At 31.3% G+C, this 72,089-nt stretch overlaps 3 long non-coding RNA genes across 7 annotated transcripts in view; 2 read left to right on the forward strand and 1 right to left on the reverse strand.

The window, feature by feature from the left end:
* LOC108465734 (uncharacterized) overlaps positions 1–1,272 on the reverse strand; it is a 1,911-nt gene extending 639 nt beyond the window's left edge. The window contains exons 1-2 of the long non-coding RNA XR_001868535.2: positions 1,115–1,272; positions 899–1,026 (exon numbers count right to left, since the gene is read on the reverse strand). This is a non-coding gene — a long non-coding RNA (uncharacterized LOC108465734). The remainder of the gene's footprint in view (positions 1–898; positions 1,027–1,114) is intronic.
* Positions 1,273–15,621: 14,349 nt separating this feature from the next.
* LOC128291634 (uncharacterized) lies at positions 15,622–19,549 on the forward strand. Of its 5 annotated transcripts, none has more exons than XR_008281442.1 (4): positions 15,622–17,377; positions 17,446–17,593; positions 18,058–18,939; positions 19,042–19,549. It is a non-coding gene; the product is annotated as an uncharacterized LOC128291634 (long non-coding RNA). The 5 variants fall into 5 exon arrangements; XR_008281438.1 differs by having other exon boundaries at positions 15,622–16,978; positions 17,232–17,593; XR_008281440.1 differs by having other exon boundaries at positions 15,622–15,819; positions 17,188–17,593.
* A 22,496-nt stretch (positions 19,550–42,045) lies between these two features.
* Positions 42,046–42,843, forward strand: LOC128291841 (uncharacterized). Its single transcript, XR_008281776.1, has 2 exons — positions 42,046–42,243; positions 42,508–42,843. It is a non-coding gene; the product is annotated as an uncharacterized LOC128291841 (long non-coding RNA).
* The last annotated feature ends 29,246 nt before the right edge of the window (positions 42,844–72,089 follow it).

The raw sequence follows: 72,089 nt of genomic DNA on the forward strand, positions 1-72,089 counted from the left end.
TAAGCAAGTGCATGAAGCAAAGATTTTATTAACATGTAGTCGTAGCATTTGCTCTTACACTTAAGATAATAAAAACCACCATAAATTTCGAAATCCACATAGGCAAGGTAATAAAGGCTATATAACACGACAAGGGAACTTTACTGCAGAGGAAATTTTTTCAATTTGACTTCTTAACAGCGAAAGAGAGATTTGCATAAAGAAAAACAACATTGCAACCCATGTTAGCATTGATCTTCAGCCAATTTACGCACCGCAACCCATGTTAGCATTTCAACTAATTTACGTTAAGAAATCCAAGCTCAGCAATATTACCATTCATAAGCATGGGCAAACAAGTTGTAACATTTTTGTTCCATAACCTTTATGAACTCCCCACGTTTAGTAACTGTCCTTTTCATTATCAGGAAAACCAAGCTAAAAGACAAGGAGTAACCCTTTTGAACCCCTGTGATGCCTATGATTACCCAACAACAATGCCATGATCAAATTACAACATACACCAAAATATCAGACGTTTTTAGGGAAAAATAGATAAATACTATGATCTAAGCACAAAGACGAAAGGATCATCTTCCAGAAGGAAGAGAAACTGGGTTATGCCATTAAGTAGAACTTGTGAGATCTGGCTTTAATTCCCAAAAGGCGTTTTTAAGTGCAAACCGCAACAAATTAAACCCAATAAACCTAATTGAAATTTTTTGCGAATTCAAAATTTCCCGCTGAAGAGGAAAAAATCTTCCGCGTGAATTCAGAATCAAAACTGAAATTCGAAAGATCAAAAGGTATTTCTCTAAATCCAATGAAAAAAGAACAATCCAGATTCAAACATTGAGAAACCAGAAAGAAAATAGAGGAAGAAAAGTAATGGGAAATTGGAACGATTAGAAAGAGGTACCTTTGGACATTCTTGAGGGTTTGATTGAACCTGGAATCAAGGCTTTCTTTGTTACGCTGATCTTCTTCGCCATGGCTGCTGCTGTTGTTCTTTCAAACCCCTCTTCTTCTTGCTCACTCCAAACGGTTCTACACAGGTATATTGTTATAGGATTTAACTTAACGAGAATGGTTAAGAAGAGAAAGTTTAAATAAAATAGAGAAATTTCATACTCACCCAATTATCTTTGAGATTTGTTGAAAAGATCTCCGATGGGAAGCTGAAGAGGATGTGAGATGGTAGAAAAGGAAGAATAATAATTTTGTACATTACTGGAATATGTTTAAAAGCTAGTTTGAGTGGTTTTATTGTGTTGAATAAGGTAGGAATGGCTAAGCCATTCACGTGATAAATTAATTTTATAAATAAATTAATATAATCTTTTATCGAGCTGGAATATAAGCTAGTTTTTGCTTTTTCATTGCTTTTGCAAAAGTGCGCAAATTTCAAAGGAAAAAAGAAGCTCCAAATAGATTAAAAAATATTAGAGTCATACACGTGGCGTGCTGAATGAATCTAACCAATTGCATACTTTATTCTATCATCTAACCCAAACATTATTCTATCATCTAACACCTAAAGCAAAAAGAAGAAAAAAAAAATCCCAGCAGCAAAAGGACCCAACATTATTCTATCATTTAACACCAACTCCTTCGATCACAGCTACCGTACCAACCGCCCCATGGGGAATGTTCTGTAGATAAATACATTACTTAAAAAACTTATTTTTCTATAATAAAATAAATTTTAATTCATTAAATTATAATAAATATATTGCCTATGGCTATGATTTAGCCATTTTAAATTTCATTTTATTAAACAGTAACTATTCGTTAAAATTTTTATTGAGAGCCCATGAATTTTGAATGAATGAGTCTTGAGTAACTCTAGTCATCCATACAATAACTTAAGGAATAAGTGAAAATAAGATTTCCAATGAACTAATATTGTTTTCTTTATGGAAAACTCATGATTAAATATTGTCTCCTGTGGCGGAGCTAAGGGGACCAGTCCCGGTTCCTTAAATTAAAAATTCTTTTATTTAACTTTTTTATAATTTATAAAATTATATCTCACCAAACAATCAGGCTGTCGTCAAAGTAAAAAAACGAAAAGATAGAAATAAAAATTCCTTAACATTATATGCTTTATAAAAATGCTAGAAAGAGAAGAGAAATGAACGTTTTTAACATTATACATTTCGAATAATCTAGGAAAGTTGTAAATCAACGTCGGCCTCCGCAGAGATAGTAGCAAGAGGATTTGAAGTGACAGTGGGACGGTTTCGTCGTTTGATGCAATCAAACACGAGCTTGAACAGAAAAAGAACAGAGATGCCGGCAAGCTGGATCAATGCCATAATTTTAGTGTCACCTTCCATGTTCATATGCCCGGAAAAACCCAACGAAAATCTTGATGATGAAGAATTCTTAGAAAATTCCATTGCTTTTCAGAGCTTATTACGTTAAAAAAGAAATATGTGAATCTCAGGGAATAATAAGAAGTCTTTGTTTTACCTAAGCAACGAAGGCTTTGAAAGGTGGTCTTATTTATACAACTTGTGGAATGTGGAAGAATATCAAGTCCCATTTAAGTCCCATTTACTTTTTTTTTTTTTTTTTGTTGATCAGTGCGGACCCCAGTAATTCTGCTTTTAGTAGTCCAACGCCCAAAAGAAAAGAAAAGAAAAGAAAAGTAGTGTAAAACGTTAACTGCATTTAATTATTTATGTTTTAATAATTTATATTATTATTTTGTCACGAATTTTATTATCTCCTAATAATGATAGTTTATAACACTTTAAATAGATTTTAAATACTAATTTAAATATTTTACATGATACTTAAATTAAATTTATTAATTAAAAATTTATTTTTATCCTTAAATTTTTTTTTCCTAATTTAGCCCCTATAATGCATACATAAACGAACTGCTAGAATAGGAGTGTAGGCAGAGTCTTATAAAATTTGAGGGTTGTGCGACAGCTTTGACACGTAAACTATTTCAGTATTTTCTTCTTTTATCTTGTCCTCCATATTTTCCAAGTTTTCGATTTTGTAAGAATTAAAGGTTAAAATTTAAAAGTTAAAGCAGTTGATATATAGGGCAAGGGTAACTTCTTATTCTCATTTTTACTTGTTACAGATATTTTACAGCATACAAAGTAGTTGGTGGAAATGTTTGATTTCTAACTTGGGTCAATTTATTGCAGCATTAGCTCTGCAATTCCTTTCTCTTTTGCTGAAATAAATAGTCAAAGTCTGTGGACCCCACAAAAAATGTATCACAGAAGCTCACTATGATTATTCGGAGAAGCTCACCATGGTTACCTGGAGAAGCCCGGTATGACTATTTGCAGAAGACAAATATTACGTATGTGGGAAATTCAAATGCAAGCAACTTCTTGGCAGCAACATGAGTTGTTTAATCTAGTTTTGTTCTTTTAATCCCCCGCCCGGCTAAAAATAAAAAAAAGCTTAATTATAAGTTTAGCCACTAATATTCACATGTTCTGTTAAAATAGTTTTAATTGTATTTTTGAACTTTTTTCGATCATCAACCTTCTTTTTTTTTTTCAAATTATTTTTTTAAACAGATTTGATGAAAATACCATGTTAGAGTATAGTGAAGAATCTGTCAGATTGTTATGTGTAGGTTGTTATACAGTTAGTGAGCTGTTCATATAAGTTGTTAGCAGTAGTTACTTATGCACATTATATAAACACTCTTGATGTACTGAATAAAGTTAAGAAAATAATATTGGTCTATTTCTCAGTGTATTCATTCATTTGTTTCTGTTAATCATTCTTTGTATATACTTACATGGTATCAGTCACCTAAGTCCTAGAGAATTGCTCTTGCTGTGCATCCATGGGTAACTCTACTGATTCTATTTCTGCTGATCATAGTAGTCCCTCGTTCACAGGCGCTCGGCTAGTTCAGTCATTTCCTGGACATGACACTGTAAATTTGGATGAAGGTAATTTTGTTCCATGGCAGCAGCATATCCATTTGATCATTGAAGGATATGAGTTGACAGGATTTTTAGAAAGGAAATTACTTGTTTATCGCGGTTTGTGTCATCTTCGGAGGGGCCTCTGGTTTTGAATCCAGAAGCCTCATTGTTCATATAACAAGATAAGTTACTTGCCTTTTGGTTGCTATCTACGATTAGTAGTCCTCTTTTGTCTTGTTTTACAGCTGCCAAGATAGCGTGCGATGTTTGGAACACTACAAATAGTCTGATCGCTGCTGTCACTAGAGCCAAATTATCTCATATCAAACATGACTTGCACTCCATTAAGAAAGGCACGATGATGATAAAAGAATATGTTGCTAAGATCCAGAATACACGTGAGTTGATCGAAGCATTTGGATCTCGAATTTCAGAGGCTGAAAAAGTGGAAATCGTTCTTGCGGGCTTATCGTCAGACTATGATGCCATTCTCACTCTCGCGTCTTTCTCATCAGAAACCCTACCAATGCAAAAGCTTGTTGATGTACTTTTGGAGTACGAAAATCGCCAGACTCATGCGGTGCAGGAGGTGTCGTTCTATGCCCATCTGGTAGAGGTCGCTCCGTCGAAAATGGCGGTTGAACTCGTGCATGATGGTCATCCTCCCACTGGTGGCCGTGGGAGATGCTTTCGTTCTCAAATCTAGTGCCAGATCTATGGCCGATATCGGCACTACATCAATTTTTCTGTTTCGACGAAGGTGTGAGCTCCGCCAGCTTGGGCTTCAACTACTCGTGTTGACCAGGGTTCGAGTGATGATGGTTTTGGTGTGCCTGGACAGTTTCATGGTTATTCGTTGGCGGCGGCACCAATTTGCACTCCTGGTTGCTGGTCGGGAGGGTTCCTACAACTGCCAAATGCTATCCCACAAATGACGAATGCTAGGGTTTTTACTAACCCTTTTGCTTCTGTTTTGAGTGATGGGATAGGCCTGACATTTGGGCCCTATGTTTGATCAGGCTAGCACTTTGGGCAAGTTGATGGCCTTATTAGGCCATTTGGATTAGGCCAGCAATTAGGACCAGCTACTGGCGTCACTAGGTGAACTATATCAGGCCATCAATTTGGGCTATACGGCCCTGCTAGGCTGAATAGTGCAGGCCATAATTTTGGAAATGGTTCTTCCCTACTTAGGTCGAATGTTAACTGTGTTGGTTTTGAAGAACCACTTGGTTGAAGACAAGGGCTTAGGCCCATAAATGGCAATGTTTTTAGGTCGAATAATGGATCATATGTTCTATGGTTAACAAAACCAAGGGCGTGTATTGTTGATTTTGATTCCTCACCGTGTGCTGGGTTGCCCCGCATTCCTAATTTCCATGCACTTGATATCTTGAACACTTTTGGATCCAATGTTAATACGACTCAATATGGGTCTAATTTTAATAATGATAATTCTTACATTCCTATGCCTGTAGGGACTTCGTCTTGGTATCCTGATTTGGGGGCTATGCACTATATCTGTCGGGAGGCCTCTGCTTTGAACGAGTTTACGTTATACTTAGGTATATATCATTTCTTAATGGATGATAGGACTCCTACAAAAATCTCTGTGTTGGGAATTCTATTTTGCTTACGAAGAATAAGCTGCTTCGTCTGTTTAATGTTTTCTACATGCCAAATATACAGGAGAATCTGCTGTCTATTTCTTAGTTTGCTAATGAAAAAAAATGTATTCTTTGAATTCCACCCGTCTTGTTATGTTATTAAGGACATTCAGACTCAGGAAATTTTACTGCAGGGTTACACTTGTGATGGGCTCTATCATTTTTTGCCAGTTGCTCTTGTTCCAAATAATGCGGTTCCTTCTGTTCACAACATTAGGTTCTAGACTCACACTGACAGTGGTGATGTTTTTGCATTATGGCACCGCAAACTTGGTCATCCTTCTACCCCTGTTGTTAAAATAGTTCTAGATAAATGTCAAGTTGTTTCTAATAAAAAGTGTCTTGATAATATTTGCATTGCATGTCAAAAGGGCAAGCCCTAGAAATTGCCCTTTTCAAACTCTATTACTGAATATACTGATATTTTTACTTTGGTTGTCTCCGACTTATAGGGACCTGCGTCTGTTGCCTGTGGAAATAATTGGTATTATGTTTTGTTTGTCGACATGTGTAGTCATTTTACTTGGATCTTTCTCATTCGACGTAAGTCTCAGGCCGTTGATTATTTTGTTCAGTTTCAGAAATTGGTCAAAAATTAGTTTGGGAAAAATATTAAAAAATTTCAAAGTGATTAGGGTGGTGAGTTTTGTGTATTCACGATAGTTCTGGTAAAATATGGGATTGTTCATAGACTATCATGCCCACATACGTCCGATCAGAATGGTGTAGCTGAATAAAAACACAGACACATTTTTAAAATGTGTCTTACTCTTTTGGCCCAATCGAATTTACTTATGGATTTCTAGGGTTATGCGTTTTGTTGTGTTTGTCATCTTATAAAATGCCTACCTACCCCAGTTCTGAAATGTCAGTCTTCTTATCAGGTTCTTCATAGACAGGAACCTACGTATGATCATTTGCGAGTGTTTGGGTGTTATTGTTTTCCATATCTGCATCCATTTGGTACTCACAAATTGGAATTTCGTTATCAACCGTGCAGGTTTTTAGGGTATAGTTATCAGCATAAAGGTTATCACTATCTTACATCGGATGGTAAGGTTGTTTTTTTTCTCCACATTGTGTTTGACAAACGTCTATTTCTGTTCCCTAAGAATATTATGATTCTTTCCCAGACTAGTCGGTATGTTTCCATGTATGTTCCTATTATTTGGCCCTTGTTTGCTAGACCCACTAGTCGTCGCCTACTGAGCCTTTGTCTCCTACTTTTCCTAATTCTCGTGCCACGACATCAGAACCAGTGGATTCTTAGGCTAAATTGGGTCTTGGTTGTGAGCAGAACCATTTGTCTACCTCGTTTGCAGAGACAAGTCATCTCACCCCGATCACAGTCACTCCGACTGTTCCATCTATTCCTCTAAGTATGGGTAGTACTCATCACATGGTTACTCGATCTAAAGTAAGAATTTTTAAACATGAGGTTTTATCGGCTGAAGTTGTTGCTGTAATACCCTAAAAATTTTTACAGTAAGATATTATCCTTGATATAGTAAAATAAGGAAATAAAGTGACAAAAAGGGAAATTTTGAGTTATGTCAATATTGAGAAGTATATTATGATATATTAATTCAAGAAAGGACTAAATTGTAAAAGTGAGAAAAGTTTTATTGCACAAGAGTAAATATTCATAATTTGAGGGGTTAAAGTGTAAATATGAAAAAAGTTGAAGGACCAATAGTGTAAATAATTTAAGAGTGGAATGATCTAGAAACTAAGGAAAATGGATGAATTAGGACCAAATTGAATAGATGAAGAACTATGAGGGACTAAATTACAATTTTACCAAATTAAATGATGACTCAATGATGGAATTTTAAAAGATAATGAAGGGAAAATTATCAGATATTAGTTTGGAGTTTTATAGATCCATATATAAATAATTTAGTGACTATGATGCAGATAGACAGCTTGAATATTCAAAAAAGTAAATAATAAAAATTATGGATAATGTTACTTACAAGTGTGTTATCTACATTAAGGATGTGGAATGGAGAGGAGGAGGAGGAAAAATATGTATGAATATTCATCTAGCATGGCTAATTTGCATATTTTAGGCTCAGTGACTAAATTGAATAAAAGTAAAATTTTATGGGTAATTTTGTAAACATGTCAGAAATGACCAAATTGCATGAAATGGATTATTTTATTATTTAAATTACAAAATTGAATGAAATTATTAATTTAGTTCAAGATCTGGGAAAACATGTTTTAGGGATTAAATTGAAAAGTGTTGAAATTATGAAAAATTCGATATTTTATAGAATTCATGGATTGTTATCAATATATATGAGAATAATAGCTGGAAATAAAGATTAAATTGCAAGAATTTTATTTTCCTGACCCAAAGGATGAAATCGTCATTAATTAAAAGTTTAGGGGCAAAATGGTAATTTTTCCTAGAGCATTAATTAAATGCATTAGAATATGAAATGAATGAAAATGATGATCAAATTTATTTATAAAGATCCGGACGACTCAAATATGAGACTTGATCGTGGAAAAGAAAAGATATGAAATTAATGAAATTATAAACACAAACAAGCAATGAGGTAAGTTCGTGTAACTTGAATTATATTCTTAAATGCTTGAGATTGTATGTTATTTATGTGAATATGATTTGAATGTTCATTGTATGAAAATTTATTAAACATTGATAAATTTGATAAAAGGAGAAGAAATCCCAGTTGAATGAAAGGAAAATTCGATAGATATCTGAAAAGGAATTGACGGTAAAAAGGATCTAGCCCGGACGGGTGATCCTATCCTGATATAGCCCTCCCAAAGAATATGTGTAAAACGGATTTAGCCCTGACGGTTAATCCAAATTAGGGTCTGAATTTAGCCTGGACTGGTAATTCAGATCCAAGCTCATTAGAGTAATTGTCGTTGTAGGATTTAGCTTTGGGACCGGTAATCCCGACAATACTCTATGAGTTTATATTACTGAGGATTTAGCCTGGACCGGTAATCCCTTTGTAAGGATGAGGTTCATGGAGTGTGCTCTCGATATGAAATGTGTAAGACCATGGTTGAAAGATACCATGGCAACCTGATATGAAATGTGTAAGACCATAGTTGAAAGATACCATGGCAACCTGTGTGTAAGACCATGGTTGAAAGATACCATGGCAACCTGATATGAAATGTGTAAGACCATGGTTGAAAGATACCATGGCAACTTGATATAAGATGTGTAAGACCATGGTTGAAAGATACCATGGCAACGTGACATGAAAAGAATAAGACCATGGTTGAAAGATACCGTGGCAACATGACAGAAAATGAGTAAGACCATAGTTGAAAGACACTATGGCATCACGTCAAAGATAAATAAGACCGTGGATGGGAGACGCTATAACATCTGTTGAACAATTGATATTCAGGTAAAATGTATCAGATGACGAATGGTTATATGAAATGGTTGTGTGAAATGTTTACAAGAACTTGTCATATGGAAATATATGTACAAAAGCGTTGTATGAAATAATTATGAAAATGGATAAACGAAATAAGTATAAGCACATGGAATATAATTTATGTTAAGTTTGATATAAGCTATTATCGAATAAATATACATAAAATATATGGAAATGATGAAGCATAAAATATTGATATAATGAAATGAATAATATATGCTTGTGAAGAAACGATAAGAGCATGATATGTTTCATGACATGTACATATATGATTATCTTTGATATGTTGATACAAGGAAATTATGTAATTGAGACTATTATTAAACTCAAGTACGACATATCAAGAAAATAGATATATCAATGTTGAATTTATATGAGATATGTGCAAGTATACTAACAATGTTGTTGTTTGATGCTTATACAAGTGCCAAACTGTTGATTGAATGGTAATATATTTATTTTATATGATGCATTGAATCGGTAAGTATTTTAATTTTTTTAAGTGATCTACAAATGGTAGTAATACTCCGAAACCTTGTTCTGGCAGCGGATACGGGTTAGAGGTGTTACAGTTGCCTTTGCCAATAATGAGTGGCAAGTAGCGGTACATGCTGGGTATAATGCTTTAATAAATAATTCTACCTGGGAACTTGTTCCCTTACCACGTGGTTGGAAGGTGATTGAGTGTAAATGGCTTTTCAAAGTAAAGAAGAATCCTGATTAAACTATAGCTTGTTGTAAGGCTCGGTCTGTGGCAAAAGGTTTTTCTCAAGTGTCAGGGTGTGATTTTAAAGAAACACTCAGTCCAGTGGTTAAACCTGCCACTATTCGAACTATGTTGTCAATTGTTGTCTCTAAAGGTTGGCCAATCCGACAGGTTGATGTGAATAATGCCTTTCTGAATGGTAACCTTATTGACGAAGTGTATATGCAACAACCTCCCAGGTATGTTCAATATGTTCCAAGTGGAGAACCTTTGTTGTGTCACCTGACAAAGGCCTTATATGGTCTGCGCAAGCTCCACGAGTATAGTTTAATAAATTGAAGCAGTTTCTTATCTCTGTTGGTTTTCTTTTGTCAAAATCTGATGCTTCTCTGTTTGTTTGAGTTACGGCTGACTCTAGTATGCTTGTGCTGGTTTATGTGGATGATATTATCAAATCTAGAAGTGCACTCTACGATATTGATGCTTTTGTTCAACAATTACATAATGAGTTCTCTCTTAAAGACATGAGAGATATTCATTATTTCTTAGGCATTGAGGTGACTCAATCATCCACTAGAGTTATTCATCTTTGCCAACATAAGTACATATTGGATTTGCTTGATAGAAGCTTGTTAGCTAACGCTAAAAGTGTTCACACATTGATGGTCAGTTCTTCTGTTTTGTCAAAGATGAGGGAGTTCGCCTTAGTGCTTCTACTAAGTATAGAAATCTTACCAGCGCATTACAACATGTGGTCCTTACTCGGCCTGACATTGTTTATGCGGTGAATTGAATCTGTCAATTCATGCATGCGCCTACTAATGTTCATTTGGTGGACTTAAAACGAATATTACGATACTTACGTGGCATTATTGATTATGGGTTAGTTTTTCGCTCTTCTGACCTACTATTTTTGATTGGCTACGCTGATGCTAACTGGGGATTAGATTTTGATGATTGCCAGTCAACAACAGGCTATGGTGTATATTTTAGAAATACACCCAACTTTCGGTGATCTAAAAAGCAACAAGTTGTTTCTCGCTCTACGGCAGAAGCTGAGTACAAGAGTCTGGCTGCAGCAACTAGTGATGTTACTTGGTTAGTTTATTTACTGAAAGAATTGCATTTTGGCTCTGTTGATACTTCTACTATTTGGTGTGACAATTCCAATGTTGTGGCGGTCGCTGCTAATCCTGTCTTACATTCTAAATTCAAGCATGTTGAGCTTGACTTATTTTTTGTTCGCGAGAAAATAGCTGACTGTTCTGTCGTTGTCACCGAGGTATCGACATGTGATCAAGTCGCTAACATCCTCACAAAGCCTTTGTCAGCGGTGGCCTTTGCTCGGTTTCGTAGTCTTCTTCAAATCTTACTTGTCGGGAAGATGGATGAATGTTAGAGTATAATGAAGAATCTGTTAGACTGTTATGTGCAGGTTGTTATACAGTTAGTGAGTTGTTCATATAAGTTGTTAGCAATAGTTACTCATGCACATTATATAAACACTCTTGATGTATTGAATAAAGTTATAAAAATAATACTGATCTATTTCTCAGTGTATTCAGTCATTTGTTTCTATTGACCATTCTTTGTATATACTTACATATCGTTAAAGAATTAACGGGATGATGTGGAATTTCATACGTAGAATATTTTAATAAGATGTAATTTATTACTTAATAACCCAATAAAATAATTACATGTGGAAAATAATAAATAATAAATAATCCATTAAGTTAAAAATGACTCTTAATTTAAAGAAAATAAATGTGATAATCTAAAATTTTTATTACAAGCTCTAAACTTTTTATTACAAGCTTTAGAAAACATATTTTAAAATAATTTAATAATTTTATTTACGTAAGAAACGCTCCATATATATTTGAGAAAACAGTTTCAAAGTATAATTCAAATTAAATAAAATTACATTAACAAATTTTGATTTAGAATTTTTATGCTTAGCATCTTAAAAACATTAATTAAAATATTAGAAATATCATGTTTAGAAAGTAACATTTTATATGTAACCAATAATTGTTTAGAAAGTAAATAAAAATATGTTTTATGATGTTTGTATGTAAGGAGTTGTTTTTATAATATCATTAAATATTTGTTATTAAAATATTGATGTGAATTTTAATACGTTAAATTTTTTGTTAAATTCATATTTATTATAATATTAATTTTTTGAAATATCGTTGTTAAGTGATTATTTTTTATGCTTAATATATTTCCGAGTTTGGCACTTTTTCTAATGTGGTACATGTGTTATTTGTTGGTCTAATCTCGTAATTGTATTTAGACCTGTTCATGGGTTGGGCTATCTGTCTAGGCCCGAAGGCCCACATGAAATTTGGGAAGGTTTGGGCACAAATATCAAGCTCGAAAAAATGGGTCTGAGCAAAAAAATATGCCCTTTTAAAATATGGATTGGGCTCATGCTTGAACATAGAAGGCCCAAGTTTGACTCGGCCCATTTTTAAGTTTATAATACTTTATATTATGTTATTTTTATATATTATGTAATTTAGAGCACATTAAAAAAATAAGCCTACACTAAATATATAAATTATAGGGATTAATTATATAATTTAACATAGAATTTTTCGTTTGAAATAATGGTTTAACTTGTCGTATTTTCTTAACATTACATCGTTAACGACAAGTAATGGCTCAGTGAGTAAAATATTACAACGCGATAACGTAAGTGACTAAAACATGACATTTTATATATAAGTGACTAAAATATAACCTGATGTAAACAAAAGTGACTATTTTGGTAGTTTACATGTAACATCCTAAAAATCGGGTTAGAAGAAATTAAGTTTTGAAACCAAGGGTGGTTAATCCTCGATTATGAGTTTAGATTTTGGAAATTTTTAACAAGTAAATTAGTTTGGTTCAATGGTCAAGTATTTTGAGTATGTGTGTGAAGTTTTGGGTTTGAATCTTGTCTCTAAAATTTTTGTTATTTTGTTTAAACCCTTACCTTTGCACGTTTGGTTTATAAGTTAAATTCAGTCGATTAATGTTAAGAATGAACCTACTGGTTCAATGGTCAAGCTTTTGTATAATCTTTGGTCTTGTGTTAAAATCTTGGTGAAAGGAATAAGGAATGTTTTTATTTTTTAGTTTCATTGTATGATAGTTAGTTTTGTTAGTTAATTAAACTTCCCCAAAACCTCATGTGATTCCACATTCATTTTTCCATTTCTTTTCTGCCATTTCTCTTCTGTTTTTTTCTTTGTTTTGTTATCTTTCTTTTTGCTATATTACTCCGAATTGATTCTACACGAGATTTGACTTCTCTTGTATGGTTCAATTCGGTTGTCGGGACAAGAACTCATCCTTGTTGCTTCTGTATCGAATTCATAACAGGTGGGTACTGGAAACCACTTTTTCAAATTTTAGTCTTCAGAAAGTAGGACTGTCGACGCTACACAGTCATGTAACTTACTGTTCACAAAAATTGAAGGTACACGAGCGTGTGCCCAGACTGTGTGTGGTTATGAACTGTGCAAGGTTCACACGAGCCGGTGACATGTATGTGTGTCTAGGCCGTGTAACTCACTATTTACGAATTAGGATCACACGAGTAAGTGACACGGGTGTGGGTCAGGCCGTGTGAGACACACGGGCATGTGCCAAACTGTGTGGAAACACATGAGCTAGTTCATCAGGCTGTGTGAAACCACATTACTGTGTGAGGCAATATTTGGAAACCTTCCCCTGGCCACAAGCGTCGTTCGAAACGAATGCAGGCCTATTGTAGGGTCCGAATGATCTGAATTAGGCTATATAACTTGATATCTGATGATCTAATAATGAACAACTTGTGATTTATACGTATGTCTACTATGTTTGAACCTAAGTGAGTAGGATCTGTCAGAACATAATGTGCTATTGTCTGATGTGTGTGAACTATCCAGGTACGATCTGTATTTAGTTAAGTTTGTTGGTACGCCTCTGGGTTACTTTGTTGATAAAGAATATGTGAATCTGATTATGTTAGATTGATTGTTACTGATTCTGATTTATAAACCTTTATGTTACTTTGTTGATGAGGAATAAACAATATCTATATATGTTAGACTGATTGTTACTGATTCTGGTTTACAACCGTGAATGTGACTTCATGGCAAATCTGATATGATCTGTTAAGGTTTGATAAGTCTGTTTTACAAAATATGGACTCCTATGTTTACTAATTCTGTTGTTGAAAGATAGCATGACTTACATGCTCACTACTATGATTTTGCATATGCATGCCATGACACATTGCATGAGAGTTGGGTTGATATGAAAGGAGGAAGTTTCTGGTAGTTTAAAAATCTGCATTATCTGGTGGTTTATCCATAATTCTATTCTGGCAGCTTAGCTGTACTATAGTGGCTTGACCATATGTAACCGATCTGACAGTCTTAATTGTAAAATTTTGGTAGTACTGTCCACAGTTTTCTATTGGTGTGATTTGGCTAGACGAGTTCTAAGGGAACTCTATTTTGGTGTGTAGTGGAGTTTAGGTAAGATAGTTTCTGATAAATTTACATTCTGATCTGTTTAAAAAATACAACATCTGCATAACACATCCTCTGCTCTGCTATGTTCTGCTTTATTTGATTTGTTATGTTCTACTTCATTCTGTTTTGTTCGATTTTGTTGTACTATCGTTGTGAAAATTTTCGTGATACTTTAGATCTATTCTGTATTGGTTATAAAATTGTTATTAAGTTTCATGCGTTACTTTGATTTATCTAATAAAATATGTTTATTTGTATCTGAGTTTGGTTATACGTGATGCTTGGTAGCTTACCCTTTGTCTTACCTGAATCTGTTCATGTGGACATCTGACTTAAGACCAGACGGCGTAGGGGAGCTTGGATTGTTTTGCATTGATATAACTATGATTTGATCTTTTGTGTTGTAATTTGTTTTTTGACTTGCCTTGCTTTTCTTTTGATAATCTCGTCGGTTTCTGTCAATTTCTAACACGAAACTACAAACCACCTAAGTCGACTAAAATGAATTTCAGGTTTCCAAAGTTAAAATTTCGAAAAGAAATCAGTTTTCCACACGTTGGTTTAACTCGTCCAAACTCTACTCAAACTTTTAGGCCGAGTTTGGGGTGTTACATTACACTTTTTTTCCAGTTTTATAATTAAATTTTAATTATATTTAAAAAATTTAACCTGTTAAAATTAACGGTCAAAGGGGTTTTTTAATGCATTTTGACGATTCAAGTACCCAATTAAGAGTAAAAAACAAAAAAAAAAATGCCGGAGCTTAATTGCCTTTTTTGAAAAAGTTTGAGGGTCTTTTTGATACATTTTAAAAGTTCAAGAACCAAATTATAGGAATTTAATTGGTTTTTTTAAATTGAGGACTTTTACATTCTTAAGTCTAAAATTAATTAAATAGAATATAATAATATAAATTGTTAAATAAATTATATTTATATGTAAGTTAATTTTAAAGGTTTTTTGAAGAAATAATTTTAAAGGTTAACAATTATTAACATAAATATATTAATTTTAAAAACTATAATAATTTGTTTTTGTTTTTGTATCAATTAAAGGTTGAAGCAATTTATATATACGTTGAAAAAAGGATTAAGAGTCAAAAGGAATTTAATTCCTTCTGTGTACATCCATTTGTCCTATATTCCCCCAGGAAAGAAAAGAAAAGCAAGAGCAATGCGAGATTCTTGTTGGAAATGGGAAATTATTGTTTGGGATCATTTTAATATAGTTTTCTTTTTCTCCAAGAAGTTGAGGCATAACAACACCGTCGTATAAAGAATATAAATAAAAGGGTAAATTATATCATCAATCATTTAATTTTAAAATAATTAATAAAATAATTATTAAATTTTAATTTATTCACTAAACTTTCAAAAAGTAATAAAAGGTTCCGTAACAAACTTAATGGAAATGTCATTTTTCATCCCTCTCCAATCCTTTCCCTCATCACAAGCCCCTTAACTTTTTTGCACACCTCCCCAACCCCTCTTCCCCCTATTCCTTCTTCACCATCATTTCTCTCATTCTTATTCCAGCGTCTTTTTTCTTCACAAGGTTCTCATCTATCTATCAATTAGATCCATGGATGAGCAATTAATGGTATTTATTTCCGTTTTGAGACTTCCTTATTTGCAGGAAAAAGCGGCCACCAATTATTTTATCTTTTCTGTGCAAAATTTTCTGCTTGAGTATTGCTGGGTATGCAATTAAAATCGAAGGAATAGGAAGATATATTTTTATTGTTTCTTCTGTTCTTACAGAAGCTGTTTGTTCAAGAGGACTGCCTTCCTGAAGTTTTTGCACTGACTATTGTCTGATTTATTATATTCATAGCTTCAGTTGGTCATGGATTTCTTTTTAAAAAAGTTTCTTCTCTGATATTTCCTGTGGTCTACATAGTCAACCTTCTTTTCCACTTCAGCTCTCTGGTCTGGTCATATCTCGTAGTCTTGTAGTTGAACTGAATTTCTGTGTAGTTCTAATGCTAATGCCTTCTTCATTGCCAGTTGGTTTTAATATTTCCAAGCCACATAGGAAGAGCATGAACTAATTATTTTGCCAGTTGAAGGTGCCTATGTTCTCTTATCCTAGGCGTAGGATAAGGGTATCAAGTAACCTTGAAAACATGGCACCTCTGCACCATCTATTACAGTTCTTTTGCAGAAAACCAAAGCTTAAGAAATGATGAATGATCATCCCCCACCCCCTTCCAAATTCTACATTTTTGTGGATCTGACATGTACCTTAAAGGTATTGAATGTCTATATAAAAGTAGAACTCGAGAATTGAGGAAGAAAATTGTGGATACCCTAGAGTGCCTTTCTTAAAGTTTATTTACGTCTATAAAAGAATTTTTAGAACATGGTGATAGATTTAGTTTTTCAAATGGTATATTACTTGTTTCTTCTTCATGTTAGCTTTATATTTTCTTTTTCCTCTCTCATTGTTGCAGTGACCCACAATGTACTCTGCTAACTGAAAGGACAGTTTCTGATTTGGTTTCTTGTACATAATACGACAAGATATGATTGGTTTTAAAGCCTTCTGCTGTTTTTACAAGAATTATGACCTTTTTTTCCTCCTTTTTCCCCCCATCCCTAAAGGAGCCATTCTCGGGCCTGCATTGATTTTCTTTGCTGCCATCAGCACCAGTTTCAGCACTATTACTTCCAGTGCTGCTGCTTGTGCTCTGTTGTATACATGCCAATGGTTATGTCCTGGGTCATTTTCCCGTTTTAGAAGAAATAACTTTTAATAGGTATGTCATCTTATTAGCTGCCACTACCTTTTCCTTGGAGTTATGCTTCTATGCTGCAGCCTTTATAATGTGTATGTGCTATCTTAATGACTGCATTTTGTTTAATGACCCCTTTTGGCTTTTCAGACATGTCAATATATTGGACAAAAAATTGTGTCTTAATGATTTTGCTGAGCAACAATACTAATATGAACAATCTTTTATACTAGTAGTGGATTTCTAAAAGGAACTAACCTGAGTTTACAAACACCAGAGGCATCTCTTACAAAGCAGGTTGTGGTACCTACAGTTGAAGCAGATGTTGCATTTGGCCTTGGGAGATTAAACTTAACTAACTCTGAAGTTAGATCCAGGGTGTCAAAAGCTTTGGATACTGTTGGCATGTCTGAATACCTACAGGTAAGATTTTGTATTCAACAGCTTTTGGATAATAATGAAGTATGTTAAATATTGTATGCTTACTCAAGGTTTATCATCTTTAATTTCTTCCCGAGGCCGGTTCAAGCACTTAGTGGTGGTCAAAAGAAAAGGGTTGCCATTGCTGGTGCTTTAGCTGAAGCATGTAAAGTTCTGCTTCTGGATGAGCTTACGACTTTTTTGGATGAAAGTGATCAGGTGAGTAATAGTAGACACAAGATAGAGTGTGTATCAATATTTACTGATGCAAGTTTTGCATAAGTGTACAACATGTTAAAATGCACAAGAAAGAAAAACATATAGTAAGACGAGCCTTGTAACAGTAACAACTGCTGGCATGGGAATGGTTGAAATAGCATTATTGCCTTACCTATGAACACACCACTAAGCACTGTATAGATTAAACAGCATATTTCTTTTACTTTTAAGTAACTAGTGGTCTACTGTCATAATTCTTCGAGGGACAATGAATCCATAGTCTTCATCTGGTCCGTACAGTTGCAGTTTAAGTTTTCAGAGTGGTGTGTATTATATGTGATCCTCGATATTCCTTCAATTGGATGTATCCACATAACTGATTATATAAATGATCAAACAGTTACTTATTCCTCGATAGTTCGAGCTTTTTTTCTGAATCAAAGCTCTTGGTATGATCTGATTAGATGGGGTTGGTAAAAGCGGTTCAGAATCTTTTGAATATATATGGAGAAGTTACAGCATTGTGAGTGATCCATCGTTTGGAAGAACTTGAGTATACCGATGGTGCAGTATACATGGAAGATGGAAGAGTGATTATGCATGGTGATGGAGCAAGCATAAGTAATTTCATCAAAGCAAAGCAATCTTCATATGTCGACCGTATAAATTCTTGAGCCATTGCCTCCTTTTTGTTTCCCTTCCCCTCTCTATGTTGATTATCTTTTGTATAATAAAATTACAATGTTTGAACAACGTTTACCATGTCAACTTACTGTGTTTTGGTAAAGCAGATGTATGTTTATGAATATGATTTTGGAGCCTGTTTGTACATGCTTTGTTTCTCTGTAATCTAATTTCACTGTTCCCATCTCACTATTATTGTAATCTTCTCTCATGGTACCATGGGGTCACCATTATTGTCGTTGTACAGATATTCTTTCTCTTCAGAATAATAAGGGTGTTTGATTTATGATGATACACTTCAAATCTTATACCACAAGAAATACAAAGGGTAGGGAAAACTAACCCGTATTGTCATTCATTTTTTTTCTTTAATTTCTTCTCTTCATCACTAGAAAGCTATTTCTATTTCAATTGATTTTCTATTTGACTATCATGGACTATCAATTGGGATGAAGAATGGAAATAAATAAACAATGAGCAGGTTTATATCAGGACGTATTATGAGATGGTGAATCAGCATTATTTCCGTGCGGAATGAACAAGAACCATAGTAGCATCAATGCATCATGATAACTTGGTGAGAATTCTCGAACTGTGTCATATTCTTTAGCAATGGGCATATCAACCAAAGATAGAGCTCTCCATCAAGCATCAGCCATCCCGTAAGTTCCTTCTTCAACTTCTCTCCCTTGTTAAAAATTATATTTGAAACTTGTAAGCTTAGCATTGTTGGTTAGTACTAATATGTCCAAGTTGGTGCAAAGCTTGCCGAAGGTGGGACGTTTATGATTTGCCAATGCTTCAGTCGACGTCAATAGCTGCGGTATCATGACCAGTCATCCAGTGACCAAAAATCTGCTTTGCTAATACAGTATTTGTAACTCATGGTGAGTCAGAACCAAATGATACCATGGAAATGGAAAATGAATGGTATATTGGGATCATTTTAATGGGTGGGATTCCACCTTTGAGGACAGATTCACAATCTCTCATGGTTGAGCTTCTCTGACTGAAAGCAAGGACAGGAACACGCTACCGTGGTTGCTATAAATGCTTCTAATTAAAACAAACAATGTGAAGCTATTTGCTAAGTTTTGTTACTTGCGACTATCAATAGCAATAACTTGATCCGGGCTGAAGTTTGTAACTTGATCCGGGCTGAAGTTTGCTAAGCTCATTAGGAACAAGCAAGGCATCAAAGCTTATGGGAAGAAGAATTGTCTATGGTTTTAAACAGATTTTATATATCTATTTATTGTTCAAAGGATTAAACAGATTTCAATTGTCAAAATTGGCAAAAACTTATTACGAATTAGCCTTCAAAAAATAGATGTTTAAGAAATTTAACTATGTAAAACATTAAATAATAAGTTCAAGAAAAAAAGTTAGTATTGGGACTAAAAATTATATTAATTTATAAATAAATTATTTGATAAATTAATTTCAATACTAATACTTGTATTAATAAATTCTATCATTTCAGTTGTTTAGATTTTGCTCTTTCTTTTTTTTTCTTTTATAATATTATTAATCCCAAATTTCAAAGGAAAAAGAAGATTCAAATAGATTAAAAAATATTAGAGCCACACACGTAGCGTACTGGCGTCTTGAATGAAGCTAACCAATTGCATCATAGAATGAAGCATGAAGTGTTACGTAGAACATTATCACCTAAAGCAAAAGAAGAACAAGGACAATCGTAGCAAAAGCACCCAACATTATTCTCTCATTTAACGCCGCCTCCTTCGACCAGAGCTACCGTACCAACCACCCGATGGGGAGTGATACATTACTGAAAAAAACTTATTTTTCTATAATAAAATAAAATTTTAATTCATTAAATTATAATAAATATATTTCCTATGATTTAGCAATTTTAAATTTCATTTTATTAAATAGTAATTATTCATTAAAACTTTTATAATAATAAAATTATATTTTAACTTTATAAAAAAATAAAAATTGAATTAATCTTTTAAAATTCCATTGCTTTTCAGAACTTATTAGGTTAAGAAGAAATATGTGAAACTCACGGAATAATAAGAAGCCTTTGTTTTACCTAAGCAACGAAGGCTTCGATGCTAGTAAAGTAAGAAGGTGGTTTTATAGAAAAACCTGCCCAACGTGGAACATGGAAGAGTGTCAATTCCACTTTATTTATTTTTTTCTGTTGAAAATCAGTGCGAACCCCAATTATTCTGGATTCCAAGATGGTCAAGGCCGAAAAGTTTTGTAAAAGGTCACTTCGTTCTTTTTGTCCAAGTTATTTCTCTCTTTTTCCAAATTGCTTCTTCTTTTCTTTTGTCTAACACTCACTTCTTCTTTTTTTCTACAAATAATTCATTATTCTCTAATCAATTTATTGCAGCATTAGCTCTGCCTATTCATTTCGCTTTTGTTGAAATAAATAGTCAAAGTCTGTGAACCAAATGATACCATGGAAATGGAAAATGAATGGTATATTGGGATCATTTTAATGGGTGGGATTCCACCTTTGAGGACAGTTTCACAATATCTCATAGTCGAGCTTCTCTGACTGAAAACAAGAACAGGAACTCGACCATGGTTGCTATAAATGCTTCTAATTAAAACAAAAAATGGGAAGCAATTTGGTAAGTTTTGTTACTTGAGACTATCAATAGCAATAACATGATCTGAGCTGAAGTTTGCTGAGCTCATTAGGAACAAGCAAGGCATCAATGGTTATGGAAGAAGAACTGTGTATGGTTTTGACCATTCTTACGTACTCTACAAATGTTTGAATTCTCATCGTAGGAGCTTGTTTTTGCACCCAAGGATGCAGAAATCAATAGAAAACTTGCCTTTTAGTTTTTGAATTAAAAATTCAAACAAATAAGCTTTATATATTACTTGGGTTCATCGAGTGTGAAGTGAAGGATCTTGTTAAGATGTGGGATACCATTACCAATCATCCAACCTGTAAAATGGTCGGCTATGCACTCATGCTTATTAAGACAATAATCAATAATTTAATAATAAAAAAAGAGTAAACAACATTAAGGAGCACGACAAATTAAAACCAAAAACACCCAAATCATTTTTAAAGCCAAAGAAATCAATTAAGTTGACTCCATTTTTGCATCATAGAACGAAGCACAAAGTCTTACATAAAACCCAGTTACGAACCACCAAAAGCAAAATATATATATATATATATATATATATATATATATATATATTGTAGCAGCATAAGCACCCAACTATAATTCAAAAACCATCAAACTCCTCGGACCGGAGCTACCGTCCCACCCGCCCGAGTGATCTGCAGATAAATACATTGAAAATTTTTTTTTTATAATAAAATAAATTTTATTTGATTAAATTGTAATAAATATTATATGCTTTATAAAAAAGCTAGAAAGGGAAGAGAAACTATCCATACATATCAAGTCATCTGGTCAAGTGGTAGATTAACGTCGGCCACCACAGGTATAGTATCAAGATGATTTGGAGCGACAGTGGCCGCAGGGATAGTAGCAAGATGATTTGGAGCCACAGTGGCACGGTTTCTTCGTTTGATGTAATCAAGCACGAGCTTGAATAGAAAAAGAAGAGAGAAGCCGGCAAGCTGGATCAATGCCATGATTTTGGTGTCACCCTCCATGTTAATGTTGCTGGAGAAACCCAACGAAAATCTTGATGATGAAGAATTCTTAAAAAATGCCATTGCTTTTCGGTGCTTATCAGGTTAAGAAGAAATATGTGAAACTCACTAAATACTAAGGAGCAGAACTCTGCAACGAAGGCTTTGATATTTACTGGTAAACTAAGAAGGAAGTTTTATAGGCAAATTTGTGAAAAGGGCAGATCTTGGCTTTTAGGTTTATGAGTACTCCATTTGCTTTTGCTTTTCTCATCAGGTTTACGAGTACTCCATTTCCTTTTTTGCTTTTCTCATCTCGTTTTTTCTTTGCCAATGGGACCCGCCTTGAGTATACCACCACCGAATCTAGTAACAAGGGAGTTGCTAAGATGGAGAGAGAGAATAGATTTTGTTTTTATTATGTAAAAGTTTACAAAAACAAGGGAGTTGCTAGGGCTCGTGGTGATTGCAATCTACTACTTTCTTGTCTATCAAGGCAAACTAGACTAAGCAAAATTAAGTTAAGATTTAATTTAATTAACTATTTTCCAAGTTTTCGTTTTTTAACAATTAAAGGTTAAAATTTAAAAGTTAAAAGCAATTTATATATAGGGTAAGGGTTCCTTCTTAATCTCTCAACCTCATTTTTACTTTTTACCCATATTTTACAGCATATAAAATATTTTGTGCACAAGTTGAGCAAAGAGCAAATATTTGTGTTCTACAAATAATTCATTATTATCTAATCAATAAGAATTTGGAATCAATAGTCCCAGTCTGTGCACCCCAGTGAGGAGACAACAAGATTAGAAAATAATGATTACCTAGTTTTGTTCTTAGAGTCTCCTCTCCCATAATCTCATCCCCCAAAAAAAAAAAAAAAAAAGAAAAGAAAAAAAAAAGCAAGGTGAACTCTCCTCTTTCATTCCCAACCCAAAAAGAAGAAGAAAAAAGCCAACTTCTTTTAAGCGACAAGTTGTTTAGAAAATAAGGATAAATATTATGTGTATGGGAATTCACATGCAAGCAACTTCTTGGCAGCAACATCGTGTTGCTTGATATAGTTTTGTACTTAAATCCTCCTCCTTTCATCCCCCAACCCCCAAAAAAAAAAAAAAAAAAGATAAAAAAGAAAGCAAGGTATCAAAGTCTATGGTTTTGACCCATTCTCACTTACTCCACAAGTGTTTGAATTCTCATGTTTTTGCACTCAAGGATGGAAATGGAAAATGATTGGTATATTGGGATCATTTTAATATAGTTTTCTTCCTTTTTTTTCAATAAATTGTTGAGGCCCGATCACAAAATATATTAACAACAGTTTTCTATTAATAGTATAAATAAAAATTAGTTTTAAAAACATTTTACTTTTCCTAACAGCTCTAAACTTTTTATTACAAGCTTTAAAAAGCATATTTTTAAAATAATTCTATGATTTTATTTATGTAAGAAACGCTGCATATTTATTTGAGAAAATAGTTTAAGTAAAAATACATTAATAAATTTTATTTATAAAATTTTATGCTTAGCATCTCAAAAACATTAATTAAAATATTAGAAAATTCATGTTTAGAAAATAATGTATTATTTGTAAAATTTTGTGACCCACATTTTATATGTAACCAACTAAATTGTTTAGAAAGTAAATAAAATTCAATTATATGATGTATGTAAGGAGTTATTTCTTATAATATCATTAAATATTTTGTTCGATTAAAATATTAATGTGAAATTTTAATATGTTAAAATTTTCTATTAAATTCATATTTATTGTAATATTAATTTTTTGTTATATCATTGTTAAGTGGGTATTTTTTAGGCTTAATATATTTTTGAGTTTTGACACTTTTTCTAATGTGGTGCATGTGTTATTTGCTGATCCAATCTAGTAATTGTATTTAGACTTATTCATGGGTTGGGCTACCGGTCCAAGCTCGAAGGCCAACATGAAATTTGGGAGGGTTTGGACAAAAATATTAGGCTCGAAAAATGGTCTGGGCAAAAAATAAGCCCATTTAAAATATGGATCAGGTTCATGCTTGAACATCTAAGACCCAAGTCCGACCCAATTTTAAGTTTATAATACTTTATATTATGTTATTTTTATATATTATGTTATTTAGAGCACATTAAAAAAATAAATCTACACTAAATATATAAAATATAGGTATAATTATATAATTTAACCTAATTTTAGTTTGAAATAATGATTTAACTTGTCACGTTTTTTTACCATAACACCATTAACGACAATTAATGGCTCAGAGACTAAAATGTTACAACACGATAACGTAAGTAACTAAAACATTTCATATATAAGTGACTAAAATATAACATGAGGTAAACAAAAGTGACTATTTTGGTAGTTTACATTTTTTCCAAATTTATAATTAAATTTTAATTATATTTAAAAAGTTAACCTATTAAAATCAATGGTCAAAGGGCTTTTTAAAGCATTTTGACGGTTTAAGTACCCAATTGAGTGCAAAAAGATAAAAAAAATGCTAGCGCTCAATTGCTTTTTTTGAAAAATTTTAAAGTCCTTTTTGATACATTTTGAAAGTTCAATTACCCAATTGAGTAAAAAAAAAGAAATTTAAATGGTTTTTAAAAAAAAATTGAAAGCTTTTACATCCTTAAGTCTAAAATTAATTAAATATGATATAATAATATAAATTGTTAAATAAATTGTATTTATATGTAAGTTAATTTAAATTTTTTTTGAAGAAATAATTTTAAAGGTTAACAATTATTAACATAAATATTAATTATATAAAATCATATCAAATTCTAATATATTATATACTTGGGTTCATTGAGTGTGAAAGATCTTGTTAAGATGTGGGATACCATTGCCAAGTGCCAACCATCCAACCTGTAAAATGGCTAGCCATACCCTCATGCTTACTACTTAATCAGCTTCTTCTCAAATTGGATGTTACTAATCTCCTAACACTAAGCACCCAAATTTCAAAGGAAAAAGAAGCTTCAAATAGATTCACACACGTCACTTGCTCCACTTCACTGTTTTCACTTAATTACATCAATAATCAATAATTTATTAAAATAAAATACCATTTTTATTGCATCATAAAACGAAGCACGAAGTCTTAAATAAAAAAAAAAATCCCAATCGCACCAAAAGCACCCAACTTTATTCCCTTCAACGCCATAGAGCTCCTCTAACCACAGCTACTGTCCAACCGCCCGACGTGGAGTGATCTGCGGATATTGAAAAATAATAAAATTTATAATAAAAATGAATTAATATTATTAAACAGTAACAACTCATTGAAATTTCATTTAGAGCCCATGATTTTTTGAATGGATGAATATTGAGGCAGATTCAAGGGCTCTCATCAACCCAACCCAAGCATGAAAAATAAAATCTACACAAATCACAGTGTGTGCTAGTTTCTGTTCGTAATTTTAATTGAATGATGATGGGGATGCAGCTACGGCGTACTTTGGGGAAGATCAAACCCAGTTCCCATCAAGCAATCTTTTTGCAGCGGCGGGTGATGGGATATGGGACAATGAAGCATCATGTGGAAGGCAATACCTGGTGAGATGCATAAGCTAGAAACGGAAGAGAAATGAACGTTTTACCATCAAACTTATTCATTAATCTCGGGAAGTTCTACATCAACTTCGGCCTTCCCAGAGATAGTAGCAAGACGATTTGAAGCGACAGTGGCACGGTTTCTTCGTCTGATGCAAACAAACACGAGGTTGAGCAGAAAAATGACAGCGATGCAGGTAAGCTAGATCAATGCCATGATTTTTGTGTCCCCCTCCATGTTAATGTCCCCGGAGAAACTCAACGAAAATCTTGATGATGAAGATTTCACAGAAAATCCCATTGTTTTTTAGGTTAAGAAGAAATATGTGAAGCACACAAGACGACAAGGATGGTTTTTTTATGTGATCGACCAAGACGTGGATGGTAGTAAACTAACAAAGCTGGTTTTGTATAGGCAAGCTAATGCACAGAGAAAGACATGGATGTTGATTTTGTTCAGAGACTGCAGCTTATATAAATAAAGTTATTATAAAATATCTTTAAAAACCATTTTTGGTATTTATTTTATTTAAAACATTTTAATTTTTTCCTGACAGTTCTAAGCTTTCTATTACAAGCTTTAAAAACATATTTTTAAAATTTTTATTTATGTAAAAAACGTTCGATATTGATTTGAGAAAATAGTTTTTAAGTATAATTCAAATTAAGTAGATATACATTAATAAAATTTGATTTAAAAATTTTTATGCTTACCATCTTAAAAACATTAATTAAAATATTAGAAAAATAATCGATTATTTGTAAAATTTTTGGAGTCACATTTTATATGTAATCAAATAATTATTTAGAAAATACAAAAAAGAAAAACTGTTTTATGATGTGTGTATATAAATACTTATTTTTTTATTCTAAATATTTTATTATGATTAAAATATTGATGTGAATTTTAACACCGTTAAAATTTTCTATTAAATTCATATCTATTACAATATCTTTTTTTGTTTACATCAGTTAGTTTTTTTAGGCTTAATATATTATATAGTATCCGAATTTGACACTTTTTCTAATGTGGTGTATATCTAATACTTGTATTTGACAAAAGTTATAAATTTTGTTACCCAAAAGTAACAATGTTAACTTTTAATGTCTAATTTAGGTTTTAGTGTTAATTTGATACAATTTAATTGCTAATATTGATTTGATTTTAAATAATAAAATGTTTTAATATATTGTTTAGTATAATTTGATATACTAAATTTGCTTTAATATATTTTAAGTTAACTTATATAAAATTAATTAAATATGATATAATAATATAAATTGTTAAATAAATGTTATTTATATGTAGCTTAATTTTAAAGGGTTTTTTAAGAAATAATTTTAAAGGTTAACAATTATTAACATCAATATATTAATTATATAAAGAGATAATAGTTATAAATTTACTATACAATTTTATAAATTTCCATGCATGTATTTTTGTTTTTATATATTTTTTAATTTATATACTCGATTAATTATAAAATACATTAATTTAATTAATTTAATTAATCAATATGAATTATTAAATTAAAATATTTAATTATAAAATTTAATGGTGCTCCCATGCATGTAAAAGTATACAAAGAAAAACATGAACTTCTAGGATAGGTGTGGAGGTAGGGCATTAAAGTATCTTTTTCCTCATGCATATGCGTACGTAAATGACAAGCTTTGTCATGTAAATCATTTGTGGAGCTAGAAATGGCCTTTTGCTTACATGAACAGATGAACCTGGAAACAATAGTCTGTGGACCCCAACTAGGAAACGACAGGCTTAGAAGATAATGATCTTCCACTTTTAAACCCACATATGTGTCTTCTCATAACCTCTGACGCCCACCTAAAATGGCCAAAAAAGAGCAACACAAACTCTCTTCAGCCATTCTCAACCCAAAAAAGAAGAAAAAAGCCAACTTCTTTTAAGCTTAATATATTTCCGAGTTTTGATACTTATATAAGATGGTGTATGTGTTATTTATTGGTTCAATTTAGTAATTATATTTAGATCTATTTATGGATTGAATTATTCGTTCAGATTTAAAAATTCACTTGAAATTTGGAAGGGTTTGGATAAAAAAATAAGCCTATTTATAATATAAATCAGGCTTATGCTTGAACATCCAATGCTTAAACTCGACCGACCAATTTTAAGTTTATAATATTTTATATTATGTTATTTTTTATATATTATGTAATTTAGAACATATTAAAAAATAAACCTACGCTAAATATATAAAATATAAGGATCAATTATATAATTTGACTAAAATTTTCGTTTAAAATAATAATTTAACTTGTCACTTTTTCTTACCATTACATCGTTAACAATAATTAATGGCTCATTAACAAAAATATTACAACATGGTAATGTAAGTGACCAAAACTTAATATTTTATACATAAGTGACTAAAATATAACTTAAGGTAAACTAAAGTGGCTATTTTAGTAGTTTTATTTTTTTCCAATTTTATAATTAAATTTTAATTATATTTTAAAAAATTAACCTAGCTATCAAAAAAACTTTTTAATGTATTTTGACAATTTAAACACCTAATTAAGTAAAAAAAAAAAGGCGGGGAGAAAAGGTATTTAAACACAGACTATCGTCCGTCATTCTCAAACAAAAAAAGAAGAAAAAAGCCAACTTCTTTTAAGCTTAATATATTTTCGAGTTTTGACACTTTTTTTTAATATAGTGTATGTGTTATTTGTTATTTCAATTTAGTAATTGTATTTAGACTTGAAGACTCGCCTGAAATTTGAGAGGATTTGGATAAAAAAAACTAAACTCATTTAAAATATAGATCGAGTTCATACTTGAACATTCAAGGCCCAAGCCCAACCCATTTTAAGTTTATAATACTTTATATTATTTTTTATATATTATATAATTTAGAACACATTAACAAAAATAAACCTACACTAAATATATAAAATATATGGATCAATTATATAATTTAATCTAAACTTTTCGTTTGAAATTATGATTTAACTTGTCGCTTTTTCTTACCATTATACCGTCAACAAAAATTAATGGCTCATTAACTAAAATGTTACAACATTATAACATAAATGACTAAAACGCAACATTTTATATATAAGTGACTAAAGTATAACTTAAGGTAAACAAAATTGACTATTTTAATTATATTTAAAAAAGTTAACCTGTTAAAATCAACGTCAAAGGGCTTTTTAATACATTTTGACAGTTGAAGTACTCAATTGAGTGCAAAAAAAAAAAAAAAAAAATGTCAGACTTAACTTCTTTTTTTGAAAAACTTTTAGTGCCTTTTTGATATATTTTAAAAGTTCAAGTACCCAATTGATGAAAGAAATATTAATTTGGATTTAGCTTGTCATTTTTCTTCATTTTATATGGTAATATATTATTGTAATTGCTAAAATTTAAATTTAATCTTTTAATTTGCCTCAAAATCCCCACGCTAATAATGAGTGCAATCCAATAAATTTCATGGGCTATTGGAACCTTCAAGGTTATAGTTTTTGTTTATTTTCATTTTATTTGTTTAATTACATTAAGTTTTTATATATTTATTTGTATGAGATGGGATAACATATCATATCTCGTTTCAATTATTTAGTGATTTTTATCAAACTTTTTATTATTAGCAACTCATAAAGTTTTAAATTTTTAAGCATAAAATTTGATGAAATATTATTAAATAATTTAGATGAGATACGGGATGTAATGCAACTGAAAATGTTGCCATCGAGGGTTGTAATATTAACTTCTCGGTTATTATGAGGCAGGGCAAAATGGTGCCAATTCTCAAGGATTGTTCAATTTGGATTCCTTCGGGACAATTGTGGATGTTTCTTGGACCTAATGGTTGTGGTCAGTGGCTAAGAGATCCAGGCAGTCAATTAAATGGTAGATTTTAATTTAGATTCTTTATAATTTATAAAATTTTAAATGGTCAAATTATATTTAGGCCCTAAAAATAATAAAAATTTCATTTAACTTTTTAAAATTATAAATATATAGACTATTAAAATGATGAAATTATATTTTTATTATCGTAAAAATATACAATTTAATTTCAACCCTTAAAAAGAATTTTTCTGACTCCCGTTGGTAAATCTATCTTTTTAAAGGTACACCCTCAAAATTTATGTTTTACCCTATATCAGTATCAGCACCGATAATCTAAAAGAGAATGCTACTTGCTTCAACTGGCGCGGATAATCGTTCAACTTCAATTTCCATATGAATTTGCCAACTTTCAGCACTGGGTTTGTCAGATTACCATATATGCCATGTTTAGGGAGTGCAATTATCTGGGGAAAAAATGGCTTTTATAATGGGCAAATAGCATTGGTCATATAAGAAAAAGTAGGCTGCCATTATGAGTTTGATAAACTGTTGGTTCTCTTTTAATTTTGAAAATATGGCCTGGATTATAAGAGTTGGCTATATTGCGAGTCATGCAGATCTTGGCAGGTCTTTTGACCCCTACAAACGGGGCTTTACAAGTTAGGAGGCCCAAGAGTTATGTATTCCAAAATCCAGACCATCAGGTTGGTTCTTTTCCTTGGGAAGTACTCTTTTATAAATAAATTTCAAGATATAATATTTTTATCATTGGTAATTCATTTTACAATTAGTGGGATTAATTTGTATATGGGTAATCCCTGAGTATATATGGTAATTTGTCTATGCTTACTACTTAATCAGCTTCTTCCCGAATTGGATTATACAGATTTTATATATCTATTTAAGAAATTTAACTACGTATACCACTAAATAAAAAGTTCAAGAAAGAAAATTTGGTATTGAGAGTACTAAATTTATATTAATTTATAAACAAATTATTTGATAAATTAATTTCAACGTTAATACATGTATATCATTATTTTCTTTTATTAATCAGTTTCTTCCCAAATTGGATGTTACTAATCTCCTAACACTAAGCACCCAAATTTCAAAGGAAAAGGATGCTTCAAATAGATTCACACACGTAACTTGGTCCACTTCCCTCCACTGTTTTTACTTAATTACCATAATAATCAATAATTTATTGCATCATAGAACGAAGCACGAAGTCTTACATAAATCCCTGTTACGAATTACGTACCAAAAAAAAACACAGCAGAACCACCCAACTTTATTCCCTTCAACACCATAGAACTCCTCTAACCACAGCTACTCTCCAACCGCCCGATGGGGAGTTATCTGCAGATATTGAGAAAAAAATAAATTTTTTATTAAACAGTAACAACTCATTGAAATTTCAGTTAGAGCACATGAGTTTTTGAATGGATGAATATTGAGGCAGATTCAAGGGCTCTCATCAACCCAACCCAAGCATGAAAAATAAAATCTACACAAATCACAATGTGTGCTAGTTTCTGTTCGTAATTTTAATTGAATGATGATGGGGATGCAGCTACGGCGTGCTTTGGGGAAGATCAAACCCAGTTCCCATCAAGCAATCTTTTTGCAGCGGCGGGTGATGGGATATGGGACAATGGAGCATCATGCGGAAGGAAATACCTGGTGAGATGCATAAGCTAAAAAGGGAAGAGAAATGAACGTTTTACCATCAAACTTATTCATTAATCTCGGGAAGTTCTACATCAACTTCGGCCTCCCCAGAGATAGTAGCAAGACGATTTGAAGTAACAGTGGCACGGTTTCTTCGTCTGATGCAAACAAACACGAGGTTGAGAAGAAAAATAACAGCGATGCCAGTTAGCTGGATCAATGCCATGATTTTTGTGTCCCCCTCCATGTTAATGTCCCCGGAGAAACCCAACGAAAATCTTGATGATGAAGATTTCATAGAAAATCCCATTGTTTTTTAGGTTAAGAAGAAATATGTGAAGCACACAAGACGACAAGGATGGTTTTTTTATGTGATCGACCAAGGCGTGGATGGTAGTAAACAAACAAAGCTGGTTTTATATAGGCAAGGTAATGCACAGAAAAAGACAACATGGATGTAGATTTTACGTGGTAATTGGGATATAATTATGTCTCGAGGCCTATTTTTTTGGTCTTCTAAAAAATAATTTTTCTTGAACTATTTGACTAACTAAAATAGTCGAGCCTTTATAGTACATTTCAACCTAGAAGATGTTAGAATTCCTTTCAAAATCAAAGATGATATCATCGATGTTGATTTCCAGCAAGACTCATTTTTTTCCAACTAACTAAATTGGCTTTGTATTTTTCTAACACAAGTGTTAAAGAGGTTTGATTAGCAAGAGTTGTTGAAGTTTTTAAGGGGACCATACCGTGGCGAATGTGTTGAATGTTGAGGAAGGAGAAACTATATAAAAAGGAAACGTAAAAAAGAAATAGAAAAGAAGAAAAAATGAAACTTGAAGAGTTAATATGCAGTATCACTGTTCATATTGATGTCCGCGGAAAACCCCCATGAAAATGATTATGATGATGATGAAGAGTTGTAGAAAATTCCACTGTTTTATTAGGTTAAGAAGAAATATGTGATGCTTACAAGGATAAATTTTTACGTAAGCGACGAAGGGCTAACAAGGTAGTTTTATAGGAACACTGTACACGTTATATATAAATAAAATTATTACAAAATAGTTTTAAAAACATTTTTCGGTAATTATTTTAAATTTTCCTAACAATTCTAAACTTTTTATTACAAGCTTTTAAAAAGACATAGTTTTAAAATAATTATGTAAGAAACGTTGGATATTTATTTAGAATTAAGTAAATATACATTAACGAATTTTGATTTAGAATTTTTACACTTAGCATCTTAAAAACATTAATTAAAATATTATAAAAAATTGTTTACGAATTAAATACAAAACTGTTTTATTATATGAAATTTTAGGACCGTAAAATTTTATGTTAAATTCATATCCATTACAATATTATTTTTTGTTACATCATTGTTAATTGAGTGTTTTTAAGGCTTAATATATTATTTAGTATCCGAGTTTGATGCTTTTTCTAATGTGATGCATGTGTTATTTGTTGGTCCAATCTACTATTTGTATTTGACCAAAGTTGTAAATTTTGGTACCCAAAGGTAACGGATGTTAACTTTTCAGTGTCTAATTTAGATATTAGTGTTGATTTGATAGAATTTAGTTGCTAATAAAGAAAAAAAAGTCAAAATAACATAAAAGAAAAAAAAACCAAATTCCTCAAAACGAGAAAAATATAGGAACTAATTATAGAATTTAACCTAAAATTTTTGTTTGAAATGATGATTTAATGTGCCGTGTTACCTTACCGTTTTACCATTAACGGCTCGGTGACTAAAATATTACAACACGATAAGATAAGTGACTAAAATGTAACCTAAGATAAACAAAAGTGTCTATTTTGATAGTTTTCCTTTTTATAATTAAATTTTAATTATATTTAAAAATGTTTTTTTACTTTTTATTAAATAATTTAGATTAAATTATTTGGATATCATATTTTCTGTGGTAATTGGGGTTGAAAAAAGATAATTCCATAGGCTTAAAATTTTTTAATCTTTTAAAAATAAAAATATTTTTTTTATAATAGACACCTAATTTAAGGCTTAATTACAATCAACTCTATTTTTACAATCTCATTTATCTGTTTAAATTTTGTTAGAGAAGTGGTTGTCATACAAAATAACATACTGTTATAAAGAGATAATAGTTGTAAATTTATCATAAAATTTCATGGATTTCCTTCAAATAAATAAAGTAACAGATGCATGTATTGTTATTTTTATACATATTTTATTTTACATTCTTTCACATTATTAATTATAAAATTCATAAACATAACAAGTTCAATTAATCAATATAAATTATTAAATTAAATTAATTAATTTAATAAATTTATGATGTTTCAAAATTCATAATAAAATATTTAATTATGGAATTTAATAATTAGGTGAATTCTAGAATTTCAATTTAGCCTTTGCAAAAAAGAAAGATTTCTAACTGTTCGAGACTTCTCAAATAAACTATATATATTGCTTGGGTTCAGATCGAGTGTGAAGTGAAGGATCTTGTTAAGATATGGGATACCATTGCCAAGTACCAATCGTCCAACCTGTAAAATGGTCGGCTATGCACTCATGCTTATTAAGACAATAATCAATAATTTAATAATAAAAATCAGTAAACAAAATTAAGGATCACAACGCAAATAAAACTAAAAACACCCAAATCATATTTAAAGCCAAAGAAATCAAATAAGTTGAATCCATTTATTGCATCATAGAACGAAGCATAAAGTCTTACATAAAATCACAAAAAAAAAAAAAAAACTGTAGCAGCACAAGCACCCAACTTTATTCCAAACACCATCAAACTCCTCCGACCGGAGCTACCATACCACCACCCGAGAGATCTGCAGATAGATACATTATTGAAAAAAAATATTTTTATAATAATTTGATTAAATTATAATAAATATAGTATAGAGTTCATGATTTAACCATCTTAACATTTAATTTATTAATTAAACAGTAACAAGTGTTGGCCGAGGGACTTGGCCTTTAGATTGACTGACGAAAGGGTACAAAGTAAAATTTTATTCTATTTGTATATTAGGTCTATTTTATTTTAAAATTAAATTTAATAGTCCTTAAAAGATATAAGAGTAATTAAAATAAATTTTTCTATTTTTATTTTTTAAAAATAATAAATTTAAAAATTATATAAAATTCTCATTTAAATTATTCAAGATATCTCTCAAAAATTTCCTCAAGTTTAGATTTAGAAAAACTTTAGGAAATTTTTGAGGGATATATTTGGGTAATTTAAATAAAAATTATATATATTTTAAATTTTTTGTTTTTAAAAAATAAAAGAATGAGAAGATTTTATTTTATTATTCTTATATCTTTTATGGGCTATTTAAATTTAATTTTAAAAGAGGATAGGCCTAACATGCAAATAAACCCTTTTATCTGCAAATCTAAAATTGAAAACTCCAACATTATATGCTTTTTAAAAAAGCTAGAAAGGGAAGAGAAACAAACTATACATACCAAGTCATCTGGTCAAGTGGTAGATTAACGTCGGCCACCACAGACATAGTATCAAGATGATTTGGAACGATAGTGGCCACAGGGATAGTAGCAAGATGATTTGGAGCCACAGTGGCACGGTTTCTTCGTTTGATGAAATCAAGCACGAGCTTGAACAGAAAAAGAAGAGAGAAGCCGGCAAGCTGAATCAATGCCATGATTTTCGTGTCACCCTCCATGTTAATGTTGCTGGAGAAACCCAACGGAAATCTTGATGATGAAGAATTCTTAAAAAATGCCATTGATTTTCGGTGCTTATCAGGTTAAGAAGAAATATGTCAAACTCACTAAACACTAAGGAGCAGAACTCTGCAACCAAGGCTTTGATGTTTACTGGTAAACTATGAAGGAAGTTCTATAGGAAAATATGTGAAAAGGGCAGATCTTGGCTTTTAGGTTTATGAATATTCCATTTCCTTTTATTTGCTTTTCTCATTCTTTTGCTTTTAGGTTTACGAGTATTCTATTTCCTTTTGCTTTTCTCATTTCGTTTATTCTTTGTCAATGGGACCCGCCCTGAGTATACCACCACCGAATGGAGAGATTTGCAAACCCTAAGATGGAGAGAGAAACAGTAGATTTTGTTTTTATTATGTAAAAGTTTACAAAAACAATGGAGTTGCTAGGGCTCGTGGTGATTGCAAACTGTTACTCTCTTGTCTATCAAGGCAAAACTAGACTAAGCAAAATTAAGTTAAAAATTTAATTTAATTAATTAATTTCGAAGTTTTCGTTTTTGTAACAATAAAAGGTTAAAATTTAAAAGTTAAAGCAATTTATATATAGGGTAAGGATACCTTCTTAATCTCTCAATCTCATTTTACCCATATTTTACAGCATACAAAATATTTTGTGCAGAAGTTGAGCAAAGAGGAAAGATTTGTATTCTACAAATAATTCATTAGTTTCTAATAAATAAGAACTTGGAATCAATAGACCCAGTCTGTGCACCCCAACTAGGAGACAACAAGTTTCGAAAATTATGATTATCTAGTTTTGTTCTTAAACTCTCCTCTCTCATAATCTTATCCCCACCCCCAAAACAAAAGAAGGGAAAAAAAGCAAAGTAAACTCTCCTCCGATAATCCCAAACAAAAAAGAAGAAGAAAAAAAGGCAACTTCTTGGCAGCAACAAGTTGTTTAGAAAATAATTATTATTTGTAGAAGAGAAATATTATGTGTGTGGGAATTCATATGCAAGCAACTTCTTGGCAGCAACATCGTGTTGCTTGATATAGTTTTGCACTTAAATCCTCCTCCTTTCAACCCCCGCCCCACCCCCCCCAAAAAAAAGCAAGGTATCAAAGTCTATGGTTTTGAACCATTATTACTTACTCCACAAGTGTTTGAATTCTCGTCGTAGGAGCTTGTTTTTGCACTCAAGGATGCAGAAATTAATAGAAAACTTGCCTTTAGTTTCTGAAATAAAATTTCATACAAATAAGCTTTTTATATATATTACTTGGGTTCATTGAGAGTGAAAGATCTTGTTAAAATGTGGGATGCCATTGCCAGGTGCCAACCATCCAACCTGTAAAATGGCTAGTCATACACTCATGCATACTACTTAATCAGCTTCTTCCCAAATTGGATGAAATAGATTTTATATATCTATTTAAGAAATTTAACTACGTATAACACTAAACAATAAGTTCAAGAAAGAAAATTTAGTCTTGAGACTACAAAATTTATATTAATTTATAAATAAATTATTTGATAAATTAATTTCAATGTTAATACATGTATATCATCGTTTTCTTTTATTAATAAATAAATGACTTACAAATGTAAAATTGACTATGTATAACAAAGTTCAAGAAAGAAAATTTAGTATTGGGACTCAAAATTATATTATTTAATAAATAAAATATTTGATAAATTAATTTTTCGTATCAAAGCCAACTAAACAAGTCACAAAAATAAATAATTAAACAAATAAATTTTTAAAAAATTATGTCCAATTCTTTAAGGTTGAGTATTTTTTTCTTTTTATAATCATTATTAAATTAGATGTTACTAATCTCCTAACAGAAAGCACCCAAATTTCAAAGGAAAAAGAAGCTTCAAAGAGATTCACACACATGACTTGGTCCACTTCCCTCCACTGTTTTTCCTTAATTACGTCAATAATCAATAATTTAATAAAATAAAATAAAAGTTCAATCCATTTTTATTACATCATTGAACGAAACACGAATTCTTACATAAAACCCTGTTACGAATTACTAAAAAGAAAAACAATCGCAGCAAAAGCGCCCAACTTTATTCCCTTCAACATCATAGAACTCCTCTGACCACAGCTACTGTCCAACCACCCGACGGGGAGTGATCTGCAGATATTGAAAAAAAATTAATTTTTATAAAAAAATGAATTAATATTATTAAACAGTAACAACTCATTGAAATTTCATTTAGAGCCCATGATTTTTTGAATGGATGAATATTGAGGCAGATTCAAGGGCTCTCATCAACCCAACCCAAGCATGAAAAATAAAATCTACACAAATCACAGTGTGTGCTAGCTTCTGTTCGTAATTTTAATCAAATGATGATGGGGATGCAGCTACGGCGTGCTTTGGGAAAGATCAAACCCAGTTCCCATCAAGCAATCTTTTTGCAGCGGCGGGTGAAGGGATATGGGACAATGGAGCATCATGCGGAAGGCAATACCTGGTGAGATGCATGCATGAGCTAGAAAGGGAAGAGAAATGAACGGTTTACCATCAAACTTATTCATTAATCTAGGGAAGCTCTACATCATCTTCGGCCTCCCCAGAGATAGTAGCAAGACGATTTGAAGCGACAGTTACACGTGGTTTCATGCGAACTAACACGAGGTTGAGCAGAAAAATAACAGCGATGCCAGTAAGTTGGATAAATGCCATGATTTTTGTGTCCCCCTCCATGTTCATGTCCCCGGAGAAACCCAACGAAAATCTTGATGATGAAGAATTCATAGAAAACGCCATTGCTTTTCGGTGCTTATTAGGTTATGAAGAAATATGTGAATTCACTAAACCCTGTGCAACAAGGAATTTTTGCTAAGGGACGAAGGCTTTGATACGGTTTACTCGTAAACTGAGAAAGAAGTTTTATAGGCAAAATTGTGCCAAGTTGTTACTCCGAAAAAAGGACTAAATGTGTTATGGGACTTGAATGACAATTGTTTTACGTCAATGTGGGCCCGCCTAAAGACATATGCATGCATGCATGCATGTGTGACTAATGTATGTGACTATAATGTGTCACTCTATATATGTGATTATTTTCACCATTCATATGTTATGAAAAATAATAATAAATATTTAAAAAGTTGTTTTTTATTTAATTTAGATTAAATTAATTTTTATTTATTAAATTATAAACTATATTACATATGTGTATAAAGTCATACACTCTATGATAATTGGGATATAATAATTCTTTTATTGAAATAATACTAATTCCATACACGCTTAATTTAATCTCTATAGCTACATATTAAAAACGTTTGCAGTGGACCACATGAAGGAGAAGTTTTTATTTCAACTACATAGCCAAAAACTAGGGGTGAAGCCAGAAAATTCTTTTAAGTGGGGTCGGATGAAATTTTAATTTTTTATAGTTTATATTTTTATAATTTGTAAAGGATTAAATTAAATTTTTATAATTTTAGGGGGGCAAAGTGTAATTTTACTTTTACTAATTTAAAATTTTTAACAAATTTCAAGGGCCTAAAATGCAATTTTCTATTTTAGGGGGCCGGGGCCATGCGAGCCCCCTAACTACGCCGCTGCCAAAAACTCCATTTATGACGCCATGTATGACAATGGAATTTTTCTATAAACCTACCTTTGTCAATGCATCTTTGCTTCACATACTTCTTCTTATCCTAATAATCTCTGAAAAACTTTGGAATTTTCTGACAACTCTTCATCATCAACATTTAAGATGATTTTTTTATTTGCATTCGTTTTGTATTTTTTTATAGTCTTTTACATGTCTAATAAAAGGTTAGTTTATTGTTTTTATTAATTTTAATTCTATTTATTTTAAGATAATTTTGGGTTTTAACTGTGATCTTATGTGTCACCATACATATGTGATAAAAATAATAAAAATGGAAATGAATAAATATTATAAAATATTTTTTGATATGATAATTTTTATAATTTTTTAAGAATTTTATATTTTTACATTTTTATAATTTTCTCTTTAATTTATAAAATTAATTAAATATGATACAATAATATAAATTGCTAAATAAATTATATTTATATGTAAGTTAATTTTAAAGGTTTTTTTTTTAGAAATAATATTGAAGGTTAACTATTGTTAACATAAATGTATTAATTATAGTTGTGTATGTCCATTTGTCCGCACATCCCCCAACCACCCCAAAAACCAAAACAAAACGCAGGTTTTACTCAAAGTTGGTCCCAAGTATGTACGTAAAAGAAAACAAAGAAAAGGGGATGGATAGATGGTAGATTGATATACTAAAAAGCATATCAACCGTTGATATATGGACTGAGGTGTATTTTAAAAAGCATATCAACGGTCGTTATGTCTTTTTAAGGATGCATGGCACTCCTAATTTATTACACTAATTTACTGCAATGCTGGGCGCTGGACTGTGGCATGCACATATTAATTTATTAAAGTCAGTCAAACATAATATGTACTTTTCTAGTGTAAAGAAAATCCCTGTGTGCAATAAAAAGAGAACCGACAGGCGATAGAGACCCAAGTTGTTATTGATAAGAAAATAATGAATTAATTGTAGAAGAGAAATATTTCCACAAAATAATTTGTATGCTGCAAAATATGTGTCAAAATGAAATTGAGAGATTAAGAAGGTACCCTTACCCTTACCCTTACCTTACCCTATATATATTGCTTTCACTTTAATATTTCAACCTTCAATTATTATAAAAACGAAAACTTGGGAAATAAATAAATAAAATTAATTTTATTGTAATTTTTTTTAAAAAAATTATGCTTAGCATAACATTAATTATAAATGTAAATCATTTGAGAAAAAAAATGATGGTCCTACCAAATGCAATGTTTATATTCCCTATCATCTGGGGCATCCTCGATTAGGACATCCTGATTAATCCTCATCTTCTCGATAAAATTTTAAATAAGTTTTCAATTCTAGTTTATAATTAATTAACAAACTATATTAATCGTAGTTCTTGTAGCCGTAGGCCGACTTTTTCCAGAGACTCTTTACAAAGTAACAAGCCATTACATCTAATTTTTAACGACATCCTGAGGTTGTCAAAACTATTTTTGATTTTGAAAACAAAATGGAGATTGACTTTGAAAGAAGGTATGGAGTCGTCACCGATCTATTTTTGTTTAGATGTGATCGGATCACCTAATAAAATATTTTATGAAAATGTCAATTTTGGCCTAAGTAAATATAAGAAAACGGGTTCGGGAGTCGGTTACGTATGAGGAAGGATTAGCACCCTCATTACGCCCAAAATTGGTACCAAATTGATTAAATACTGTCCTTATGTCTGAGATTTAAAAATGTTTTTGAAATGTGGTTCCTTTTATAAACATTTGAATAGCCTAAGTTGGTCGTCAAAATTCTCTTGTTTCAGAAAAATACAGCATCACATCCAGCACGATAAGACATGATCCTTTATACCCTCGAAAACACGATAAATTTCGACTTCCAAAATTTTATATGTTGAAAATCACAAAAAGATGTCCAATTATTTAGTCCAACGAAAAAACCGAAACCCAGCATAGTAGGGCACGATTCCTCGAATTTTTAGACATTGAACATTGCCTTATTTTAGAATTTAGAGAACATGAGTGAAATTCTAAAGGGATATTCGATTATTTTGAACAAACGGGAAATTGCAACCCAGCACAATAGGGCACGATTCCCCGAATTGCCAAACATCAAACATTACTTTCGTTTTAAAGAATTTTTAAAGACATGAGTGAAATTCCAAAGGAATATTCGATTATTTTGAACAAACGAGAAATTGCAACCCAGCACGATAGGCCACGATTCCCCGAATTGCCAAACATCGAACATTGCCTTCGTTTTAAAGAATTTTTGAATGAATAATTATAAAACTAGCTTAAAACGCATTAATTCGACTTGAAATAAAACGGAATACTTAGTTTTAAAAAGTTGGAAGTTATAAAGAAATATTTCATAAATCAAAAGGAAAAAAATGATCATGGGATGACATACACACAAAATACAACAATTGGTAAATGAAGATAACATAATCTTATTTGATCAACTAACAAAATAAATGATTAAATATAATTAAACTAAAAATATAACCCAATTTTCAAGCATGTATGGAGAATAATTGATATGACAATACAAAGACGAAAATAATATGCCACAATAATATTCATAGCCTAGCGTAACATAATCAATACAAGATATACAAAATAAAATAAAGATTAAAAGAAACAATATAGTATAAAACAAGTTTAGCATAATGATAAACACGTAATATATAATATATGAATTGATGGATTTTAAAAGAAACTAGAGATATGTGTATAAGCATTTAAAATGTGTATTATAGGATGAAGATTTTAAATCAAGAAATATACAAAGGGCAAAAAAATATTTATTAAAATATATAAAGGAAAATTTAAATAATCTATAGGATATACAAGGATAACAAAAGTATATAATAAAACATAATCTTAAGAAATACATACAATAGGTTTACAAAACATACATATGCATAAATAGATTTAAAAATAATTATTTGTAAAAAGAGCATGCACTTTAATAATGCATCTAAGATTAAATTAATTTTATTATAAATTATATATATAATAAATTTAAGAACATACTTATATATACAAAGAAAACTATATGTATAAAATAACATGAATTTAATGATGTATATAAACCAAACATATGTTACTATGAATCATACACATATATATAAAGAATATTTGAATGAAGTATTACATAAAATATTAAAATAATATAATATGAAAAAGAACTTTAAAATAATAATTTTAATATATAAATTATCTATAGGAATATTGTACAAAATGTTAAAATAATCTAAATAAAAAATCTTCAAGATAATTGTACAAATAAAACAAATAAAATGATTAAAACGGGTCTGCATATTTAAAAAAAAAATTTAAACGCACTTTGAAATAGCAAATTAAGTAAATGAAGGACCAAATTAAAATTGAACCCAAAATAAAGGGATAATTTGCAAATAAACAAATGTAAATTGGACCAATATTGTGTAATGCGCGCAACTGTATGAGGACTAGAATTGGGAATATCCCCGAGTCCAAAACGCAGCGCTACACCGTGGACTAAAATGAAGATACGAGCAAATTAAAGAGCCAAATAAAAAAAGCAAAGTAACGACACGCCCGCGCAAAAGAAGAGGACTTAACGCGAAATTATCCCTCTCCGCAGAAACACGCAGATCCCAAGGGCAAAGGAAACGGATCGGGTCGGGCAGACCTACACGGCGTCGTTTCGAGGCTACTGAACCATGCCTGAAACGGCGTCACTCCGGGCCTCAAATTAAAAGAGAAAATAAGCTTAAAAATTAAGCATTTCGACAAAGCAGAAAGGGAAATTGAAACCCTAAATGCTTGCCCCTCTTCAGTTCGCCGTTCGACCCCTATTCCACCATTGTAATCGATGGACGATGGTCTAAGGTAGTTCCCCACGTTCAAGGTTCGTCAATTTCAACCTCAAAATCTCCTCTCAAACTTCGATGTCTATGAAGGAGAGGAGGATTTCAGTCGTTTATTCACGAAGGTAAACTCCCTCTTTTATTTCATTATACTAAGAAAACACATGCAAAACGAAAAGAAAAAGGAAACATATTCAAAAGAAAGAAATACAAGGCGAACGAAATCACCTTTTTTTTTAATTTTTGGTTGCTTTTGTATTCAATATGCGTTTCTTTGTGTGTGTAAAAAACGATCAATACATTCTTTTGGGGCTTTATAACCAAAATCTAAAAGAAAAAAATACAATATTTTCCTTGCTTTTTGCTGTCGTTCTCTTGTTCGTTTGCAGGTATTGGGTACGGGGCGTGTGCTGGCACTTGGCGTGAGGCATACGGAGGCGCGTGTGGCGGTCGTACGGTGCTGAAGGCTGGGGCTTGGCTGCGGCGCAAGGGAGAGAATCCTAGGGTTTCTGTTGTTTTAATTTTTTGGGCCTGCTGGGCCGTATAATCTTGGGCTAGGGTTAGTATTAATTTTGGGTTTGTAATTTGGACTTTGATGATGGACTATTGGATTTTTGTTTATTTATTTGTTTCTTTATTTTGGTTGTTGGGCCCTGGGTAAATCGGGCTTTCTATAGAGGTTATCGCCGATTTTATCGATCCGATCCACAAGAAACGATACCATATTTTATTTGTTAATCAATTTTCCAAATATATGTGGTTGGTCACACTTAAAACTAAAATTAAAATTTAAGCTTACTAAAGTACATTATTTTCTTATTTATGAGTTAGGGAAAAGTTATGGGTAGTCATAGGCATTGTGTAAAAAAATTAGACATGATCAGATCTTATAACGATATTACTAAAAGAAAAAACTAAAACTGAAATTCTTTTAATCAAACATGGTTTCAAAACAAAAATATTATCTTCTTATACTAATGGTGGTGATGGTGAATTTCAAAAATTAGATTCCTATTTAAAATCACATGAAATTAATTAGTGTTTATGTAATGTCTGGAAAGTCATTTAGTAATTGGATTTGAGTATAATTACCTGTAATTACACAATAATGGCATGTTTGGGTAACATTGTAATTAGTGAGTCTTACTAAATATGATATAATTGTAACACCCCAATTACATTTTCTAATTCTTAAGGGAAGGGTAAGAATTGGAGTAATTACTGAAGTAATTACACCTAAATCTAATTACCTCACAGCTTTACAAATACTTATACATTGTATTATAAGTATGAGCATCTATGAGTATTTGGAATGGTCATGGTAAAAATATTAAAACTATATTATGAATCCTAACAATATTATATTATAGAAAATAATTTGTGTCTTTTACAAAGTGATGACAAAAAGAAAATTAAAAAAATAATTTACGTATTGTAAAAGTATTATATTATTTAAAAAAGTTATATATATTATAAATTTTATATTATTCTTAATTAAAATTACTTATTATAAAAGTTCTATAACCCAATATAAGTCTTTATATAAATTAAGTTTATATAAGTTTTTATAATCAAAATTATAGATTGTTTACATTGTTAACCCAAATATAATATGGTAAATGCTAGTTATGCAAATACAAAATGTTTTCTTGCACCATGTCCATGGGGTACGACATCATTTGAGAGATTGGAGTCAGACACAAACGCCAAAGATAGCTCACAAACTCTTTAATTTGAAACATTTAAAACTTTCAGATATGGTTGAGAAAACATTTGTTATTCTAAAAAAAGATTTTCCTTATTAATACCACCACCTCAGTATAGCATAAAAAAAACCTAGATTATAGTAGCATATTGCATACTTCGTAGTTTTATTCGTAGTTTTATTCGTAGATGGAACTGAAATGATCTATACTTTGAATAGTACAAGGAAGAATGAGATCAAGATAAAGTTAATGATGAGAAGAGTATATGTTGAATGTTAAAAAAAATAATCTAACACATATGGAGTCCTACAGCAATTAGAAAAATTGCATATAATATTTACGTTTCTTGTTATTTTTATTAGTAATTATATTATCGACTACTTTCTTTGACTAACATATTACATATAATGATTTGATTTCAATTTTGTTACTCATTTAGAATTTTTTTATCGTATTGATATTTTTATGGTAATTAATATTTTAAAACATCTAGATTATGTATCTATATAATTACAATTTGTACTATCAAACATGATATAGAAAATTGTGATGTAATTACAATATGTTAACCAAACAAGTCTAAAAAATTACAAATCTTTATACCCTGACAATTACAGTTGCATGAAATTACTTTATACCGTACGAACATAACTTTAGTGTCACCTCCTTATACTCCTCAACAAGTAGCTTTAGTTTAATGCCGATATCGGCATGCTATTGAGACTGCACGTACTTTGTTACATCAATCATCTTTACCCCCAATTTTTTGGAGTTATGCCTGTCACCAAGCTATATATTTAATAAATCGGATGACTACACACCTAACTTACAAAATAAAATTAAACTACCCTTTGAAGTTTTAATCCAAACTGTTCCTAATTATGATTCTATCAAAGTGTTTGGATGTTTATGCTACTCGTGGCTCAAGCATAAATTAGAGCCTCGCTCTATACCATGTGTTCTTTTAGGTTTACAGCCACTAATGTTTTGATCCGATTAATTCCAAGCTATGTATATTCAGGGATGTACTGTGTTTGGAAGATAATTTTTCCTTCGAAAATACGTTTTCGAATTTAAAAAATAAGGATAATATTTCTTGGAATATTCTTTCTACTAAACAACCTAAATTGGGCAACGATTTACTTTTGAAATCTTCGTATTAGTTGCCATCGACAAGTACATTGTTGCCAACCCATTCTCAACAATCTCAATCACTCTCTTCCGGATCCAATTGCTCATGTATTATTTCTCCTTCACCATCGACTTTAGCTTTGTAAATAAACCTTGATATGTTCCAGCTGCCATCCACTACAACTCCACATCAAGCTTCTCCCCATCCAAGTGCTGCTCCTTCAACTCATATGCTTTCCTCTCCACCTCTTCTAACTTATCACCACCGACCAAGACCACCTTCTCTCACACACCAAGTCTACTTCCCTCTACTACGACTCAGCCATCACATTCGATGGTATCTCTACAAACAAACCCTGATTCACCCACAACCTCTCAAACAGTAACTGGAACTCATCCTATGGTAACTCATTCACAAACAAACAGTCTTAAACCTTGCGAATTCCTCACCAAAGTTTATTATACAATTTTATGAATTTCCATTTAATAAATAAAGTATAACATACGCATGCATTATTACTTTTATACATATTTTATTTTACATTCTTTCACATGATTAATTATAAAATTTATTTTGAGTTACTAAATTCAAGTAATCGATTTTCTAAATTTACGATATTCTAAATTCCTAATAGAATATTTAATCGTGGAACTTAATAGTTTCTTGAATTGATATTTTAATTCTATTGATTGAAGATTATTTTTATTTAGTAAAATATGATTAATGGATTCCTTCACGTTAAATTTAATTATTTTATTCAAATAATATTTTTGTTAAGACCATTTTTATTTAATAAATGATAATTAAATTTTTTAGAAACTTGGTTATTATAGCGGTGATTACTATAAAGAGGGTGGTTAACTATATATATTAAAGATAATTATGTGCTAATTTGGATATAATTATGTCTTCTGAAAAATCTATTTTTTAAAATTATAATTATGTTATTTGAGATAAATATAAAATATTTAAATTATAATATATTTTATTAAATTTAAAATAACAAGGTTGGGTATCGCGCACAAGTAAAATTTTAAAATAATAAATAAATAATTTTAAAATTATTAATTCATTCTGTATGTTATGTTTATGTTAATGTGATGTGGGCCCTGAAAATGACATAAAATTGTGCATCTTGCATCAACTAAAACGAATCTCTTTTAGATTTGTACCAAAAAAAAAAAAAAACACCATTTCTTTCAAAGCCTATTTGACTGTTCCAACCTAGAAGATGTTCGAATTCATTTCAAAATTAATGTTGACAACCTTTAACTGTTTTAACCATCTCTGTTTTCCAGCTAATTAAATATTTCCTTTTTATTTTTCTAACACAAGTATTAAAGAGGTGTCAAGTTGTTGAAGTGCTTAAGGGGACTAAACCGTGGCGATGTATACGAGAATGATGATGATGAAGAGTTAGAAAATTCAATTGTTTTATTAGCTTAAGAAGAAATATATGAAGCTTACCAGGATAAATTTTTACGTAAGCCACGGACTAACAAGCTAGTTTCATAGGAAAGGTAGTGAACACTGTACACGTTATATATAAATAAAAATTATTACAAAATAGTTTTAAAAAACATTTTTGGTAATTATTTTTAAACTTTCCTAACAGTTCTAAACTTTTTATTACAAGCTTGATAGGCGTCGAAACCACTAAATATAAATTTCTACGACAAATATAACATTATAGAGCAGTAGGGTCGAATCTACAGGAACTGACTATCTAATTTCTTCTTTTTCCGTTACCAGAATCGATGTCGCGATCACAATTATACCTACGATCTATGTGTAGAAATGCTAAAAATAAAAATAAAAATAAAAATAGAGGGTTTAAATTGCTTAAGATAATAAAAGAAGAAAAGATTAAGGAGGTACCCTTACTCTTACCCTATATATATCGCTTTCACTTTAATATTTTAACCTTCAATTATTACAAAAACAAAAACTTCGGAATTAAATAAATTAAATTAAATTTTATTGTAATATTTTTTAAAAATTATATCTTTACATAAACATTCCATTACAAAATCTATAAGAAAACGAAAACTTGAAAAATATGGAGAACAAAATAAAGATGAAAATACTGAAACACCCAACCTCCGAAGTTCGTTTATGTAGGTAAGGGAGTCTCTAGCAATTCCTTTTTCTTTGTATACTTTCACGTAGGGGTGCGCAAAATCCGATTCAATTCGAAAAATTCGATAAAAAATTCAAATTTTGAATTAAATAGTTTGAATTATTTGAGTTAATCAAGTTATTCGGATCAACTCGAATAAAAAATTAAGTTTTTCGGTTTAATTCGAATATGAATTACACAATTCGAGTTATCCGAAAATCCAAATATGTAGCACCCTAAACCCGGCCCAGAAGTTATGGTCGGATCTGGCATGCCACATCAAAAACGTTAAAAAAAAAATTTCCATTCTAAGTCCAGAAAATCGTACTTGATATTCAAAAGATTAATTCATTAAGGGTTAAATTGAATGGAATCTGTGCACCAGGTAGGAAACCGGAAAAGAGGTGGTGAGTCCATCGGACCGCTTAATACCAAGCTCCTTCGGATCCAATCCTAGACATGCATACCGCCATTGCCACACCTTAACGTCATGGATATTTCTAGGAAACCAATTCGATTAAGTCATTTTTAGGAAAAGTGATTAATTTTGGAAAATACTTTTATTGCGGAAGCTTTGCTTGTTGTCGTGTTATTTTGAAATCAACTGTTGTTTTTGAAAACGCGCCCTAAAGCTATCCAATTTCAACAGTTAAAATAAGTATTACCTATCTTAGTAATACATATTAAAAACCATCAAAAATAAATAAGCGGCTTATTACATTTAAAAGCCCAAAACTTCAAACGTAAATAAAAGGATGTCCAGTTCACCAGAAGAAAATCAAACTTTCGAGCGGTGGCCACTCCGAATTCCCTCACGCTCCAAGCCCACTATGGTTGGGGATTTCTGCGTGGATGAAAATAAAAGGGTGAGTTTGGGAAACTCGTGTGTAAGGAAAACCCATTCAAAGCCCAAGTCACTCAAGCCTATTGGGCCTAAGCCCATTCAGTAATACAGTGATATTGGGCCGAGCCCTTTTCAGATTATAATAAACTGGGCCTTAGCCCCTTATTCAGATAACAGTATGGCCCATAGGCCCATTTCAAAATACATGCAACATCAGTAAACATATGCAAGCCCATTTGGGTAACAGTGGTACTGGGCCAGAGCCCTTTTCAGATTACAATAAACTGGGCCTAAGCCCCTTATTCAGATAACCGTATGACCCATAGGCCCATTTCAAAATACATGCAACATCAATAACATATGCAAGCCCATCTGGGGAGACTACTCAACCCACCAACCACTACACTCCACCCGTACCAGCCATACACTCCATGTGGGGAATAACTCAACCCACCCAGCCCAACACTCCACAGTTGCAGCCTTGCTGCTCAGTTAACAGTAAATTGAGGCAAAGCCTCCAGTATGTGGACAAGCCACTTTCAGTACTTCCTCTGTCAATATCCCAATACCATGCATCAGATAATAACAACATGGCATGCAGTAAATAACAACAGTCAAACATGCATTTAAGTCAATTTAACCCTAGGGGTATTTCGGTAATTTATCTCCTAGGGGTAAAACTGTAAAATTTCCACCTTTAAAGGTATTTCAGTAATTTATCTATTTTAGGGTTTTCATGCATATTCCTACCTTTCACGTACTAACAGAATCACTACCGAGGGTTCTTACCGAATTGGGCCCGTTGGCCCATCATTCCAATTTTGGCCCATTAAGCCCAAAAATATCGAGGGCACAGAAATCATGCACTTTGCAGTCCAAACATTGCAGCTTACCAAAAACATTAATCGATTTACCTCACGAGCATTCACTTTTCATAAATCTACAAAATACGGTTTTCGGCATTTTGGCTTTTCGGCTTTTGCCGATCTAGACTAAGAAAGAGGGTGTTAGTTACACACCTGTTTGCGATGATATGTTGATGAGATCCACACACGAACCGCCTACAATTGGATTACTAACACGTTAATCTAACTATTCAAATACAAACTACGTATTAACCCCTTACAATATTCGGCCAACCACACCTACAGATCATAGTAAGCTTATAAGAAATCAATAAGCAACTCATTAACAAATTTTTGTCAATGTTTACCACATAATCAAAATTTCACTGCAAGCTGTCTTCCTGAGCAACAGTCACTAAATCATTTATAACTGGAGCTACGAAACTCCAAATCAAGTGCCGTTAATTTTCCCTGAAAATAGACTCATATATCTTCTATCCATAAAATTTTCAGAATTTTTGGTTTGGCCAATCAATACCAGATTTTTCTCAAAGTTTCGCATGTTTCACTGTTTGACTAATCTGACCACTCTTCATTACGAATCAAATTTCTCATTGTACAGAATTCAAAATATGTTCTTGTTTATTTCATTAGAAACTAGACTCAATAAGCTTTAATTACATAATTTATTCAGCTTCTAATTCGTCTCCCACAATTTATTGTGATTTTCCAAAGTCACGTTACTGCTGCTGTCCCAAGCAGATTTATTACCAAATCACTCTTTCACACCTAACTTGCATGCTTGTTATTTAAACATGTATATCACCAATCAATCATCACATATCTATGATTTTACTTAAGTATAATCTCCATTTCATCATTTTAAAGCACAACATGTTAGATGATTTTTCCCTTTAACATCTAAGGCACATGCATACTCATTTGTTTGGCTCAACTTCACCTATCTTCCATTTTTCATCAAAAGAACATGAAACAACAACCATTTCCTTCATTTTAATTCATGACTAAATGCTCACAACACAACTAAAAATCAAAATATACTTCAAGAGTTAAGGTAGAATCAAGAAGAACTCATGAACCTCAAAATAGAAGCAAGGTAACAAGAACTTACCTTCAATTTTCCTCCTCCTAATGACCGAATACTCAAGAGCTTTCTCCTCTCCTTTCTCTTCTCTAACTTTCAGCTATGATGAACAAAGATGAACAAAACTTTGTTCTTTTCACCCCTTTTTCTTTTAATAAAACTTCATATTTCATCCATTTAATTCTTTAATACAAAAGACATGAAATTCTTATCATGAAACATTTACCTAACACATTATCATGAAACATTTACCTAACACATTATCATGAAACATTTACCTAACCCATTATCATGAAACATTTACCTAACACATTATCATGAAACATTTACCTAACACATTATCATGAAACATTTACCTAACCTATTATCAATTTGTATCAATTTGTACCATAAATTATGGATATCAAGTGTACATTTTGTCTACATTCAACATGATGGCTGGCCACTTCATGTAAAATGGGAGGTTTGTCATGCAAATCCTCCTATTTTGCACTCCTATTTATTTGGCCACTTCAGTTTAGCCCATAGCATTTTCAAACATTTTCACATAGGTCCTATTTCATCATTTCACTCCCTTTTTCTTGTGGAACAAAAATTAACTAAAATTGCCGGGTTCTATCTTAAGCTTGGGCTTTCTAGAGGCCCACTAACATAATTAAGCCTATGCCAACATTCACAGGATTCCCGAAAATTGGGGCGTTACAGAATAAGAAAAGACAAAACTACATAATTTTGATAAATGTTTACTTTATTAAAAGTTAAAATTCAAAATAATTAAGTTAAAAGGTAAAACTACATCGTTTTGATAAATTTTTACTCATTAAGTTAAAAGACTAAATCATTATATTGTTCATGTAGTTAAATAATCTTGTACTTCGTCTACTAGTTAAATAATCAGTCCATCTAAATGCAACATTAAGTATAAATAATAGGATTCATTAACCTGACTCGATTTGACTCGAAATTTTTTGACTCGATTTGATTCGATTCGAAAAAATTTCAAAATGAGTTCGGTTGCTAAAATAGGATTTGTCAACTCGACTAACTCAAAAATTTTTTATTCGATTCGACTCGACTCGATCGAATACTCACCCCTACTTTCACGTACTTGGGACCACCTTTTTTATTTGTAAAATTTTGAGAGTCACGTGACTAAGTTTGTAGAAAAACCAATAATCATTTATTAAATAAAAATGTTCTTAAAGAAAATATTATTTTAATAAAATATTAAATTTAACTATGAAAAAATCTATTATCATGTTTTATTAAATAAAATAATCTTCAATCAATGGAATTAAAAAATCAATTTAAGAAACTATTAAGTTCTTGATTAAATATTCTATTATGAATTTAGAATATTGTAAATTTAGAAAAATTGATTACTTGAATTTAGTAACTCAAAATGAATTTTATAATTAATCATTGATAGGCATCGAAACCACCAAAAATAATTTTTATAATAAAATAACTCTAAACAGTAGTAAAGAATAGTAAGGTCGAGTCTACAGGGATTGAATATTATGATCAACTTCCGTATTTTTCTTATGAACAAAATTTCAGTTGAGCCGATAATCGTGACAATAGTTGTGTGCACGACTTCAAACGAACCTGCTAAAAAATATATTAAATAAATCAAGGGAGTTTTAAAATTTTTAGAAATTAAATAATTGAGATAGTATAAATAAAGAATTAAATAAATCAAAAATAAATAAAATTGGGAAATAAATTCGAATTTTGTAAATAGAGATAATAAGCCTTATTCCTACACTCGGTGGATTATGGTTTTTGAATCTATCCTCAAAAATTAATTTTCTCCTTCAAACAATAAGCTGATTATAGCAGTTAAGAACATCTTAGTCGTCAATTCTTCCTCTCATAGATAGTTGCGGTACGTCCTGTAAACCAATCGTTACTGATTATCTAACTGAGATACACTTAGATTAACGACCTCAATCGCGCGAGACATTTAAACTTGATCACTTCTCTCTTGATTTGTTCTCAGAGATCCAAATATATCACAGTTAGCTTGTTTCCCCAACTGTTCGCAAACATGACTTCAAGCCAACGCGCTTTTTGATTTGAAATCGAGTTAACTTTAAGGGATGAATTTGTCAATCTCGATACTTAGGAAAAATAATGAATACCGATTGGAAGGATTTTTATACGGATACGTATCTCACGATTCACGACTGAAAAGAATACTAACCTAAAGCTAAGTTGGAATTTAGTGAAATATAAATGTTATAGGCCAATTGTAGCGACGTAAAAATTTGGGTTTCGAGTCGCTAATTGTGGCGATTAAAAACTTGAAATTTGAAATTTGATTTTAGATTAAACCGGGAGTCGCCACCGATCTTTTTACTAGGTGTGATCGGACACCTATTAATTTTTTTTTAAAAAAAAAAAAAACGAGGAAAAGGCCGAGTTAAGGTCTACGTTAAAAAGCCAGAGAAAAATTAGGGTTCGGGAGTCGGTTACGCGCAAGGAAGGTATTAGCACCCTCGCGACGCCCAAAAATTGGTATCTCATAAACACGTGTTGTCTTGACGTTCAAAAATACGAATTCAATTTAAAATTCAATCGCGATCCGATAAAAAAGACGAGAAGTTTGAAATTTTTGATTTTTTTAGAAGGATATACCGTCTTAACACGAGCCGATTGACGTTCACCCAACATAGCGATGAAATCAACGACATAGTGTTAAATCGATATATTGCCTTATGTATTGAAATTAATAAAGTACGAATAAATACTTTAAAATAATAAATGACGGGGAAATATATAAAAATGGGCGGGAAACGAAAGATGATAGTCGGAAATACATTAAGGCATATAATTCATACAACACTAATATTACAGACAATGACAATGCGCAATATTAAACGTAATAAGAATTAATCATGAAATAAAAACAGTGAATATATGTATAAATATATAATAATAGTAAGTATGGTGACGAAAACATAATATTTAAGATACGTACATGGAAATATATAAGCAATACATATAACTAATACTATCGAAAAATATACATTGTAATATATATAAAAAATATGAATATAATATAATATATGTAATATAATATAAAAATATAATAATATAGCATTAAAACATGATACATGTAAAGTATAGTATTAAAAGAACACATATATAATATACGAAGAATATATATAATACTAAAGCCTTTGGATAATATATACACATGAAAAACTAGCAATAATACTACTAGGGTATACACAAATGTATTAAGTATGTACACGTATTTATAAATATATAAATATATAACAAAGCATGAACTAATATTAATAATAATAATAATTATAATAATATTATTATTATTGGAATGTAAAAGAAACAAACATAACATTAATAAAATACTATAACAAAATGAATAAAAGACATTAAATATGAAATTATGTATATATACTTATACGTACATAATAAAAATATATACTAATGCATGATAGTAATAATAATAATACTAATAATACCAACAATATAAAAATAACAAGGATATTAAATAAATATATAAAAATAAACGAAAAGGGGACTAGAATTAAAATAAAAACGAAGTTGTGGGCAAATTTTAAAATAAGAGACAAACCTGAGGACCTATTTGAATGTGTTTGCAAACAGTGGGGGTTAAAAAAGCAATTTTTCCAAGCCTTTAAAACGCTGCGCTTGGCCAGGGACTAAATTATATAACGTAACATATTTTTGGGCCAAATTAAAAATAGGGAAGAACCTGATTGGGGAATAGCAAAAATGCGGAAGGGCCGATCGCACAATTAGCCCTTCCGCTTCAAAAACACGCGGACCCTGGCCGGACGGGTCAGGTCGACCCGACCCGCATCAAAACGGCGTCGTTTTCTGCTTTAAATCTGGGTACCAAAACAGTACCGTTTTACTGGGCTATAAATAGCCTAAAAACTTGAAAAAAAAATCATTTGAAGGGGAAGAAAGAAAAAAAAGAAGAGAGAAAAGGAGAGGGGAGAAAGGAGAGAGGGAGAGGGGAGAGGAGAGGGCTCCGGCCGTGGGGGGCCGGTCACCGGACGGCCACCGGAGGTCCGCCGGTTGGTTGGCTTGCCACCACCCTGTGATGGCCGGAAAGGTAAAAATCTGTTTTTTTATTCTTTTTTTTATTTTGTTATTTTTATATATATACTTTAATATTTTTTAAATATTTATGTGTGTAGAAATGAAACAGTAGCTAAAACGAGAGAAAAAAAAAATTTTACCTTAGGTTTTTCTTTGCCCTTTTGATTCCTCAATTTCTAGTGTATTCTTGTCTGATCTGGTGATGTTATTGTATTAAGTACTAATAGAAGCAAGATTTTCTCAGAATTTGAATGGATCTTTTTATATTCGATAGAACAAATTTCCAACCCCTTTTACATCAGTTTGAATGGCCTTTTTATAGCCGAATGTTCCAAAGGATAGTACAAAAATATTGTTTCTTTTCTTGGCTACTGCTCTGTTGCTGCTGTTGTTTTATTTTCTTCTTGCAGGTACAGAGCAGACCAAGCATGCGCACGGGGTGTGGCGTACGAGGACTGTGGCGGTATGGGACTGTTGTAGTGGGGGTATGGGGCTGTTGTGGTGGGGGTATGGGGCTGTTAGGGTTTTTTGTATTATTTTGTGTAATGGGCTGTTAGTTTAGTGGACTGGTGGTTTAGGTTATTGGGCTTCGAGTATATGGGTTCAGGGATATTGGGTTCTGGTTGTAAATGGGGTTTGAATTTTTGGGTAGGCTGATGTATTAGTTAGGCTTAATGGGTATTGGGCTGTTTAGGTTAGGGTAGGTTAGTTATTGGGTTTTGGGGTGGCCCAAAATTGGCTTGTACACCAATTTTGGCCCATCTACATTAAACTCCATGACCCATGACCCATTTACATTTTTACAAAAAACCATTAACCCACTTAAACCTCAACCCATCTCCAACAACCCATTAGCTAACCCTTACCCAAAACCCATTATCCAATACAAATTAACCTAAACTAAACCTACCTAAGCCCATCTAAACTAGCCCATTTACAATCGAAACCCTAGCCCCATTTTCGGCTTCCACTTGTTTTGACACCAGCCATCAGCCCCATACCCTGGCGCCCCAGCTCTCTATGCCACCATGTCGGCCACCACGCCCCTCGCATGCGGAGCCACCACGCACGCCACCACGCCTCTGAGGGTCATCTGACACCTGCAAAGTGAAGCAAGCACCAAGACAGAAGCAAACAAATAGAGAATGACAAAGAAAAACAATATTTTTCTACTGTTGTAATCGGCTATAAAGCCGAGAAGAAATCAAAACAAATGGGGGGGAATTTTTCTATCAATACAAAGGATTTTTCTTTGTTTTAAATACTAGCAGAGCAAATACAAGAATAATTCCAAACATCAAAGCAGTAGAATAGCATCAAATCAAACTAAAACCTAAGGTGAATTTTCTATTTTTTATTTTTTTATTTTTTTCATTTTATTTTCGAAATTAGTTCTTCTGTATCTGTAAATACATAAAAATAAATAAAGGAATAATATTATAAAACGTAAAAAAAAAATTACCTTTTCCGGCCATCGTGCACGATGGTTTGCTGGCACAAGAAGCGACGGTCCGTGATCGGACCGGTGACCGGTCCTTGGCCGGCAGCCCCCTCTCTCCTTTCCCCTCTCCCTCCTCTCTCTTCCTCTCCTTTTTTTTTTTTCCTTTTCTCCCTTCAAATGATTTTTTTTTTCTGAAAATGGGCCTATTTATAGCCCTCCAAAACGACGTCGTTTTGGGGGTACACTTAATCCCCAAAACGACGTCGTTTTGGCCTAACCCGTTTGTTGACCCGACCCGCTCCAAGGATTCGCGTGTTTTTCATTGGAGGGGCTAATTGCACTTTTAGCCCCTCTGCTTTTTCAAGCCTTTGCAATAAAGTTTTTTTATTATTTTAAAATTTGCCCCAGGAAGTTGTCGCGCTTTTCAATTTAGTCCCCACTGATATGTTGTGTTTTAATGGGAAAGAATATTTTCTATTTTAGTCCTCCTAGGTTATGCACGTATGACATTTTGATCCTTTTTCTTTATTTCTCTTTAAAATTGCCCCAGAACTTTGTTTTTGTTCAAAATTTAGTCCTTTTTTAGATGATAGTTTATTTTCGTATTATTTTCGTTATTTTGTTTCATTTTAAATATTATTTGATTATCATTTATAAATATTAGTGTATATTTTATTATATATGTATATATATACTCTTTATGTATGATATTTTTTAACATTATTATATTTACTATTATACTTATTATATTTAATATATTATATTTTACTTTCTTTACCTTATTATTATGTCATAGTTTCTCTTGTATCTTTATTATTATTGCTATTATTGTTATTATTTATTATATTTGTATAATATTATTAATAGGTACTTTTAACATTATTATCTCTAATATGTAAATGTTATGTAAATATTTTAATACTATATTACGTATGTATTTTTCATCGCCATATTATGTATATATTTCAATACCATTAGTTATACATTTTGTACTATTTCATATATATATATTTTCTATATTATCCTTATTATTAGTATTAATATTAGTGTGTATTATTATATGTACATATACTCTCAATATTATATTCTTATACTCTTAATACCATATTATTCTTATTATTTTCACTATTATTACTTACTTTTAATATTATTGTTATAGTTTACATATATGTATAGATGTTTTCATGTACTTATCATAAATGTATCATTTTCTTATTTTATTGGGTACATACATTTTTATTATATATATGTATATGTCTATACTCTATTAGTTAGTTTCATATGCTAATTTATGTGTATATTTCTCATGCTATCTCGGTATGTATTTTATATAATCCTTATTATTGTTATTAATACTATTATTACATACGTGTATATGTATATATAGTAGTTTTCATCATTTCATTCTAATATTTTGTATTATTTGTTTCTTTTTTTATATTATTATATACTGGTGTATATATTTCTTATGTGCATACATTTTCAATATTTATTTTATATATATGTAAATATTATGTAAATATTTTTAAATACTATATTGTATATGTATATATATATTCTTAGTACTATATTACGTATATATTATGTATATATATTTATTTTACCCCAATTATATTTATTATTAATATTAATACATTTGTTTTATCATACATATATATATACCTTTTAAATATTGTTTTATATATATATATATATGTATATATTATGTAAATATTTTATTGTTACTAGTTATATTTTTACTATCTTAGGTATACACTCCAAACATTATATATAGTTTACATACATACTCTTAATATCATGTGTATACATTCATTACTTCTATTTCATGTTTTATTCTAGTATTACATGTATCTTCATTGTTTGTAATATTATTGTCACACTTATATTTGCTTCAATATGCTTCTAGATCTGTCTTTTTGCTTATTTTTATTTATTAATTTGCTTTACATTGTTTCGAACATATTTATTCGTGTTTTTATTTCAATAAGCAAAGCAACGTACCGATTTAAACACTATGTCATCGATTTCATCGCTATGTTGGGTGAATATCAATCGACTCGTGTTAAAACGGTATATCCTTCTCAAAAGAAAACGAAACTTGAAATTTCTTGTGTTTTACTCGGTCACGATTCAATGTTACTTTGAACTTGCAATTTTGAAAATTAAGACAACACTTGTTTATAAGATACCAATTTTGGGTGTCGCGAGGGTGCTAATACCTTTCTCGAGCGTAACCGACTCCCGAACCCTAAATTTTCTCTGGATTTTAACGTAGACCTAAACTCAGCCTTTTATTTGTTTTAATAAGAGATCTAATAGGTGTCCGATCACACCTAGGAAAAAGGATCGGTGGTGACTCCCTGTTTATTTCAAAAATCAAACGTCAAATTTTAAACTTTTTTTCAATAAATCACCATAATTAGCAACCAAACTAAGCTAAAATTTTTACGTCGCTACAATAAATTTAATCATGCTTCCGTTGGCTATGGAGTGGATTAGAATAAAAATAGTGAAAGTTGAGAAGGAAAGAGTTTTGGAAAGCAATTAAACAAATTTTGCAAAAATAAGTAAATGGAAATGGGATAGCAGTAAGCTACTGACACATGAATTTGGAAGGGAAACAAAATAATTATTTTTTTAATTCCAAGTGAAATCAAGTGTCTTTTCAAACTACTGCAAATGTCTATTTATATACAAATATTTTTCTAAATTTGTTCTAACTAATCACTGCAAACAATAAAATTAAATAAAAAAAATTAGAATTTCTTCTAATTTTAGCTTTTACAAGATTAAAAGAAATCTCATAAATCCTTGGCTATTTCCAAGTTTTTTATTCTGTCCCACTTTAATGACTATGCTGCAAATTAATTATTTTTTGCTTGTTTTTTACTCATAGCATCCTTATTACATTCCTGACAAGATTAAAACATAAAATCACTAATTTGACAAAAACCAATTCAAGAATTAACAGATTAAAACACAAAAAATCATACAAATATAAAATAAAATATGTATAAAACCAATAATGCATGCATATGTTATACTTTAGTCATTTAATGGAAATTCATGAAATTTTATAGTAAAATTACAATAATTATCTCTCCATAACAACATATTAAAAAAGACTTATAACAAATTAAGCGTGCATGGAATTAGTATTATTTCAACAAAAGATTTATTATAACTCGATTATCATAGAATATATGAAATTCCATCTAAATTATTTAATAAAAATTATTTAATCTAAATTAAATGAAAAAAACTTTTTAAATATAATTAAAATTTAATTATAAAACCAAAAAAAAGAGAGTAAAAATTTAACATTTAATTGTTAAAAAGCGAAAAAAATTATTATAGTTTTAAAAGTAATATATTTTTAATATATAGTTTAATATATTATATATTAATATTATTTGATATAATATATTAGAATTTAATATGATTTGATATAATTAAAATATTATGTTAATAATTTTAAACTTTAAAATTATTTCTTAAAAAATCCTTTAAATTAACCTACATATAGATATAATTTATTTAGCAATTTATATTATTACATTTAATTAATTTAATATATGTTAACTTAAAATATATTAAAGCAAATTTAGTATATCAAATTATACTAAACAATATAATAAAACATTTTATTATTTAAAATCAAATCAATATTAGCAATTAATTTTATTAAATCAACACTAAAACTCAAATTAGACACTAAAAGGTAATATTATTATATTTAGATACTAAATTTATAACTTTTGTCAAATACAAGTGCTAGATTGGATCAACAAATAATGCATGCACCACATTAGAAAAAATGTCAAAGTCGGATACTAAAAATATATTAAGCTTAAAAAACTCACTTAACAATGATGTAAACAAAAAAAAAAAAGATTTTGTAATGGATATAATTTAATAGAAAATTTTAACGGTGTTAAAATTTCACACTAATATTTTAATCGTAATAAAATATTTAAACTAACTAATGATATTATATAAAATAAGTATTTGTATATACACGTCATAAAACAGGTTTTTTTTTGTATTTTCTAAACAATTATTTGGGACCGGGTTTTATGAATTATCCGTTCTCTATACCGTGCGGGGAATGTTACAGTTAGCGGCAAGCATCCACTCTCAACACTTTGAGACCTTGAAATCTTCGATAGTCATACAACACGGAGAATGACGGCTCTAACATCCTTATCTCATCTCAATTATTTAATAATATTACATCAAACTTTTAATTTAAAAATTTAATGAGTTAATTATAAATTTTTATAAAATATCATTTAATAATTGAAATGGAATATAAAAAAAGTGATGTTCGATTTCCTACAAGCTTTTACAGATAAATGTTCAGAGATCATGTAATTAAATAAATAAAATTAAATAAAAATAAGTAAATGCAATTTAAAATGATTACTTTAAAATGTTTAAAAACAGTATAATTAAATAAATAAAATTAAAATAACCAAAATTATAAACTGGAACGTTCCAATAGCGCATGAAATTTATTGGGTTATGCTCATTATCAGTGCCGGGTGAGAATGACCTTCGATTTTGAAGCCATTTAAAAGATTGAATTTTTATTTAAGATTTAAAATAATAAACTGCTATATAAAAATGAAAAATTAAATGTAAATTAATAATTCTTTTACCAAATATATACTCATATAAATATAATATAATTATTAATAAATTAATTATAAAATGAATTATTAATGATAAAAATATTATAGAAGTGATTGTGATATATCTTAATCCTTGTTTTTTCAGAAGAAATAAAATGATTTTTATACATGTGTTTTAGTCACAAATTTTAAACAGCCAACCGGGGTTTTTTACTAAAAAAATATATAAAAAATTAAAAAATTTGAAAATAATACAGTAAAAAAAGTAAATACGAAAATGGTATAGTCAGGGTGGTCACGCCACTCGACAAAGGCACCCTACGACAAACAAGACCAAAACAGTAAAAAAAAAACTCTGTAAAAAAAAGCTGAAAAACGAAAAAAAAAATAAAATATTGGACATGTGGTTGCGAGGCGGCACCAGTGTTGCCTCTGATAGAGGAGGCACCAGTTGTGTGGGTCCCACAGACGGCACCTAAGCACTATAAAACCAAGGTAACCAAGAACCCCAGGAGCAAGATTCAGCAGCAAGGAGAAGAAAATAAAAGGAAAGAAAGGAGAAGAGAAGGAAGAAAAAGGAGAAGAAAAAAAGAAGGTATAATTTTTTTTTAAATAATGAATTTTATATTGTTAATGTGCTTTTGCTGTTATTATTATTGTTGATTTTATTATTTTTGTTGTCGGTTATGAATATTGTTATTATTGTTAGTAAAAACTATAATTATTGTTAGTTATTATTATTGTTAAAAAACCTAAAAAGCCTATTTATGTTATGTAAAGAATATATTATTTTCTTATATGTGTTTTAGGTAGATTTTTACCCATATTATATAAAAATAAAAAATAGCGAAATAAGTTGTTTGAAAGATTAAGTACCATTTTTGGCACTTTTGGCACTTAATCTTTCAAACAACCTATTTTAGTATTTTATTTTATTTTTATATTATTAGGTAAAAACTCGCTTTTAGGTTGATTTTAAATGGTTAAATGTAAAGATAAATGTTATTTATGTATAAAATGAGAACTGAAAAACTATGAGCTTATGAATGACAAAATTGCATATTGAGTAATTAAATTTTTTATTTAAGTAGTTTATTTGGTGTTCAAATTATTTTGAGAAAGTTTATTTATTTTTAACAGATTGAGCATTGAAGATGGATAATCGTTTTTCAGTATGCGTTTATTTCGATGGAATTATCTTGACAACAACCGTTGGATGTATATTTGAATGTCGGCAACAAATAGCAATGAGATTTAATAGAAATTTCTCGTTGGATGATATGAAGGAAGAATTAACGTAAAAATTGTCGACGTTGTGGGAGAAGGATCTCAAACTTTTCTACAAGTTTCCGGCCGACAGATCCAATCAAATTCATGAAATGGAACTTCTAGACGACGAAGACGTGGAGACAATGATCGCTCTTTACTGTGGGAATGGGAGTGACAAAAATGCACCGATTCACTTATTTGCTGAGTTAGCCGGTATGGAGGAAAATGAAAATCTCACTGCATATGGTGAAGAACATAGAGCTCAAGAACCGTGCATGGTGGCTCCAATATCCTACGTTGATAGTGAATCGACTATAGGTGGGATCGATATCGATCTTAATGTTACACCCGATATGGATGTGGTTGGTGATGATGGTTACGATAGTAGTGATCCTTGTTATCAAGAAGTCGATGGTGATAGTGATCCCGATGTGGACGGTGTCCCCGATGATATTGATGATGAAGACGTGAATGACGATAGAAACATTAACGCGTCTTCGGTCGGGAACCAGATGCGACGTGTTGTGATTCACAATAATCCTGGGCCACACATGTCGCTCATAGACCCCGACGCGGCGCATGTAGCCGAGTTTCCAGAGTACCCTGAAATACTTCCTGCTCACCGACTGGCCGTAAATTCTGATCCTGAGGAGTTATTCGTCGGCCAGAGATTCGAAAGTAAAGAAGAGTGCGTATTTGCTATTAAGCGGTATAGCATGAATATATCAGTAGATTATAAAGTTGCAGTGTCGAAACCGACATTATATATTGGGGAGTGTTGGAAGTCGGGGGAAGGCTGCAATTGGCGGGTACGAGCTGCATTTATTCAAAATTCGCAGATGTGGGAGATACGCAAATTTGTTGGGCCTCACACATGCACATCAACACGTATGACAGAAGATCATCGAAAACTTGATTCTAAAACTATCTGTACGTGTATCATGCCAATGGTGAAGGACATGCCGATCATTAAAGTTTCGGTACTGATTGCCGAAATACAAGTACTATTTCAGTATCGAGTGTCATATCGAAAGGCATGGATAGCAAAACAGATGGCAATGGAGCAATTGTATGGGGATTTCGATGCATCGTATAACGAGCTACAGGGATGGATAGCTGCTATGCGGGAGTACGTACCAGGGACCGTTATTGAGTTACAGACACGACCTTATTACGGCCTGGATGACCAACTACAGTTGGGAAAACGAATTTTCCATCGGATGTTTTGGACGTTTGATCCATGTGTGCGCGCATTTCCCCACTGCAAGCCATTTGTGCAAGTGGATGGGACCTGGCTATATGGAAAATATACACAAATCTTACTTATTGCGGTTGCTCAAGACGGCAATAGGAACGTGCTCCCGATAGCATTTGCCATTGTAGATAAGGAGAACATGGAATCGTGGGAATTCTTCCTTACCAACCTGCGGAGGTATGTTATTAGCAACGATAATATTTGTATTATCTCTGATAGAGGGAAAGGATTAATTACCGCCATTAGACGTTCCGGTGTACCATGGAGATCCGTTTACTGCATCCGTCACATCGCAGTTAACTTCATTAGAGATTATAAAAATGCAGACTGGAAAAGACAATTTGTGAAAATAGGTAAACGATTGCCTTATCCTTTCAATATAAGTTTTTAGGGCAATACTGTAACTTATCTATTCTTAATATATATACAGCGTACGAGCTAGAGCCACACATTTTTCGCCAAATGATGACTCGACTTGAGAGTGACATGGAGGGTCAAACAAATACATCTTTCCGACAGTGGTTGGGTACTATGGAGCCGTGGCAATGGGCTCAAAGTTTTGACGAGGGCTTTCGTTATGGTCAAATGACCACAAACTTAGTTGAGGGGGTCAACGCTGTATTGTTGAAAACACGACACCTTCCGATTTCAACAGTCTTCTCGGCTACATTCTATAGGTTGGCTACCTTGATGCCAAGAATGGGTCAGCAACAACTTAACCAGATTGAGGCGGGACACATATTTGTCGAAGATATTAGGGATACAATGGTTGCAAACCGTCGGATGGCGAGGTCGATGAATGTAGAAATATTTTCACGACGCCTTGAAACGTTTCGAGTTACGGAGACCATTGGTCGTCGACCCGGTCTACCACCTAGGTCCTACAGAGTTGATCTCCGGAATAGACAATGCGATTGTAGGAGATTCCAAACACTTCATTACCCGTGTGCGCATGTCGTTGCAGCGTGTGCTAAAGTGAACCTTAATGTTGAACAATTTGTCGAAGATGTGTACACACTCAATCGCACGTTACATGTATGGGAAAACGAATTCCCTGTCCAACCCGACCTGTCTACATGGGAAGTGCCTCCGATAACTTTCGAACTTGTCCTGCATGTAGGGCTACGCAGGAATCCAAGAGGTCGTCCGCAATCAACTAGAATCCGTAATGAAATGGACATTAGGGAGAAATCCGACGGTACGCGTTGTGGATTATGCAGGTTAGCTGGTCATAATCGGAGTAAATGCCCGCAGTGAAACTATCATGTCGGACAATCGTCACGATCGGTAGGAATTGAACTTATGTTGTAATGTATTTATTTTATATGAAAAAATTATATTGCAAATATTCCTCTATTTGTTAAAAATCTATCAAGCTGTTTTTGGAGTTACTGATATTTAATTTATTTATATCCGAGCTACTGAACTCCAAATTAAGATCCGTTAATTTTTCTAGAAACTAAGCTCACATATCTTTTTACCATAAAATTTTTAGAATTTTTATTTAGCCAATTAGTACAATTTATTCTTTAAAGTTACCTTGCTTTTTTGTTCCACACTCAGACCTTATTAACTAAAACAAATTATATTATAGTACGGATTTGGATAATGATATTTATCATAATATCATTTACAACTAATCATGAACTCACCATTTCATGGATCCCATGGTCAATTACACAATAAAACTTAATATAATCATCATTTAATTCTCATGAAGCACACATAACCAAACATTTTTACCAATTACCTATACTCAATCAACAAATTGACATATACAAACAAGGTACTGGTTAAGTTTACATTTACTCAACTTGCATATATAACTAAATATGTATCATCTATTTCATACGCCCATGAAATCTCTATATATACCGGTAATAGTATGTTCCAATTTAATTAATGTTCAAATTAGATTACTGTTGTAATGTATTTAAAGTTTGTTCCAATTTATATTACAAGACTAAGTTTGATACAAGTTTTAGTGTTTTAATGTTCAAAAATGTCCAAATTAATCTAATTTACGTTATGGTCAAATTTTGTTCCACGTTTAAAAGTTTCAATTAATCTAATTAAATATATACAAAAATACAAACTTTTTAATATCAAAACCAAGAAACCCCTAAAATTGATGGTTCAATGGTGTGGTCCTAGGGTATATTTCATGAGGTCGACATTCACGTTGTGGGTGATCGCGACGACCAACATCCTCTTCTTCATCGCAGTGAGGTGTCTCGATACATAGAAGAAAAATCATATGGCTCGAATGGCATCGATGAACTTGAGCCGGCAGGAGTGCCATGCTGCGGTGGATACAACCCAGTAGGAGTGGAGTACTACAGTGGATACGGGCCGGGGGCAGTGCTATAATGCGGTGGATATGGGCCGGGAGAGGTGCTATGCTGCAGTGTGTACGACCCAAACATATCAAATCTGTAATGGTATCCGCCCCCCGATGAGCCCGAGAAATTATCATTGCCCGCAAAATCTGGATGATAAGAAGTATCAGCCGAAAGTGAATGCGATGACGAGCCCGGGAAATAGTCATTGCCTGCTAAATCCAGATAATAAGAAGTATCAGTCGAATGTGAATGCGATCGCTCGGATTCGACCTCCGGCTGTACTTCGGGCTCCGGCTCTGGGTCATGCTCGGCATCTGGTTGTGGATCGGGCTCTATATCGGCCACTGCCTCGTATGCCCCAGATCGCTGCACGTGCGGGGGGACTATAGTCGACTGCCCACCAAGTAAATATGGCTTCCCCATACTAAAGTACCATTGTATGTACTCTAACGATGGGCGCAAATCGGAAGACATATCCATCTGAGGTCTTCGAGCCATCCGACTCTCCCACACCGCAATATATCTCCGGGCGTAACCCCCAATGCCGTCCATGTCTCCTCTCTTGTTCTTACCTCGAACCTCTTCCCCACCGCATTGGCGGATCCGGATGTCTTGGATGCAACCAAACCGTCGTAGTACTCGATCTCCGTGGTACCACTCGACTACATTGAAACTAATAATTGGTGCGTTTGTGCACCACAACTGAGAATCAACATAGGCAGACGAGGGTATAATAGCCGCAATTTCTGGTCTACGGTATGGCATCCATATAAACTGCACGATTAATACCATGATTAAAATTTAACACGGTTGGAGTAAGATATAAAAAGCAATTACATGTCACGAATATTTGAATAGCTTACCCCTTCCCCGGCATGTTGTTCAATCATCAGACGATATATCGGGACAGTGTACGACCTCCCGATACCCAGATAAATACTCCATCTACGAAAACAATTTTCAAGTAAATATAATTTCATTAGAATAGTATTATTATAAAGAAATTGCCAATTACTAACAAGTTAAATTTTATCACCTGTTAACTAGCGGATATACGTATGGTTGGTGACTAACCGATGCCAAGAATAGCATCCGATAAAGAGCCCATGATTGCAACAATATAAGGCATCCGCCCATGTCTACAGCATTAGGCTTTGTCGTCCGACAAAGCTCACGATACAACATTCGTAACTGCGGAACCCCAACTATAGGAGCGAACACTACGCAGATCGCTTAATGAGGTAAATCGGATATGAACCTTGTTGTTGTTCGAATTGGGCATCAATACACCCCTATGATATGCATAATGTATGCTCGAGTCGCGACACCAACTCTTCTTCGGTGGCATTATCGATAAATGTTGAAAATTGGCTTTTAGCCATGTAAATTTCAACTCGAAAAAGTAGACTCAAGATCGCCGGGCGAGGCTCCTAGTAGGTCAGTAACAAAGTGCACCGGCTCATTTATCGCACTTACGCCCGTGACGGCATCCCGTCGATTGAAGCCCAAATCGCAATGCAACATCCTCCGAGTAATCGTGCACTCCCACACGGTAAATGAAAAGTGTGGGTCTCCTCCGCCAACGCCGACCAATGCGGATATTAAATCGCACCGCAAATCGAACGTCCGGTCAATGTCGCTGATCCGAATCCAGCTAGCTCTGGCACGGCATCGATCGTGCATCCGGGAATATCCTACACCATTCACCCGCCCTTAATATGCGGTACGAGTCCCGACGGTGTTAAATTACAAAAATAGTTATAATAACATAATTTATTTTCTTAAATTACGAGATTTTTTAATGAAACCCTTATGTAACAAATAACAATATATTACCGTATTATTAATCGTGTCACATATGTGAGAAAGTTTCTTATTGATCAATGAAGCCATTACGATGCTCGCAATTTCAAAATAAATTTCGGTTATTAATTTTATTGTTTGATAGATTTTAAATATTTATTAGAATAACTTAATAAAAAATAGCAAACAATTTTTTCGACAACATTTTCTTTTGCTATACTACATTAAAAATTAAATATATCCAATTTAAATACAAATATTATTATTATTTTAAAATGATAATAAGTAAAATATTTTCAGATATTATTTTTTATATTATTTTAGCAAAAATGTTTTAAATGTATTATGTAAGTATTTTTATATTAATTTAATAAATAACACTGATTTTGACACTTTTTCGTATTTTTTCAGTATCTTTTTTAAATATATTACTTTCAGATTATTTAATTTTAAAACCCTTATTTTAGTACATAATGTTTTAAATATATTATTTAAGTGTTTTAAATATTTTTTAATAAATAACCCTGATTTTAGCACTTTATTCATATTTTTTCGTATATTATTTTTAAAATATATTATTTTCCTATTTTATTTTTTATATTATTTTAGCAAAAATGTTTCAAATGTATTATGTATATTATGTAAGTGTTTTTTATACTAATTTAATAAATAACCCTGATTTTGACACTTTTTTCGTATTTTTTGTATCTTATTTTTAAAATATATTATTTTCGTATTTTATTTCTTTATATTATTTTAGTACATAATGTTTCAAATGTATTATTTCAGTATTTTTATATTTTTCAATAAATATCCCTGATTTTAGCACTTTATTCAGTATTTTTTCAGATATTATTTTTAAAATATATTATTTTCTTATTTTATTTTTATATTATTTTAGCAAAAAAATTCAAATGTATTAATTAATTGTTTCTTTATATTAAGGGTTTTTACTAAATAACCCTGATTTTGATACTTTCTTCGTAATTTTTTATTTCCGTATATTATTTTTAAAAATATATTATTTTCAGTATTTTATTTCTTTATATTATTTTAGTACATAATGCTTCAAATGTATTATTTAAGTATTTTTTATATTTTTTAATAAATAACCCTGATTTTAGCACTTTATTCGTATTTTTTTCAGATATTATTTTTAAAATATATTATTTTGGTATTTTATTTTAGCATAAAATCTTTCAAATGTATTATTTAAGTTTTTTATATTAATTTAATAAGTAACCTGACTTTGGCACCTTGTTCGTATTTTTTATTTTCGGATTTTATTTTTTAATTATACTATTTTCATATTTTATTTTTTTATATTATTTTAATAAAAACTCGTCACCACCACTTTCCCCAATAAAGTTTTTTTCAGATTTTATTTCTTCTCGTATTTTTTTCATTAATATATTTTAATTTTAAATTTTTACTATTTTTGTAAAAAGTTTAAAACCCGATCACATAAAAAATAAAAAATAAAAAATTCTATAATAAGTCAAATAAATTAAAAAATCTTTTAAATGACCTAAAACACACACTTAACAAATAAATTACATAAAATAATAATAAAAAATATTCTTTACACATAAATGCTTAATACTTCAATGAAAATATAAAATAAATCTGAACATACCTTAATATCTCTTCTTAACCAAATAACACCTTAGAAAAAATAAAATAAAAATTATATCGATTTAAATCTAAAACGTTATTAAACTAACATTAATTACTCAAATTTATAAAAAATTACCTTTTTCTTTCCTTCTTTTCCTTCCTCTTCTTCTTCTCCTTCTCTTTTCTTTTTCTTTTCTTTTTTTCTTCTCTCACCGCAGCCTCCTTCTCCTCCTCTCCTTCTTTTCTTTCTTCTTCTTCTCTTCTTCCTTCTTCCTTCTTCTCTCTTTTCTTCTTCTTCTTTGCTGAAAATGAAGCTTGGGGACCATATATTATGGTCCCCAAACAAAAACAAAACCCTCTGCATGAGGGTCAATCAAGACTAAAAGCAATGACACTGTGTCGCCTCTGCCAGAGGCAACACTAGTGCCGCCTCTGGCACCAACATGTCCCCTTTTTTTTTTTCAGTTTTTTTACTGTTTTGGTACTGTTTGTCAGGGTGGTGCCGCCTGTCAGATTGGCTTGACCACCCTGACATACCATTTTCGTAATTACATTTTTTTATGTATTATTTTCGATTTTTTTAATTTTTTTTTATATTTTTTTAGTAAAAAACCCCAGCCAACCGTAAATGCTATTCGTGAAATTAATGGAGAAGTAAATGCTATATGCTATGCGTGATATGGAGAATTAAAAGGCAACCTATGCTGCTGCCAAGAAAGTTGCTTCGGATTTCCGACAGACGTTAGTTTTGTCTTTCTCCAAAGAGACTTTTGCACATAATCATAATGAACTTAACCGAATAGATTTTTTGTCTCTTAGATGGGGTCCACAGTCAAAGAACTTATCCGAATAGATTTTTTGTCTCTTAGGTGGGGTCCAAGACTTTAACCATTTATTACAGCAAAAAGAAATTAAGGAATCGGTGGAGCAAGTGTAGGCGAATTAATTGATCGTTTAGAAAATAAAAAATTAGTTGTAGAAGGAAGCACCAAATATTTTGATATGACATATTATAGTTTTAATTAATATATTTATGTTAATAATTGTTAATAATTAACCTACATGTTTTTAATATGATTTATTTAGCAATTTATATTATCATATAATATTTAATTAATTTTATGTATGTTAATTTAAAATATATTAAAGCAAATTTAATATTTCAAATTATACTAAAAATATATTAAAATGATTTATTATTTAAATTTGGCATAAATTAAAGATGAAATCAATATTAGCAATTAAATTTTATTAAATTAGCACTAATACTTGAATTAGATAATCGTTATTTTTGGGTATCAAAATTTATAATTGTTGTTAAATACAAATACTAAATTGGACCAACAAATAATACACACATCACATTTAGAAAAAGTGTAAAACTTGGATACTAAATAATATATTTAGCCAAAAAATACTCACTAACAAATAATATAACAAAAAATGAAATTGTAATGAAAATGAATTTAACAGAAAATATTAACGCTGTTAAAATTTGACATTAATATTTCAATCATAATAAAATATTTAAACTCACTAATAATATTATAAAAATAATAAAATTTCATATAATAAAATAAGTGTTTATATACACACATCATAAAACAGTTTTTTAATTTAATTTCTAATATTTTAATAAATGCTTTTAAGATCCTAAGCATAAAAACCAATTGGCCACACTGATTTTCAAATGGAATTAACTCTTTTCCTGTCTTCCACGTTCCACAGACCTTTACTAGCATCAAAGCCTTCGTTGCTTATGTAAAACAAAGGATCCTTATTATTTCGTACGCTTTCACATATTATTTCTTCTTAACCTAATAAGCTCTATAAAGCAATGGAACTTTCTATGAATTCATCATCATCAAGATTTTCGTAGGGTTACTCCGGGGACATTAACATGGAGGATGACATCAAAATAATGGCATTGATCCAGCTTGCCAGCATCTCTGTCTTTTTCTGTTCAAGCTCGTTTTTGATTGCATCAAACGACGAAACCGTGCACTACCTTGCCTATATAAAACTACCTTTGTTAGTTTACTAGCATCCACGCCTTCGTTGTTCACATAAAAAAACATCCTTGGTGTTTTGTGTGCTTCACATATTTCTTCTTAACCTAATAAGCTCTAAAAAATAATGAGATTTTCTGAGAAATCTTCATCATCAAGATTTTCGTTGGGTTTCCCCGGGGACATTAACATGGAGGGAGACACAAAAATCATGGCATTGATCGATCCAGCTTACCGGCATCTCTATTTAAATTAATATGATGCAATAAATGGATTGTTTCTTTGGCTTTAAATATCATTTGGTTGTTTTTGGTTTTATTTGCGTTGTGCTCCTTCATTTTGTTTACTCTTTTTTATTTTTATTAAATTATTGATTATTATCTTAATAAAGAAGGTAATTAAGTAAAAACTCTGCCACATAGGCAAATTGACTCTTTGCCAAATTTTTAACTGCAATACACGTGTTCGTAATTTAAGATTTTGTCGCAAAATATCAAACACAACAGGGTCTATTCGTCTTTCCAATTGTACACCAAACAATTCCAACCCAACGTGCACTTTTTAAATCAAAGCTGAATCAACTTTGAAGGACGAATTTGTACTATCTCATATACCAAAGAAATAGAAAATACTACGTTAAGAGGTTTTTTGAGCGAGCTCGTATCTTATGATTGTTTTAATAGAGTAATTTTTAGGCTAAAGCTAAAAAGGATTTAGTTAATCATAGAAAAAATTATGCTTTGAAAATAGATTTGAGGAATTGTGGGTGATGGAAAGGGTAAGGGCCTTAAAAGGAAATTAAACCAAAAGGTTGAAAGTAAAAGAAAAAAATTGGAAACGAAGAATGTAGCACTGACGCAGGTAAGGAAAAAAGAAGAATTTATTAAATGCCAAAGTTATATGTGAGTTGAAATGGCTGTAGATTCTAGGTATTTATAAATACTTTTAGTGCTAAAATTTAGTTATATATTTTTTAAAATTATCACTAAATAATTTAAAATTTAAGAATTAAATTTAAATTTAAATTTAAATTAATTATAAAATTGTAACAATATTAGAAATTCTTCAATTTTATTAAGTCACTTTTTAAGGGATATATTTGGGTAATTTAAATAAAAATTATATATTTTTAAATTTTTTATTTTTATAAAATGAGAAGAATTTATTTTGTTACTCTTATATCTTTTAAGGGCTATTTAAATTTAATTTTAAAATAGGATAGGCCTAACATGCAAATAAACCCTTTTCTCTTCCAATCTGAAAAAGAAAACTCCAATATTATATGCTTCATAAAAAAGCTAGAAAGCGAAGAGAAGCAAACCATACATATCAAGTCATCTGGTCTAGATTAACTTCGGCCACCACAGAGATAGTATCAAGATTAGTTGGAGCGACAGTGGCAGCAAGGGTAGTAGCAAGATGATTTGGAGCCACAGTGGCACGGTTTCTTCGTTTGATGTAATCAAGCACGAGCTTGAAGAGAAAAAGAAGAGAGAAGCCGGCAAGCTGGATCAATGCCATGATTTTGGTGTCACTCTCCATGTTAATGTTGCTGGAGAAAACCAACAAAAATCTTGATGATGAAGAATTCTTAAAAAATGCCATTACTTTTCGGTGCTTATCAGGTTAAGAAGAAATATGTGAAAGTCACTAAATACTAAGGAGCAGAACTCTGCAATGAAGGCTTTGATATTTACTGGTAAACTATGAAGAAAGTTTTATAGGAAAATATGTGAAAAGGGCAGATCTTGG

Source organism: Gossypium arboreum, chromosome 4, assembly GCF_025698485.1.
Source record: "Gossypium arboreum isolate Shixiya-1 chromosome 4, ASM2569848v2, whole genome shotgun sequence".
Taxonomy (NCBI): Eukaryota; Viridiplantae; Streptophyta; class Magnoliopsida; order Malvales; family Malvaceae; genus Gossypium; species Gossypium arboreum.